This window comes from Onychostruthus taczanowskii, unplaced genomic scaffold, assembly GCF_017590055.1.
Source record: "Onychostruthus taczanowskii isolate IOZ18803 unplaced genomic scaffold, ASM1759005v1 scaffold5, whole genome shotgun sequence".
Taxonomy (NCBI): domain Eukaryota; kingdom Metazoa; phylum Chordata; class Aves; order Passeriformes; family Passeridae; genus Onychostruthus; species Onychostruthus taczanowskii.
In genome coordinates, this window is record NW_024502568.1 from 10,463,738 (window position 1) to 10,535,826 (window position 72,089).

At 39.4% G+C, this 72,089-nt stretch overlaps 2 protein-coding genes and 1 long non-coding RNA gene across 10 annotated transcripts in view; 1 reads left to right on the forward strand and 2 right to left on the reverse strand.

Moving 5' to 3' along the window:
• Positions 1–432: 432 nt before the first annotated feature.
• Positions 433–30,155, reverse strand: GPAM (glycerol-3-phosphate acyltransferase, mitochondrial). 7 transcript variants are annotated; one of them, XM_041415468.1, is made up of 21 exons: positions 30,042–30,155; positions 28,514–28,621; positions 26,453–26,575; positions 23,413–23,486; positions 20,439–20,552; positions 19,049–19,198; positions 18,318–18,414; positions 17,159–17,295; positions 15,777–15,876; positions 14,808–15,020; positions 14,302–14,415; positions 12,281–12,366; positions 11,233–11,348; positions 10,373–10,443; positions 8,989–9,253; positions 8,358–8,500; positions 6,913–6,990; positions 6,000–6,140; positions 5,086–5,275; positions 4,918–4,976; positions 433–3,731 (listed from the first exon to the last, which is right to left on the reverse strand). In XM_041415468.1, the coding sequence occupies exons 2-21, from the start codon at positions 28,556–28,558 to the stop codon at positions 3,615–3,617; spliced, it is 2,433 nt and encodes an 810-aa protein (XP_041271402.1). In that variant the 5' UTR covers positions 28,559–28,621; positions 30,042–30,155; the 3' UTR covers positions 433–3,614. The 7 variants fall into 7 exon arrangements, with proteins under 7 accessions (XP_041271402.1, XP_041271400.1, XP_041271399.1 ...); XM_041415466.1 differs by having other exon boundaries at positions 26,453–26,578; XM_041415465.1 differs by having other exon boundaries at positions 28,491–28,621.
• A 31,736-nt stretch (positions 30,156–61,891) lies between these two features.
• TECTB (tectorin beta) lies at positions 61,892–70,934 on the forward strand. The gene is made up of 11 exons (XM_041415640.1): positions 61,892–61,946; positions 62,795–62,883; positions 64,691–64,881; positions 65,280–65,422; positions 65,503–65,575; positions 66,865–66,968; positions 67,048–67,131; positions 67,331–67,493; positions 69,258–69,327; positions 70,212–70,244; positions 70,733–70,934. Exons 2-11 carry the CDS (start codon positions 62,808–62,810, stop codon positions 70,783–70,785), a joined length of 990 nt encoding a protein of 329 aa, XP_041271574.1. The 5' UTR covers positions 61,892–61,946; positions 62,795–62,807; the 3' UTR covers positions 70,786–70,934.
• The window catches only part of LOC121341803, a 3,668-nt gene continuing 815 nt past the window's right edge, over positions 69,237–72,089 (reverse strand). Inside the window, exons 2-4 of one of the 2 annotated variants that reach the window (XR_005953465.1) lie at positions 71,665–71,752; positions 71,318–71,550; positions 69,237–69,358 (exon numbers count right to left, since the gene is read on the reverse strand). This is a non-coding gene — a long non-coding RNA (uncharacterized LOC121341803). Of the gene's footprint in view, positions 69,359–70,621; positions 71,551–71,664; positions 71,753–72,089 lie in introns of those variants that run through there. The other variant, XR_005953464.1, reaches the window with a different exon arrangement.

The following is a 72,089-nucleotide window of genomic DNA, read 5'->3' on the forward strand; positions in this document are numbered from 1 at the left end:
CACAATTGCTGACAGGTGTTTATTACACTCCAGGTCAGCTTGAAATCACCATAAGAAGGGAAGTCCACAGCATCACAGCCATCCCAGGCTCCTGAATGACACACAAACACCCCTGTGAGGAGAAAGGAACTGCAAAAGAACTCCATGTACAAGAACCTTGTGGGGATGGGGGAAGAGGGAGGCAAAATGGCACCTCCACTTTGCAACAAAACAGTGGCTCAGGATTTGGGATGTCACTTCAACCTGCTTTTTAAGTGTCTAGCTCATACACTGGTAGAGATACACCTACAATGAGGGATTTTAATGGTTTAATTTCAGAAACTACCTGCAGTGTAACGAAGTTATCGAATAAATTATCTCAGTGAGTTATTTAAAAAAAAACAGAACAACAAAAAAATAAATCAAAAGAACACTAGAGGAGCTTGTTAAATGTCATATTAGCAAACAGTTTAATTTATTAAAATGACTCCAGTACACCTCTGTGCTTCTACAACAAACACGCATTACACATAACAGGTAAAACACAGTAACATTCTCCAGTCAGCAGTTCCCGGCACATCAGCACACAAACACAAAAACAACAGTATCTTACATCACCTCCCAGCTCAACCTTCTTCCATGTGGTGCTTGGGGCACTTCTCTGAGGAGCAGGCAGGCAGCTGAATGCAAGTGTGTGTCTATGCTTCCTGATCAGAGGTGGTGAGTGCAGCCCTGTGCTGCCCAGGGCACAGAGCCAACGCCCTGCCCAGACTCCAGGCAGTGAACTCAGGGAACCTGGGGAGTGCAATCCCACATTTCCATCTCTCTAAAAACGGGACATCGATAGGATGGGCGTGGGGAGGTTAAATTTCTCATAGCATGAAAAGACACTGGCCCAAAAAGGTTTGCACACCTGAGTATTATGCTCATAAGAATTACGAGACTCATGTAAGTCTTTACAAAGTCTTAAAATACAGTTGTGATAATTCAGGGCCAGTCCTTTCTCTTTTACTGGTTAACTTTACTGAAATCAACTCGACCTGGAATTATAACAGCAAAGCAAAGATGAAAAGTTAATAAAATCAGAAGACACTGAAGGTGTAAATACAGTGCAAGTGTTGGTTTCAGTCTTTTTGACTGTTACAGCCTGATAATTTTACATTCTGTGCTTTAATTTCAGGGAAAAGCATAGATGTTATGTGTCAGAACATACATACTAGCATATATACAGGTATACATCATACACACTTGCTGCAGAATGCAAGGGCTTCCAGTGGCATATGATTCATAGTACCAATCTATCACATGCAGGATTTTTTTTTCATACAAAACCAAAACAGTTTTAGAGGTGCCCCTCCCCCTGCATATATAAGTATCCATTAATGTGTATTCACATGCATTATTATCCACTCATTGATTTGTGTTAACCAGATTTATTTTTTAATTTTTTTTAATGTGAGCTATAAATTATTTTAGCTGCAACACCTTGCCAGAACACTCCAGTGACCACAGTACTCCTGGGTTTTATGGTAACTAATACCTCAGTTGGCAAAACATTCTTAATAAAATTACTCAAGTTTTGTTTGCTTCATATTGCTTCATTTTTAGATTTTTTTTTAATGTACAAACATTGCTGTTAGTACACTTCAGATTTGCTGAAGTGCAGTAAACTACGAGAGCTCGTTATTTAGAAGCACCTAAGACTTTTTTTTGATATTAAATGGAAGCCATCAGCAACAAACATTGTATGGAGAAGTCATCAGGTGGATGAACAGTGCACATCAGTGAGTATGAGATGAAACTGTTTTCTAAACAGCTGGTAGCCTTCACAAAACAAATTATGTGTGATGTAGTCAGTCCTGCTGAGACAGCAGAAGGACATAAGAACACAAGCGACTCAAGGGTCAGTGTTTATCCATATTAATGTAGCTTTGGTTCAGAAATTCTTTAAGTGTTGTAGAGCACCTGGTTTAGTGACAAAACACATGCATCTCACAGTGCTAACAGTATAATGCTAATAAACTATAAACTGCAGCTTTCAAATATTAATAGCATTTAATAAAAAACTTACAGAAATATTCTTGTTGACAAATGTGCAGTACAAATGCAAGCTCCTTGGCCACAAACTCGAATTGTGTGCATCAGTTTTGTGCTGGCATAACAGTGTAAGTGCTGGGATTCAAGTATGATTTTCCATGTTTGTGTTAAGCAACAGAGATTACATGATGAAGTTTGGGGGATTTTCTGCTCACAAGGCCAGGATGTGAGAATCAAGCAAAGCAATGCAACAAAGGAAATGTTTAATTTCCCTCATCTAGAAGGCATAAAGGAGGGAAAACACATTTCACAAGCAAACCAGCTTCACATACCACCAAGTTATTGCTTCAGCTAAATCAGCTGTACTAAAATACAGGACTACAGGCTGCAATCTAATCTGCCCTTACATGAAGAGAAGATGAAATCTACAGTGCAAGTCCTCCATGAAAAAGGATCAAATTGCAACACCAGAGTCCTGTTTCATAGGACAGAATTTATTCATCATTCACTTTTACCTGTGAATTAATTTTATTTGTAAGTCAGTTTGATCACAGTATAAAGTACATTGTTTATATTTCTGTGTTTCTAGAGGTACTACTTCATACCAATTTAGGTCTGCTCAACAACAGAATATAATATGAACACGTTGTTTCCAAAGAATCAATGAAATTATTGCTGAAATTTTTAGGGTCAAAATTAAAACTTATTTCACCAAATCAAGACTTTACTCCACTTAAAAAAATCTGATATCCTATTAATTAAAAAAAAAAAAAAACAAAACAAAACCCTGAACTTATTAGGTTTTTTTCAATTAAATAATTTAAGATTTTACAAGATATTCACATTCAGGCAACTGTCTCCTGACTCATCTGGCTGAATGACAGATGCCATAATAAAAGCAAGAACACTACTCTCACATTCCTCCTGACAGCAGTGATTAGTGCAATTTACCACTGCACTACACATTTTCAATAGTGCAAGGTGCGCCTGCTGACATTTCTCACAACCACCTGCTACATGATCATTATTCCCAGATGTCTGTACCTGTAATTTTCATTACAATTTTGGCATTTATGTTAACACTTATGAAAAACTATGGCTTTATCCATGAAGTATATAGCCTGCCTAAGCAAAATTTTTGAGCCATTTATTAAAACAATAAAACTGAATTGGAATGAAAGTTACTTGGTTAAGCCATTAGCTGTGTTGCCACTAAACTCAAGATCTCAGGTTAGCTACAGAACACCAATATGTGCACTTGTGCATCTGTTACAGTCTTTAAAAGTTTGTTTAAAATGTAACACTGATAAAACTTTTTTTACATCTAAGTCTAATAATTTATATTATTTTTTGCAACATGTTAAATTACTTGTATCCAAAGTGTCATCTGAGTATCGCTGTATCACAACAGGACTGGGACTGTAAGAAACCCATAAATGCACATGTAAGAAGGCACTTGTCTTCCAGTAGTTCAAGTCAGAGAAGGCCTTACCCAGACAGTGGCACCTTACACTTTGAAGGATTAGCAAACGTCCCCAGGCTTTGCCACAGTCTCAAAACTTGTCCTCGCATCCCTGGACAAAGGTGCTGTGTGTGGTCTATAACACCATGAAGCTCATGACGAATTCCAGTAGTTTCTGCCTGTTGCTCTGAGGTAGGAACGTAGTGCCCAGTTCCAAAATGGTGTCTTTCCTTTGCTGAGTCTGCTTGAAAACCTGAAACACAGCACAAACACATGTTAAAGGAATCACCATGTTAAAGGAATCTTCTTTCTTCTGAGATTAAAATTTTATGGTCTATAGTAAGTTTTATAGTAAGTTTACAAGACTTCTTTCTTTTCCTTTCTTGAAGGCTTAGATGGCAATGCCTTTAGGTATTATTACAATTCACTCAAGGTTGAAGCCCTTCAGGGGTTATGGAAGAAAATATATTGAGAAATAAGTACAGTGCATGAGAAACAGCCAAATCTTAGCAGTGAGGGACAAAACAACCAAATCAAAGACATCCAATTGAAAGTGTAAGCACTGTAAAAACAAGAAGTCAGATACTATGCTATAAAAGATGCTCAGCAAACATTATCTAGTTCCACTTTTCATTCTAGCTTATCCTGCTGTTGGAAAATGATGGATTCAGTATGTGCTTTCCTCACAGCTATTCAGAGTCTACAGAAAGATACCTTTACTAGGCCAAGTATGGTTGGATTATTCAATACATTAGAATTTAAAGGCAAAAACTTCAAAACCCATATCCAGCAACATTGTGCCCAAATGTCAATACTTTCTAAATTATAATGCTGTACCTTATCTGGCATTCAGGAAGCCATGCCAGTCTGATGAAAGAAAAACACTTCACTTGCAAAATCTAGATGGGCGATTTATGATTTAAAATACTAGTGGTAAAGTACAAAATTGAATGTTTATCTTAAAGAAGACTTGCATCCTCATGATGAACACTTAAGGTATATAAAGATGGTTCTTCTGGAGCATCATTCACTACTAAGCCAAAATTCAATAACTAATGCTTTTTTAAAGATTTAAGTAGACTTCAAAATTAAATTTAGCTATTACTGAGCACAGAACATGTTCTCAGCCTTTCAATATTGTTCAATAGGGACCTGGAGTAGAACAGATGAACTTCATTTGCTGTGAATAAAAATGTCTAGTCACCCATCCATCCAGACAGGCCTTCCCAGGGGCAAGAAGTGCTCTATTCTAGAGCTTGTGGTCTCTGTTACAGCCCTCAGCCTAAAGGAAACCAAAATGCTCCAAACCCACAATACATTTCCACAGATACAATCACTGATTTTAAAAAGACACTGAACAGATTCCCTGAAATGCCCAAATTGTGCTCATTATTGAAATGAAACTTAACAGCTGCCAGGTCTGAGCACCAAACACTTACTCCAATTTCCTTGAAGACTTTCACTGCATTTTTCACATGACTGTAGGTAGCACTCTCAGCTGCAAGAGAGAAAACCCAGAGATAAACAAACTGAAATTCAATTTGGGCTACCTTGTGGTAGAAAGAGCAGAATGAATCAAACCCAGTTCCAAAACCAGTTTAACATACCATACACAGCAACATTCCTCTCTGTCCTGCTTATTAAGTGCCTGTGTAGCTTCTGAATATATTCAGACTCCAGAACAGGACCACTAAAATTGTGCACAAAGATGACAGCAGAGCTGTATGCCTCCAGTAAGGGTCCCAGTAACCTCTGCAGGAAAGTGATGTACTGCTGGTGCTCTTGAGACTGGCTCACCTAAGAAAAGGCAACAAAAGGTTCAGTGACAGAGTGGAAACCAGAAATGATCTGCAAGGCATAACATGTCTAAACAGCAACCAAAATAAAGACAAAAGCACAAAACAAGTGTGGGGGCATAGCACAATATGGGAGCACAGCAGAAAAAAGAGGTTTATCATGAGGGAAAAGACAAGCACTGAACATCACAGACCAATGCTATTTTTTCCTGCTTTAGGGTACTACTATTTTCCCAAGATGAAATTAAAGACATCATGCTGTTCTGCAGCCAACAGAAGGGCTGCCCAGATACAGACAGAAGTTTTCATGTGTTAACAAGATATCCTAAAGAGTGTTTGTGTCAGTTCTAAGAAAAACAGTAATATATCTAAAAATCAACATAAGCAATCTGTGAAGTGAAATATAGGCTGAATATAAATACCAGCTGGATGTGCCCGTTTTAGACTGCATGTAAACAATAAAACCAAGGTACTTGAATCTTTTATCAATTTTCAGGACTCTAACCCATTGCTCTTCCACCTCCCTGTAAAGATTGTTTATGTTTCTTCAGCTACTTTCCTCATGGGAAGGAAACAAATGTACTGTACAAAAATACTAACATTGCAAATCAACAAAACCCACCCCTGCCCCCCCACCAGAAAAAAAATTATCAGTACCTATCCTGAATAAGCAAAGTAATTCATATCTCTCACTAGGGAGTTCAACATTATAAGGAAAATATTACCTTCAGGTAGCAATCTCTCTGTTCCTCTCCAAAATCACTGTCTTCATCTTCCTCATCACTTCTCCAAGATAATGGCTCTGGGAGTTTTTTATTCCACTGCTGTTCTGTAAGACTGGGGCTAACATCCTCCTGATCATCCTGCTTAAATTTCAAAAACAAGGTGGTAAATAGGTACAACTCCAAATCCAGGCAAGCAATAGGTTTACTTGATAATCTCATCTGATGTAATGCATTTATTAACCAATATTTAATGGATGCAAGTGAAACTCAATTATAGGCAGCATTGAGAAAAGGAGAGAGAAGAGAAATTTGGTGAAAAAGACTGGGTTTTTTTCTTGCTTCCCCCTGGGTGCCAAGGTTTGTTTACTGTGCACAAAAAGAAGTTTATGAAGCAAAGATATGCTGAATCAGCTGCCTCAACTCCTCTAAGGTTTTCTTTGCACTGTGCACCTCTGGCAAACTGCACCATACAGTGACTTCTCTACAGCCTTGAAGCTGCAAGCTGAGGAGTTTTACAGTAATTCTGAGATCAATATAAAGGAATTAAAGAATGACAAAAGGTCTGGACTTCTGATTCCTGTAGAGTAGAAAGTAAAAAATCCATGTAGCTGTGCTACATTTGCAAGGGCTTCAATAATAAAATAAATCCCAAGTTTCAAGACAGGACAAAAATAGGTGTCTTCCTTAGTAGCCTTACTGGTAAAATGAATTATACACAGAGTCATGAAGCATCACAGACTGACAGTGCCCAACTGTCTGATGCTTAGGAACAGAGGAATGAAGCAGTCTCAGTCCTGAGCACATTGTTACAAGCTTTCAGTAACAACATGTGCTTAGAACAAGTCTCACAACTGAGGAGCACAAACCACCCAAAGTACAGTACCCCACTCCCACAGTATCTCTGCCACTTTACCTCAGCCACCAGGAGAATTCCGTACTGGATCAGCCTTTCCACAGACTCGTGGCAAACTTGATAGATCACCTGGCAAGGCTGCACAACATAAAGGAATGCAGTGAAAAAGTGACATCCATTACACCCATTAAAGCAACACCATTCCCTGTTCAGTATCGATGTTTTCTATAGCAGTATTATTTCCTTTATGCAAGCTGTTAAATTTTTATCAGCATAATCCCAATGCACCACTCCTGTGTTTATCCTGGCAGACATTAAAAAAATTATAGTGAAATAGGATATTTAAAACATGTTCAAGAGTTTTCCAAAATGCATTACCACTGGTAGAAAGCTACATTAAATATTCTCCCTTTTTAATAGCCTCTAACCAAATTTTAGTTTGTTAACAGTTCTGGAACAAAATCATCATAAAATTAAAATTATTGAAACTCATAACAGTGATCTATTTGGAATTTAAAGGAAAATACACTTCCAAGAAATTCTCTTATGTGTTTTGAAACTGAATAAAAAAACCCAACTTCTTTTGCATTATTTGTAATCATTTAGGAAATATTCTCTTAGTTAAAAAAATAATGATTAATTATTAACTCTGAAAGCAGAAGGATAATATTACTAAAGAACTCCAGTGTATGAGCTAACTTTACTACCCAGACAAAAATACAAATTTGGTTTATGCTTCCATAAAAATGCACAAGTCAATTATGAGTACAAATGTAAGAACTAATTCAAGAATCTCTAGAATTTTAAGTAACTTCTACGCATAAGAAAAAATAACATCTAGTACTTCAAATTGGAGGTACACAGTGTCTGAAAAGTGAGATAACATCAGCTCTTGTCAGTGTTTTGTCACAACAAAAAGTGGAGTCAGGCCATGTTGAAAATTTCCACTAAGTACCAGGTGTGGCACAACATGAGTACTGCACTCCTATGCAAATAAGGGATATCTTTAGAATATAGAGCCTTACTTCCCAATGCAATTTCAATCACCTGTGCAAACTCATAGGAGCTGGATACTCACAATGACTGAGTATTTTTTTTGTAAAAGAAACAAAAACAGCTTTTGTCTCTTTAGGTAAAAAAATATATAAATAGTTTGGGCAGAATGCAAAAATACAGCTGTGATGATCTAATAACAGGAATTATACAAAATACGTTAGAGAAGCTCCTCTCTCAGCTTCCCACAACTCGAGGTGGGCTTCTTAATGCTGCCTTTCTCAGGAAAGGCCTGAAGCACAGCAGAAATGTCCCAGGCCCAGCCCAGCATCACCCCCTTCAGCACTTGCAGGAGCAGCAGGTGGCACTCAGTGTGTGACAGCCATTGATACCCATCACCATCACACTGCACTGACAGTGAACAGACCAGAGCTGCGACACTTGTAGAAAGCATCCTGTAATTTTAAAACAACAAGCACAACAAACACTGGCCAATTAATGCAATTACTTACCAAAGACACAGTGAATTCATTGGAAAGCAAGTAGCACAAGCTGGCAGCTTTTCGGACCAGGTGTTCTTGACTGATTAAACTGGGAGAAGCACCACTGGTACCATTTCTGTACCTCCTGCTCTGAATTGCATGAAGACTGCAGGCTGGAGCAGAAACAAACACAGGAAAAGTTTAATTTTCCAAAGAGCTTTATGGCAAATGAAACATCAAACTTCTCTTTTGTCCACTTCTGGGGCTAAAAGCAGTCAGATATTACACATGCTATTCAAGAATAAAGACAGACTTAACCACTATTTTGTGTCCAGTAATGTCAGATCAAAACAAAATCTCATAAAAATACTGCTCACCAAAACACAGGTTTTGCCATGTTGGCTCAGAACTCTGATAATGCCTTGCATATGGCAGTGACCAATACACAAATAGTTCCAAGAAACATAAAGGATGAGGAGAAAAAAGAATGGGAACATTCCTCAAACAGAATACAAGTTTGCTTTAAAATAATTTGTTAAGTTAAACATGAGTTGAAAAAATATATTACAGTAAATAACATGAGAAACTGATAGGGATTTTTGTGCAGGTACTTTGACTTTCGAGACAAGAAAGTCTTTCCTTGATAAACCCCAAAACATACCAATAACAGCCTCTTTAATGAACACATGAAGTATTCCATTGCTGTAGAAGTTGAGCTCAAAGACAGCAGGTATTGTGATGCTGGGAGTGACAAAGAACTCATTGTTTCTGCTCGTGTTTGTGATATTTACACAGTTCCCCAACAAGTGGATGGCATGCATGACAACATCATCTGAGTTCCCTGAAAATCCCAAGTCAAAGTCACGGGCTAGGACCTCCTCCTTCATAGAGAAGAAATCTTCTACTAGTCTGGAAAGATCAGTTCCCTAGAAATAAACACAGAATCACACAGTTAAACAATTTTTCTGCACAGGAATCTAACAGTAAACCACATAATCAGGTATATATCAAACACAATACACTAACTGCCAACAATCCAAAGCACAACAGTCGTATCAGAAAAACTGATTTTCACTCAGGTTTTGATGAAGTAGTTCCACATGTTTTGAATTAAATGCAATTATATTTTACAGCCATGAAACCATTTGGGAATGCAAGGTTTTTCTTTGCTTCTTTGTTTATTTCACAGCCTGCAGAGACCTGAATACCTCAAGATACCTGAAGACCATGTCAGAATTTTAATATTTCCATTACCTATGCTATAAAGTGAATGATCAATTAGCTGGGAATACTGCACATAATAGAATTGAACAATGGGTGTGGATCATGAGGAAAGCCCCTTCCTCAGGCACTTAATTTTCTTGTTTTTACCCAAGATGGAGTCAGATCACATTATAAAATGCTTCTCTGATTCCACTGTTTTAGGAAATTGGAAAGACTGGACTGATGAGAATGGTAATACTTCCTCCAGAAGCAGGATTATACAAGTGACCAATATTTTTCCATTTGTTCTCAATTTATGTGCAATAAAAGCTTCAGATTTGAAGGAATTTCAGAAAAAATACAAAACAAACTTGTAGGAGAAAAAAAATCTTCCAACTTTCATGAACAAGACTTCAGGTAAACATCAGTATCATTCTGCCATTGTGATGTAGTATTTTAGTACTGAGGAACACTAAAACCAATTTGGAAATTAATGGAACAGTTTCTAGAGTATACAGTAGTGAATGTGTTTTGAGATCTAAAAAACAGCCCTAATACAATAAATGAAACCCATGTAATCTTTAAAAAAACACAGCATTTTGAATTACAAAGATCTATTTCCACATGAGCATTTATTATCATCCCATCAATAATGGCTTGTGTTCAAGCACCCACTGCTAACTAAGATATCAGCACTCAGACTACCTGAAATCCACTTTAATTTAAATGCATCTTCGTTTTTTTTAATCAGTATCATGCAATAGTAAAAACCATACTTTTTTAAAAAATAATTAACAAGGCCAAAGCAATGTTTGGCTATTTAAGCAACACAGAAGCCTTACCTGCCTGTGTCTGTACAGCAACAAACAGGCAACAATGTGGGTAGACATCACAGCACAGGACTTGTCAGCAGCTAGAGGTGAACAAGATAAACTTCTTGAGCATCTGAGACATTCCAAACACCATTACAAATGAAAGAGCACCCACTATTTAAAAAATGGTAACGTTGATATAGGCACAGAACTGTACCCACAGAATGAAATACAAAGTGTATTAAGTGTGTCTAGAAACAATGTTAAAGTAATCAAAGTAACCTGGACTAAGAAGGCCAAATAAAGCTTAAGTATTTACTGAGGGAAGTAAGTACTGTTTCCTGTGTATCTCTGGTACCACAAGCCAGTCCTACTGACTGAAGTGTACATCACATAACCTATAAAACCTGGCAACACTGGTCCATGCAGCTACAGGAGTTCATGTATGATCTTAAATAATGCCATTAAGACACTTCAATAGCTCCTTACGTGAAGAGACAAGCAATAAATGTATCAATATGACAATCCAGCACCTCAGCTACAGAAAGTTTAGTGTACTAGTCCAACAAACAGAATAAAAATCTTCTACTTGATCAGAGAAAGAGTTTACTAAACTTTGAAGAGAATGGAGGGAGACAAAGGATGGAGAATTGTCAAGAAAGTCATGTAAGTCATGAAATGATCATCTGAATGGAGACAATTAGGAAGTGTGACACTACCACACAGAAAATTCATGCTGTCAGAAAACCAAACAGGCAGCTGACAGCAACCTGCTCCAGTGGACGGTGTCACTGCCCATGGCAGGGGGGTTGACATGAGATGATCTTTAAGGTCCCTTCCTATCCACACCACTCTATGATTCTGTGCTAGTGATACTCTTCAGCACTTACTGAACAAAATGTGCTCAGCCAAGTTGGATATCAGCTCTCTTCTGAAGGGTTCACTGGTGATATCCCTGGAGTTGGGCAGTGAGGCTTCTGCACCTTCATCCACAGTATCATTAGGTCTGAATACAGAATAAAAGTTAACATGATGACATTTAGATTCTGATCAAAATGTAAAATAATATAAACTGATTTTTTAATGTACACTTAACTGAACCACAGCACAAAACACCACTACAGTCTGATAAGGTCAGAAAATGTTATCAGCAAAAAGCTCTACCAACTTTTCCTGATTATTTCTTTGCACTGCACAACAATCCATGATAAGACTACCAGAAGAAAACTTGCAATCTTTTTCTATGGCTACTCATGACTTTGCTGTAACACCAATTGCTCTTTTTCCTTCAATGAACATGGACAACAGTAGAAAAAACAAATTTGCCTAAAAGACAGAGCCCAGTTTCTCTACAAACTAGAAACAGTCTTTTGTATGGACTTACAACTTTCTAAAGGTACAAGACTGACTTTGCCCCCACCAGGACCATACAAGCTAGTATAAATCCTGAAAAAACAGCTAAAATGTCTGTCTATGTAACAAATGCAGAACTAACTGCTGAGCAGTTCTGCAGTTCTGACAGTCGCCTCCTTGAAAAGAAGGAGTACTCACAGGTCCTATTTGCTTTGGAATTATTCCAAAAACCTTGTGAAATGTTTGTGAGGTTTAAAAACAAATCCTTTACTTTTCCCTAAGCATGGCATTTTTCTCCCTAAATTATTCCCATAAAATTTCCCATATAAACAAATCAACAGAGGTTACTAAAAAAAAAAAAAAAAAAAAAAGTCTACCTGAATTTATTTGAACAGACCTCATCAGGAAGAATGTAAGTCTTATAATAAATTACAGTTAGAATTGCCTAAGTTTTGCACTTTTCTATAAAAATTAGATTATCCATGGGGAGTTCAAGCATTGCTTGGAATTTAATGCAGAACACAAAAAAGATAAACAAACCCCAACCTGTTCTCCCTTTCAGCAACACCCCAAAAAAATCTCTACCTTGATGGAAGTATAGCTGGTAACAAAGCTTGTTCCAAAGAAAAAGGAGCAGGCACAGGTTTTTGGCTTTGGCTGTTTACATATTCCTGTTAAAAAAAAGGCTCATTATTTTTTGTACTTTTTCCACCTTATTCTTGCATTCAATTGATAATGCTGTTACAGGAAAAAGGCAACTGATTAAAAATAGCTCACACTAAAAAAGCAGTAATAAGGTCAGAGATATTAAGTTTTCAACAGCTTATTCATGTTTGACTTTACTTAATGCAAAAGGTAGACTTCCCATAGCAAGGAATCTGTACTTCATATAAAACTTGCATTGAAAACAACACATAACCTCTGTCAGCACCCTGCTGTGAACAACTCCTTTGAGATGAGTTCCACGACTAAATTAATGAGAACTGCCTCATTAACATAAATGAGAGCAAAACCTAGCACCATTCAGAACCAGCATGGAGACTGTAATTATTGCTTACTCCTGCCTTCCTCAAAAGCCGTGAGAGAGAACTTCTAAGGGGAAACACTGCTGTACAAAACTCCAGTTGCAAGACACAAACTAAAGCCCCCAGGAAGCAGGCAGGGAACTGCATGCTTGGAATTCCTGAATCTCAAATTTCTTAAAAGCCAAATTCCTCTCCTTATAGGCTAAAATTTACACTATTCTGTTTTCAGGACACTGTGTTCCCTCAGTTTCAGTAAAGAATGGGAAACTAAAGAGCCACTTAACCTGCTGGTCAGGAAAACAGCTCTCTCCCAGGAAAGCTGCTTAAAAGACTTTCACAGTCTCTTTCACACTCTCTTCTGCTTCCAAGCCTGGGCTCATAGAACTGCAGATGCCCAAAATTAACCCCCAACGCTCATGTGCTTCAGAAAAACCTGCAGTGACACAACTACAGTTACGCTTCTGCAAATGTGAGCTAGGGCACACTTTAACGATTTATGTCATTTGTCACCATTCTAGAGCACAATAAGGAACACAGGTACAAATGGGACCTGACAGAGGCTGCTGGCAAGGTACAGAGTGATTAGCATTTCACTAGATTAAGAGGGCAGATAACCCTCTTTTCCTTACACTGATCCAAGAAAACTTGTTAACTCCCTACCAAGAATAGTCCAAGCCTCCTCCTTTGGAAGAGCATTAGAATCTTTCCCTACTACACTAATTATAATGCAGGACAGCCGGTCACAATAATTTCATGCTGTGGTAACTGAACCCTCCAAAGCTCTCCAACCCTACTGCTTTTCCTGAGACAAGTAGGGCGGAAAGAAGAACACCTAATTAATTTGAATAATGTTCTAGTAAGTTGCTGTTACAGTGCTTAATCTTATTAAAGTCACACTAAAAATAAGGTATACAATGGCAGAATACAGATTAGTGAAATGTAGATTAGTACCAGCAGATTCTGCAAAGAAATTTGAGAAAATTTAGAGTAAAGGCAGACACCACCACACTACCCCATTCCCTGAGAAACTACAGAACAGTATACAGTGAAGTGCTGTAGGTAATAGTTGTGAACTAATAATGAATGATGACTTTCAAGGAATATACAGATTTTCATTTTATATTACCCATGACACTTTTATAGCTACTAATTTGCTCAGCAATTTTAAAAATCCAGTGAGATAAACGCCCTTCCTTAACCATAGCAGTATCATTAAATTAAATTGGAAAACAGTATTCAGCTTCCTTCAACTCCAAATGTCTCTACAATGTAAAGAATTACTAGATAGTATAAGGATCATTTTACAGATCACTTGTTAAACAAAGAACCCCACCAGTAAGAATACTTAGATCGTTTCAAAACTAACATATCAACTGTGAGACTATTTCTGCTTAATACAAAGGTGTCCAAAGACTCAAACATTCATCAAAACTAGGGATATTTTTGTACTGCCAGAATGGACTGCAGCAGAAAATGTTAGTGATGATAACCCAAAATGAGAAAGTCGAAATAAACGCGTCCCACTACTGAAACACTGAAAATGTCAAACCTTCAAAAAGACCTTCAAGATAAGAAACTTACTCTTAAGGAAAATGGTTGTGCAAAATCTACTCTGACACACCCATAATTCTTCCGCAGCATTCTGAAGACTCCTCTAGCTATACTCCAAAGACTTTCATTCTTCTTAGGCTTGCCCTAGAAAACATAGGTGGTTGTTTTGCTTTTCTTCCACTTTGCAATTAAAAGGTTATGTTTAAAATTAAAATGCATACAACAACATACAAAGCAAGCCCAAAGCTTTTGACACACCTTATAACTTCAAGTACATCTAGAGAACTATTTTTCTCTGTAGATATCCCCTTGAACTATTTGTCATGTCATGAATTTGCATTTAGAAGTGTGTCACCTGTACCTCAACACTCCCCATCAGAGACATTTTGTGATTCATGGCTCAACACAAACCCTGAGTCCATGAACAGAGGACTAGCACAACCTTTAACTATGTAACATATTTTCCTGCACATAAGCAGAAAATCCTGCACATAAGCAGAAAATCTAGGCAAAGCAAGTTGTTTGATTGCTCTTACCAGCTGTTCACTGTTATAGTGACCTTCAATTATGCGATCATAGGAGATTCCCACAGGTATAATCAGGACATCAGGAGTAGCATTTGAGAAGAGAGCATCCACCACCACCGACAGAAGACCTGCTCTAGCTCCAGATGTCTTTCCACTTCGAGACCGTGTGCCTTCCAAGAATATTTCTAGAAACTGCTGCTGTCTCAACAATTCTTCTATGTGCTGAATACAAAAAGATTGGAAAAGAGAAAAAAAGAAATATCTAGATTGGAAAAGAGAAAAAAATAAATATCTAATGATAGTGGCATACTTATACATAATAGCATACAATTATATTTCAGATATATTGTCAGCAACCATTTCTTTTTAAAAGCAATGAAGATCATGACTTGGCATGAGTACTTGTGGGAAAAAAACCCAATAATTAATTCATGCCTGACACAAGCCCAGACCTATGTGCAACTGAATTTGTATGAATATAAAAGCACTATAAAACATTTGTTCAAAAAACATCTCTAGCAATGGTTGATAGAGTTGATTCACATTCATCTTTCCTTCTGGTTCCCCAGCACATCCCATCTTCCAAGATGCAAATAAAGCTACTACACTGAATGGCACAAAGGATTACATCAACCCATCATGAACAGAGACTTTCATTGTGCTAAGTGAATTAGTGTAGAGATGCCTCACAACAAAAGACATCAGTGAAACAAGCATAAGTTAACTCAGAGAGCATTAATTCCTCATTCTTTAATAAGGATTATGCAAGGTGGGTATCTGCTCATCCTCAAAAGAGCTGAGCATACAGTTTTCTTTATTCTATAAATTCAAACCTTCATACAAAAATGAATGCCCTTTAGCAGCATAAAATTTAAGACAAATTCAAAGCAATAAATACATCTCCAGAGTGATGGAACCCACTTTTCCCACTTGCCACCCAAGTGAAATGCTACCTACAGAAAGACAAGAAATACACACCACGTAGAGCAAAGCTCTGTACAGGAAATCCTTACGACCGTCAGGGTTCTGATCCAACTTCCGACGAATGAAAAATCCTCCCAGCTTGCGGATCAGCGTGCTACACACCAAAGAAGGATTATACTCATTGATTTCAGCTTGCAGAAAACTACTACATCTCCAACAAATAATTTGTTGCACACAACAGGGATTCAACTTAAATTCTTAAAGACTAAACTGTATTACACTACACATGATGGGACTACACAAATATTTCTCTATTTCACTTATGAACAGGCTTCTTTGCACTGTCTTGCTCCACTTCACTGCCTTGACAGGTCACTGACCAGGAGACTCTTGCACATTGAAATGCTGGTGACCCATGTAAGAGTTCACCTGAGCTGGCCCCAGTCCATGCTGTGCTGCACAGACTGCACGGCCTGCATGCCTGTGGTGTGACACACACTCCCCTCAGCTGCAGAATCAGCTCAGCCAGCTGATTTTAACAGAGCAATCTGCAGGTAGCTCCCACATGGCACCAGCAATTACACCACCTGCATGGTCCTGCATTTATCTCATAGTGTAGCAAGAAGTTCTCATAAGGACATCCTTTCTGCTTGACAGAAGCAATGGTGAATAGGCTGTTTTCTTGAAAAAAATCCTTTACTGGCTCAAAAGACCAAACACAAGTACACCTTTCTGCAGGATGCTATGTGTGGATCATGGGCCTGCTGAATGCTGAACTCAGGGTGCCCAGTGCCTAAAGTAATGTTAGATTATTATGCTAATTTATTCTGCTGGCACTAAGAACTAGCATTTTAATTGCTAATTTATATGAATACTTTTTTCACTGGGATTATTACAGACCAGCACCTACTGGTGTAAAACACCCTTGAAGTCAAGGCATTCCCTTTCTTTCCCAATAATTTCCCATAATATCCAGTCATTCTTTAGATGCCAAATATGCCCAAATTCTGTCTCAGTGGCAAAATATTACCTAAAATATCTCAGGTTCTTCAGCCACCAGAAATACAATCTAAACACAGACTCAAGTGGAATACTTTTCCACAAAGTATAATTCACCTAGTACTATGGCTGCTCGTTAGCCAGCTCACTAAACTCCATGAAGAGCTGTAAATTCACAACTTTTTCTCCCATATCACCTTTCCTTAGTCATCTAACCACTTTGAGACTCCAAAAAAGGAATATCCTTTCTCCTTACCCTACTAAGGTTTTAACAGAGCTTCTCAGAAGGATGTTCCCTCTCTGAATATGTCACAGGAACCAAAGAAGTTCTACATGATGGCCCAATAACAGTCAGATCATTTTGTACTTAAGACATTTTGTGCAATAGTTCAGATCCCACCACCTCAGTCTTTTTTCAAATAAGGAGAGGTTATTACCTGAAGATGGGGATGTTGAGGTTGTTCCCTGCAGCTATGTAGGGTGCTTTGATGTTATGGCAGAAAAGAATGAATGTAAGAAGCAGATAGTCAATGTGGGATTTGTGAACAGGTAAAAAGATAAGAGGCAAATTCATCTATGGTGGGGAGAGAAGGAAAAAAGAAACAAGTTAGCTGATAAGAAACATGGAATATTACTCCTTTTCTTAAATCCACTGTTGAGATTGCTAGCATTATCTTATCTAAACTGATGGTATTTTCCAGTTGCCATAATTGAGTCTGCTTACTCCTGGTTTTCCTTCAGCTGGGACAATGAGAATATTTTAGTCAACTTGTCTTTAGTCTTAGTTTTCATGGACTGTAGTTTTAAATTGTATCTATGACATTAACAACGTAATCATTGTTAATATAATGGATACAAATACTCCCAGTTTCATCAGACACACAGTGCTGAGACAATAATCAAACAATTAAAGTGATGTGGAAAATCCTCACTGTCACCAAAATACCTGTATTTCTATTAAATATTAGCAAGGATTTATGAATAGTGGGTTTCCCAAATACAATATTCAAAAAAACCCAGAAAATAACAGGAGCTTTTTTATTTGTTTGATTTATCTAATCAATATTGCTAAGGTAAATCCTGCAAGATGAGTTAATTCATTTGAGTATAAAGAAAATGGTAGCATTCAGGAGTTTGACCAATTTCAATAAATACTAAAAAACTGGAAACAGACTGCTAGTAAGAAATGGGAAAAGTTTTTTCTTAAAAGTTGTTATTCCAAATCAAAGTAAAAGTGAAAAATCCTGACTAGATCTACTAATTTATTGCTGGCTGCCTCAGCTCAAAAAACAGAAATAATGTTGGATGCAAGGTTATCCGAGATAATCATTCAGCCTAATAGTTAAAATTTGATCCTGAATCAAAGGTAAACCCAGAGTTCACATAGTATTTTAGGTTAAACAACTCTAGGAGCATATATTTAATTATGAAAACTATTTCACAGTGTTCTTGTTGTATTTCAGATACAATACAGTCCTACTTACAATTGCATTTCATACAGACTTAGCAGAACTCTCACAAAAAGAGAAGTGCCACAAACACTATTAGAAACTACTTCAAAAATCTACTTTACTGCATTTTCCCACCCTCCCTTACCTCTGTTGCTGCTTTGACCATTTCTATTTGACCTCTGTGGATCTGGATATTCCAGAAGAAGCTGTTAAACAACTTCAGTAACACCCAGCCAGTCAACCTAAGGGAAAACAAACATAACTCAAAAAAGCTTCATTTATTTCTGCCTCGGTTTTATATTGCTTTTGTATGACTAAAGGCAAAGGCAGCTGATCAGGTAACTTATATTCAACAAAATTACTATAAAATCCAATTGCTAAACAAGGTTTTGCCTGTGGTTAGTAGCCACATTTCAGCCTCCTGCAGTTATGACACAAACCTTGTATCAACCTCAGTGAAGGCTGTGAACTAGGAGCATGACAGAGACAAAATCATCCTCAGTAGTAAATGTAGACACCACAGGAGAAGATTTTATCTAAAATAAGACTCTCCCTGAGATATTTATATCTACAAATTATAACATTGAATAGGCTATTGGAAAAATTATCTTTCGGTCTGTGATGCTGCAGATAGCTGCTCTTGCCCATGTGAGCCTGAAACAACAAATGATGCCAATACTGGTCCTACCACAACTAGTTTTGTGAGAAAAGGAAAAGTTCTTACTTAATCTTATCATAAAATATATTCCTTGTAAAGGCAGAGGACTTTTGCTGCATCTAAAAATGAAGAATAACTACTATTTTTGTTGGTATTATGCAGAAAGAGCTTGTCCATTCTTCCACTCACTGACAATATTGATGAGACATTTTTCTTACCTGATTAAAGCGGGTGAGACATTTGCTACCATCTCCTGGAGAATTTTTCTAGCTTTTTTCTTCACTTTGTTGATAGCTTTAGGATCCGTCTGAACAAAACTGCCAGGAGTACTTGGTTCAGAAGCTTCATCTACAATTGCCTTCTGGACTCTAACATTAAAAAGTAAAGTTTGTGAGACAGCCCCTCAACAGAAGAGTCCAAAACACAGACAACAACAGCTAGGAACGAGCTACGTATTACTACAGGAGTAACCTGCAAACATAAAAAGTATCCACACTAAACTACTGTGTACTCCAAATGGATTAAACTTGATTCAGTTTTATAAGCTCTAATTTAAGAGGCAGGTGATGATTGAATGGGCTCAAAGGTGACTACATGAAACAGTACATACACAATTCACAGGTACTAATATTAAAATATTATGTAACTGCAAATTTTCTGAAATGGTTAATAATGTTAAAAATTCAGGGGGAACAGGTGCAGTCTCATTTTTGTTGATGTTTTCTTTTTCCTGCCACAGCAATTTCACATACCTCATTAGATAGATTTATGCAGTTGCCATTTTAAACTTCTAGATTATTATTGCCCTTGAATTCTCAGTTACACCAAGTCTACCAAAATTTTATAAGGGCTATTTTTCCCCTTTAAAACACACCCAAGAGACAGCAAGTGGCTTTAACACACCCTGATTGTAGCACAACACAGTCTGCTTTACTTTTCAAAAGCAACACTATCATCTTCAGATGTGACTCAAGCTTTAAAAATTCAGGAGAATTAGGAATGTTAATGTAGGCAGTGTGTGCCTTCTGACAAAAGTAGCCTCAAGGAGCAAGCAGGTGGTTGAATTTCTTTGTGTCCAAGGAAAACTGATACCTGAACAGCTGATCAGGGGCTCAAGATGTCATTTAAAGTGAGGCATATGAAACAGAAAACAAGCTCCACAAAGTTAAGGCTAGGTACTCCATTCTACAGCCTTTTTCCATTTTTTGCTACACTCTCCAGGTGTACACTCAGGTTACTCCAAAATGCTGCTTTCCTATTATTTCTGAAATACAATTTCTGATGACTGCAGAATGACTTCAGTGGTAATGACTTACATGAATTAGATAAACAGAAGTTTGAAGAGCTCTCATGTAGCAATTTATTTTTCTGTGTACTGTCTGCTGTTCCACCACTACACACCCTTCATTTAGAGACTTGTAATCCTTAAACTCCCCTCTTTTACAATTTCCAAAAGAAATTGCAAGCTACATTCCTGAAAGGCTGTGCTAAAGATCCTGCATCTACTAGTACTTTAAACAGTCTGATTTTCAAAATTTGTAGTTTCTAAATTAAGGCATATTTTAATGTATTAGAATTTTTTTAAATAGTTAATTTGTGTTATCTTACCTGCTGCTATTCAGCACATTTTCTGTCAGATTCTTGGCAAACATACCCTTATGAACATCCCTCTCTTGCACAAAAAGGACGTAGCAAAAGCGTCTCGCAAGCCACCCTCTGTACCTACAAAAATATGAAGGGTATTTCAGTGTGATCCTCAAAATATTTTGCTTCCAAAAACAACAGCATTAAAAACAACTAAAAAAAACAATTAAGAAGCAAAAGTAAGTAAAAGTTTATAAATGGCTGTCTAAAAGCTTCTGTATCATCTAGTAAATTGCCAATATCTTCATGTTATAGATGAAACATAGCACAAAATATCGGAGCCAACATCTGCACCCCTCCAATTCAGGGAGACACTGGCTTTGAAATACCCACAGAATCACATGACTATAGCAACCAAACCAGCATATACATTTTGTCTGTCCCCAGGAACCAACTTGCCAGCTCAGCAAGGTCAAAAAAAGTGAGTGTTGATTTCCAGTTTGGTGCCCCTTTCCACCAAGGAAAGTAAATGCCCAGCTAAGAGCTTTGTCAACTTCTTCAAGGAACACCAAGTCCTCTTGGGAAAGCGGCTCACGTAAGCACAGGGTAAACTCCCACAAACACTTGAAAATATGTTTGCATTAGCCATCAAAACTAAACCCACGTTTTTAGTTAGTTTTTCTTCCTTTACTGTGTCCTCAAACACCCAGTCCTATGTGTCTTCTCCATTTCTTCTAGCAAAGTTTTAGCAAGAGTATAACTACAAAATAATCAGTAAATCTCACTAAAATTCAAAGTGTTTAAGGTAACTTATGAAGACAGTCTCTTCTTTCTTAATTAACCCTGTTCTCTACTCTCTCAGTCATACAAGCAGAAATCACCTGAGAAAATGTTATTTGAAATATCAAACATCACAGAAAATGCTTGTGACACAGAAATGGCTTACACCCCATCCCCCACAGTGGATACTCATCACTATTCCTCTCCCCAACTCCCTCATTTACCAGGCCAGCAGTGGACAAGCCACCAATTAGACAAACCAAACACCTGGGACCCCCAAACAGCAGAGCTGATGTGATGGGGCAGAATTAACAGCTAGATAAAAAATTAAAATCTGGCAATTTCTAAGCCCAGAGCAGTAAGTATTATGCAAAACTCCTTCCTGAGGTCTGCTGGTGCAATGCCTGTCTGCTGCTCCAGTGAGTGTCCCAAGCTGAACTGTGGGTGACAAAGCTCATGGTGGTTTCCATGCTGGAGCCCCGCCAACGTCTCACCCGTTGTCATCACTCAAGTTACTGATCTTGGCTGTTAAACCTCCCTACCACACTTCAGTAAATTTATACATGTGGTAAAAACACTGAGGAAAGATGAGACAGAACTTCTACACTGCAAAAGGCCAAAGCCCCAGAGTGCACTGTAATTAAGATGGGTGCACATGCACGAGCCATGGGCACAGAGTGGCAAGGAATGATCACACAAATTTTCAGACCAGCTATTCATGCTGTCAGAGGAGAAGACTGGTCACTCTCTTTTAATTACTTTTTTCTTTTATCTCCCTTCTCTTTAAAGTTTAAGGACCTTACTGATTTTTCTAGAAAGCAAAGAAAAGGATATGCTTTCTGACAACAATATTTTTTGGTAACTATGAACATATCAGAACAGCACACAGCTATTGCAGGGATATGTCAAGGTATGAAGGCTTCTACATTCATTTTACAGCTTAGACATAATGTAGTTTAATTGAAAAATTCTGCTTTCTGATCATGTAGCAATAAGAGAAGATAGAAAAGACAAAGAATGGACCAGTCAAGAGACATTTAAAACTGGCAGCTGTACCTCAGATAAAGGCTGTCAATACAGTTACAGCATGCTGACAGTTAAAAAGAACCCCCCCTGCTTTCTAAAGTCAGGAAACTGTGACTATGTAGCTCCATGAAACACAGAATTTCATTAAAATTGTCCATTTTCACACTATAATGACACTATATTTCTCACTATTCTGAGCTAGATGCGTTTATTTCAGAATAATTCATTAACTCATTTTTTCTCTTTGTATTTCCAATTCAAGTAACTTTGACTATTCAAAACCATTCAAGCATTAGACTTTCAAAACTGATTTTTAAAAAGTTCAACAGTATTTCTGTTATTGTTCTGTATTCCAAACTATAAGCTCAACTGTTAAAAAACCCATAATTAATACAAATTTAATAAAGAACAGCTTCTAACATTAGCTTTCTCCCTCTCAAGCACACACAATGCTGTCCTTCTTTCACTCAGACACTTTGGCTCATTTCTATCAGGCTGCTGGCCTCTCTTTGTTTGCTCTGACTCTACAACAAACACTGCAGGACCTACTTATGCTAATGATTACTGTAAGAAAACTTAGCAAGCATTATTAACTTTCCAAAGAACAGAATATTTTTGAGCAATTCTAGTATCTTCATCCCAGAACACAAGATATGATTCCAATAACGCAACAAAATAATTTTTTTGGTTTTTTTTTTATTTATACCACACTTTTCAGAAGCTGCACTCTGACACTGAGGCAGAGAAGAGACAGATTCATAAAACATATTCAGGTTAATTGCCATAAGTGGTAATAGTCAACATCTAACTTGTGAGACAGATCTTCTCAGTAAATTAAATGGCAGCCTGAAGTCATTCTGCATAAGGGAATAAATTGGGTGCCCTCAATATTATGCTACAGATGATGCTGCCATTTGCATGAAAGGAGAAGGAATTTTTTTGAAAAAATTCCAGTTTTTTTGTGAAACAGGTTTGACCCCTACACTCCTTTTCTATAATCCCAAAGGACTTTGCCCAGTTCCCAAATACACACAGCCAGATTTAACAAGCACGTTACTGAAGACAGCACCAAATCTCTGCATTTTAGGACAACAATATATATCAGCTCAGTCCAGACCATAATAAAGATTTCTTTGTCATAAAATCAAAGCACATTGATTGTAAAAAGCAAAAGAAACACTTGCTACAATACCTGGTATGTGTTTCATTGATATATATGACATTACGTAGACCCAAAGAAGGAATACTAGAATTGAAGAAGTTATCCTGTAAAACCAAGAAAAAAAAGATTGATGGACTATTTCATTACATAAAAATAGCTTTGTCTGTTACATTCATCATAACATTTAAGATGATGCAATGTTTTTCATTTGTACTATAATCAAAGCCAAAACCAGAGAAGTGTTGAATCTGCCTACATGTTACACAAACTTCTAAAATGAAAATGGAAATTCTAATCACTATTCCCAAGTCCAATACTTTCAAAGCATTCTCTAGGCTTTACTGTGTGGTTGCACTGGTTACACTCTTCAAGCCATAACATTTCAGCAGATTCTGATGTAATATAAACCAGGACTTGTCACAATACAGAACTCATCTTTGTGACAGAACTTTATTAAGCCACACTGGGCATTACTGTAACCATGAGCATTTGATGCTCAGTCTGTAGCATCCGGTTTGCCAGCACAACAAGCATCATGTAACAACAGCCCAAGGGTCAGGATATCCATCCATGGTAAGGTGGCAAATCTCCACATTCCTGCTCTGCCTGAACAACAAACTCAGTCCAGCCTAGTAGAGCCTTGTTACAGACTCTACATGCCAAGGTATTAACTGGGATGAGTTCAGGAGCACTTCCACAACAAATATTCCTTCACAGGAAGATCTAAATTCTACTCTTCCATAGTCCAAGTGAATACCTTGACCAAGAGGCTGATTTCTTTCTACTCAAATGACATCTAATTATAAAACTGGTACCTTGCCAGTGAACTACAGCTAAAACTACTGGAACTGTACATGTCAAAGAAGACAAAAAAGGGACAGCAAAGGAGAAAGATGGTCACCAGCAACAACAGAGCTGCAAAACAACCTCACGACCAATTCTGCAATGAGAGGCAAGAGTCGTTTGTTTGTATTTTGTTTAGGACACACCATTTACCACAAAATTAAAATATATGACTGTCCTGTGTAATTTGCAAATCAGGTAGAAATTATGTGCTATGGTGAGAGCAGAGCCTCCTGCTTCCTGATACAGCACAACTGTGCTGTACAATCAACCAACTGTTGCTCTAAGGTCTTAAGAGGAAACTTCAATGTTATGCTAATTTCTCTGACTATACACTGGTGACTTTTTGTGGATGTGATAAGCAGATGATGTGTTCTGGCAAAGAGAAGATGACTTGCTCTTGTCTCCCAAACAATCAGCAACAAAGTTAAGTACCACTGAATGCCAGTCTATACCTGTCCATACCAGTGCTCCAAGTGTCAGGTTAAACCTCACTATGAAACTCATCCTCCAGCAGTACTGTTACACTTTAGCTTTTCCTTATTTAACTCCCCTCCAATCCTGTGTCAGGCAGAGCAGATGGTTCTGTGAAACCAACTGAGACAATACTGGATCTCGCTGCTGGCACACAGAAGAAGCCCAGCTCCCATCACCATGTCCTGGCCTTTCCTGATGATCTCTATGCCTCACCTCTTAACTTACAGCACCTCTAGAACTCATTACACCCTTTAGTGTTCCAACTCCATGCAGACAAGACAAAAAACTAAGAGAGACAGACTAAATTAATAAAGCAGGTAGTTTTCTGCTTGGTTAGTGAACTTGATCAGCCCTCAGGAGAGCAGGAAGGAAAACAAGAGGGAGAAGCAAGACTTTCCACTCTCAGCATTGGCAAGTTGTTAGTGTGGTCAGCACACTTAAGGAAATTTGCCTCATTAATTTATTTTTCTTAAGAAAAATAATGAAAAAGGCCACTCCAAATAAAGTATTTCCAATCTAATGAGATTATTGTCTTTGTTACTGTCTGTGCAAGGATGGTATTTTTTTCCTTACAGCAGAAGGCAACAAAGGGCTTAATAGGTCATGCTCCTTTCTTAAGTGGGATCTCAGGGTAGTTAATTAGCCTCTTATTAAATAGACAAAATACAGAACAAGACTTTTATTTTTAAAGCACAATTCCCAGTTTGAGAGGAACAGCCTAATTACTAGCAGGCCAACTACTAAATGCATAAAGCCCTAAGCTGAGGATTCTCACACACCTTTTTGTAAGTCAAAACACTTGACTTGTCTGTTTGAAGTAGTCTCAGTTTTTCTAACTGTTTGTCTTCTTGCCCACATCATACACAGCCTTCACAGTACATTTGGATTTCTATATCACATTTTATGTCATTGCTGCAATTTTCTGTTCTGGCAGACGAAAAGAGTGAAATAACTTCTCTTTGGTCAAAGAGGAAAGCAAATTTTCCCTCTAGCCCAGCCAGTGAAGGTGTAACTGAGTGCAATCTAAAGCCCAGGGTGTGCACATAGCCAAATGACATGATGAAATGGTTGCAAGCTGTATTGTGCCATTTATCAGCATTTGCATTTTGAGCTTACAGAAAGTCTGCCCAACGCCGTTCAATAAAGTTCACATTTTAAATCAGCTTGCATAACCTCTCTAGAGCCACCATCCTGACACTGTTCCCAGCAGACAAATATCCCCACTATCACAACTGGCAGTCCTTGTTTCCAGGCTGGGCAGAGAGGCAAGGAATCAGCCAGGTGTAGAAAATTAACTTGCTCTCTCAAGTACAAGACTAAGCAAGTTGGAAAGGAAGCATACTGCTTAGCTTCCAAACTGTATTTATTATGTGGATAGACAATTAAAGTGTCCTAAAAGCAAACTTTCACACTTTTACATGGTCCAAAGTCCCATTATTAATCTAACACACCAGATAATTTTGCTATCCCATTTCCTAGTAATAATTCTGAGGACCTGGAGAGTTTTGTGCAAGAGTTTGGAGTAAGTCTGCACTGAGAGGTGGGAGACTTAAGCATCAAAACAGGTGTGTGCCATCCTTTAATTCCATTACAAATTAAACATAACCACAAACAACAGTGAAAAACTATAGCACTTCATGAACTAAAAAACATTGTGACCTTAATTCTGAAAGTAAGGAAACTACTGCAACTTCATTATGCTGCAACTATGCATTATTGTCAAACATAATCCATTCCATAATCTTCTTACCCGGCTCTGGGGAGTGCACACATAGCAACATCGTCCCACAAACGGCCTTTTCCTGCTCAGCAGAGCCTCCTTCCATCTTAAAGTGGCAGATCGGAACAGAGTGGGACGAGAGTTACACTCTCCCTGCTGAACAAAAGACCACTGTGTAAATATGCAGAAATATGTGTTCTGCTGTGTAAGTGAAAGTTTTGAGGAAGAGGAGCTGCCAGAGACGTACAAAAAATTACCCCTCAATTTTTTCCAACATTTTTCTAAAATTTAAAAAATAAAAGAAAAATCTCAGTGTTGTACTTATGTAAACACTGCTGCATGGGTTGACAAACAACATTTCAAAAGGAATGATAACTGTAATTAAGAAACACCAAAGAAACTGAAAGCTGAGAAAACTGAAAGAAATTAACAGTACACTACCTTCTCAATAATGTAAAGATGCTTGCAATATGAACAATGTATTTTAAAGTTCAACTAAATATATCACCCTGTAAAGCTGCAAAAAGACCCAACGTATCCAAAATATTAACTCCATGGACTCTGTAGGAACTTTCAGCAGTTTCATGCAGAGTGATATGAAAAGGGAACCCCTACAACTTCTCCAAAGTTACACTGTCTATCTGAAGATTACAGAAGAAAAAAGTCCAGAGTGACTGCATCCACAGAACTAATTCTCTATGTTAGGACATAATGCAAAAATTGTAATTAAGTATATTTTCAAAGACCTTGATTGTTTGCATTAAAGTCTACTGAATTATTGCTTGCCTGAGAATGAGAACTGGGTTGCCATTTTTAAACCACACGTTTTATTGAGAAGAAAGTTACTTCCAGTATTAAAAGAGAAGTTACAGAAACAAACTAAACCAAACCTAAAATGTTGTTTAAAATAGAACTTTTAAGTGGCAGAGCAGCGGGGTAGAACCAAGACTGGAAGACACAAATACAGATCATCACATACTCAGTCCAGTGAGAAACTCTGAGAAAGTCAAAAACAATGCTGAAGATGCTTAAAAATTAAATTGTGCACGTATCATATTTGGCAAGCAACACAAACTGGCAAATATTCCAAGGCTAACTCATCCATCTGAAATAAACAAATATCAAGATGCTAAGCCTGCCATAATCCCTCCTCTACCACCTCCTTTAATGCTAACTCCAAAACAAACCAACTTTGTAACAATGCCATCTTCCTTCTGCTTGCCTCCAACCCATCATGTTCCTCTCAAGCATTTTCTTACAAAACCCCCTTTCTATCTCTTCTGACTTGCCTGCCCTTATTCCACTTTCTCACAGACCTCTTGGTTACTGCAGCTTGCTGTTCCATGGAACTTAGATCTAGCTAGATAGAAATCCCAGCTGCCAAGACATCTGCCCTTTCCCTCAACTCTGACCATGTTTCCAATTCTTCTTCTGTATCAAGTTCAAACTCCTCCTCTCCAGATCCATGTCTAACTCCTCCTGACCTATGCTGCTAAGCCATCCACCACCCCAGCCCTCATGTGGCTCTTTTGGCTCCACCCAGACCACTCTGCTCACTGTCTCCTTTGTCCCCTCCAAATCCCAAGACTCACTCAATGGAGGACACAGACTTTTAATAGGCTCCTTATTTATATCCACCAATTTTTTTTCTGCCTCCTGGACTGCACAGCTTCAATGCCTATATGACTGTGCAACTTCAGCATCAAGCTCCTTTTCACCTGCATACTACATCACCCAGAAGAGCAACAAGCTTGCTATTTCACTTTCTGTTTGACTTTGGCTACTCCAGAATGGGATTCTGTACATTTACTGCTATATAAAATGATTAGCAGCATCACACCAGACAACTGTAAGATTATCAGTAGAGTTTGTTGAATATCATTATTCTTTGGCACAGAATTGAACTATTGGTTCTTCCTCATATTTCAAGTTAAATTAAAAACAAACTGCACCATGCATGAGAGACATAATTCCTTATCTTCATTCTTTGTAACAATAAAAAGTCCACCTTCAACTTGAAGAAATAGCAAGATAAATAGGGCCAGTAACATTCCCAATTTTTACTTACCCACTCTTCAGTGGAATGCTTACATCTACTGATGCTGCAGTCTGCTGAGGTGGACAAATAGGAAACATCTATTGTTCCAAGGGACAAAGCAGTTTCATCCATGACACAGGAATTGAACTGAAGATCACAAACTGCAAAATAATAACATGTGCATATATATATATATATATATATATATTCTTTTTATCTGTATATTCATATATTTATATGCATGCACAGAAACAAACACACACCTAATTTCAGTGATGGGCATCTAGCAATAAATTGGCAAACTAGTATTGTTTTCACCCTTCAGTAAAAGTTTAGTTCCAAAGATGCTTCCTTGCAGCTAGAAATTGGCATGATTTTAATATGCTAAAAACCCCAGCACATTTGACTTCCAAAAACACAGTACACCAGCCAGCTTCCTGCACGCTTTTCTCTCCCTGCTCTTCTTCCCATAACAGGTCACTTTAGTCCCCTTGTAATTTTCCACTGTTCTTCACTGCATGGTAAGGACACGCATGTCAGACACTTTCCTAAGTTTACTATTCTCTTGCACTCTGACCTTGCTCTTTCATAATTTGCTTCTCAAGGACACCTATGATCTACAAAAACTGCCATTAATGTTCTCACCCAATCCTATCTCACAGTATATTTTATGTGTCTGGTCTAGCTGTAATCAAACCAGTTTGCAAATTCCTTGGGAAGAAGAAGTGCTCTATGAAAAAGCACACCTCTAAATGCGAACGCGCTGCTGACAAGCGACATTTCAGTCATGTGGGATTAAAGAGCAGTAAAGAAATCTCAACCTGATTAATTATTTTGCAATTGAATTTTTGTAGCTCATATAATGAGCACAGTAAATAACTGTCCCTTGGCCAGAGAAAAAAGGAATGGCAAACATACTAAAGCAACTTAGTTGTTGTACAGTGTATTTGCAGAAGACTACAAATTAAACTGCTTCGTTATTGAGAGCCAGTGAAATAGGGATCCCAGCATTTTCACCAACAGAAACTGTAAAGAGGCAATACCTCCTCTTCCATCTGTCACTGCAAGGAAACTTCTATCATGGCCAAGCTGTGGGCCATCAGGAATGAGATTGTTCCCACCCAAAATGCTAAGCTAACATCTGCAACAGCAAGACCTAAAACTTTAGTCCAACCTTTTTGCCTTTCCAGCGCCCTCCCCAAGTTGCCACAAACCCATCCCGCAATACATGCACAGAGAGCTCTCACTACAACCTGGAGTCTGAGCCAGTATAGCCATGCAGACCAGGCATATCCTTGCACAGCCTAAGTACCGAAGTCATCCCTTTATCTTTGCTGGCTGTTACATTCATTCCGCCTTTTATTTAAATTAGTCCTCAGGCGAATTACTATGTAACCCTCCCAATAAACACAAAAAAAAAAAAAAAAAAAAAAACAGCCTGGAAACCTCAAACGCTGGAACCGAAATGCGTTCCGCTCATGCTCAAGGTGACCTTGGCTGCACCGGTATATACAAAAGATGAACTTTAAAAAATACGCAATTAAAAGCCCGCTTGAGCAGCAGCAGCCGCCGCATACCTACCTGTGAGCCAACCCGCCCCCCGAGCGCCCGCTCCCCGCTGCGGCGCTGGCGCGCTTCACCTGCCGGCCACCGCCATCCCCGCGGGCTCCAGCAGCGCTGCGGGCTCCAGCAGCGCTCCGGGCTCACCAGGGCTCCCTCAGCAGCGCTCCGGGCTCCAGCCCCGCCGCTCACCACACCTGCTATAAATAAAACCGCGGCGCTGAGCGCGGTGGGGGTGCGCAGCGCCCCGGGCACCGCCGCTGCCAAGGGGCCGCCCCGCGCCTCCCCGGCCGCCGCGGCCCTGCCCGGCCCCGGGCCCCGGCGCTGCCCTCCCGCCCTCACAGCCCTCACACCTCGGCCGTGCCCGGGGCCGCTCCGGCTCTGGTGCAGCCGCTGCGTGGTTCAACAGCCGCTCCCACCGCTCCCTCCCCCAGCCCAGAGAGAGCAGCGACTCAAGGCTGTTTGGCTCTCAAATCTGAGCTGCTGGACAGGAAAACGCTGGAAAAGTGATGTGAAGTGGTCTTTAAATGGGTTTGCAGCGACTCAGTTGCTTCTGCGAGCAGTCGCGGAAATTTCAGGACAGTTATCGATCTGCCTGCCCGGCCTTGCAGCAGTGCCAGTTTGCCTTTTACTGAGCGCAAAAGTAAATGTTGATTGAGATTGCTGCATGTAACCAGACAAGGGCGAGAGTATTTTTTTGGCTTTGGCATTCCTGGGCTATTTAAAGACGGTTTCTCTGTGGCTTGAGTTACAGCCCAGCAGAAAGGCTCGTGCCTATATTTCTTCTTTGAATGTCAAAATCACGGCAGTGCAATACAGGAATAAAGTGACAAAAGATACTGTTTATACGAATGCGAATACTCTGCTTAGAGATTTAAGTAGTGCAAGGTGTTAGTTTCCCCCTTGAGGTCTTCCTTCTAGATGTTGTTTTGAAATTATTACAAATGAGAATTGTGAGAATTACAACTGCCTTTCACACATAAAAAGAAAATGCGTAAGATGTGATAGACAGAAACCTAACTGCTGCATGCGCAGGAGAACTGCCCTAGTTCCCACAGCTGAGTGCCTCCAGGGAATACCACTGGAGTATTAGAGCTGGTAGTTTACAAAGAGCATTCTGCTGTTTGTGGGTTAGAAGGGATTTAGAGTCTGAATTTTCCTCCTTTAGCAAGGAAAAATACTTTTTGTTGCAACGTGGATGTTAGAATAAAAGACACCTAATTTTCAAATTAAAAAATAGGAGAAGATATGAGCTAGAAATGTACAAATATGAAATGTACAACTCATATAGTTTGTGTTTCTGGGCAATAAGCAGTCCAGTATTTGTGTCTTTGATCCGGTGACCAGCAGCAGGGCCACATCCCACACTCAGGGTTGCGTGGTGTTTGATCCAGGGGTGTTGGAAGCACCGAAAGAGAAAGCTCTGAATTCCATTCAGAAAAATGAAATACAGTGTTACATCTGTGTTTTTGTAACTCTGTGTAAGGAGCAGATCACAGAAGCAAAGTCCCAATAAAATGATGCAGCCCACATCCTGATCATTGCTTCCAGCACGAGTCTGTGTGCTGTGAGGGGAGTCAGAGCTTGAATCATCTTAGAAATCACATTGGAGATGATTCAAGAGCTGGATTACATGAAAACTGAATATAACAGGGATGGCAATGAACACTTATAAACTGAGTCTAAGAAAATGCAGGAAACATAAGGCCCTTAAAATTCTTACTGATGTTGAATAATTTAATTGTTTCACTGCATTTGTGTTGTTGTTTGTGAGCTTTTAAGTAGGTACTTTATGAAAGACCCTTAATATTGCTTACACACAACCTTCTCTAGGTGTGGAATCACTTTGATTTTTTCCCCATTCCACTCATAAAAATAGGGGATCAAAGAGGGAACTTGTTTTCAATGTGCTAAGGTGTAACTCAGAGCAAACTCTCAACCACTGAGTGTAAAGCCATCTTGTCTGCTTTGCTTCCCTCTATAAAAGATGAACTATAGTACATTTAAAGCCTAACATGGAGCTTTTGACATGTTTTTTTTTCATTATGCACTTTTGCACTATATTTTTTGTATATTTTTTTTGGTTGCAAAAGAGTTATTTCTGTGATATAAATAACACCAAAATCAGAAGAAAAGCCTCAATGGCTTTGTTGGAATTTTGTGCAGTCTCTAGAGTCTGATTTTAGTATCATTTATGAGAAAACTGCTTAGGCTATTATTTAGACTGTTTTGAAAAGGATAGTAAATAGATACAGTGTTTTACTTAAACAGTGATTCTGTGTAATAATGAAAGAATATTTCTTGTATGATTGTAGAGCAATTTTCCAATTTTTCTAACCTTAAAAAATTCTTGCCGTATTGTAAAATAAATCCAGAGATAATTTTGCCACTCATTTGAAAAGGATCCTGAATTAGTCTAATGGGAATTGCAGCTTAGCAAGATCTTTTTACACTTGTATAAATCCTCAGGCTTAATAGTAAAATCTCATTTCAGTAGAGAAAGCTTGATGTGGGGTGATGTTGTGTTGCCATGGAATCAAGCAAATGGGAAAAATTTTGGAATGCCCTGAAGGAACAGACTTTCAGAGCTGCATGTGCTCCTAAAAGCCCAAATACCGCTGGGTTTTCCCTTCCAGAAAAGGGAGATTCTATCCTGCTTCCATTGAAGCCAATAGGAGGCTTGCCACTGATCTCAGTAGGAGTGGGAGCATGCCTGAGTTTTGCAATACATCTTTTTAAAGTCCTTAAACTGAAGTGTTTGCCGTGCCAACGAGTCCAGGGAGGTGATTTGCATGCGATGGCAAATGAGCAGAACCCTGGCTTTGTGTGAATAAGCTGCTGACCACATTCGTGCATACCAGCCTGCAGAGGAGAAAGAGCTGGCAGGACTCTTTTTTTTTTCTAAAATAATGATTAGTCCTTCCTATGTTTAAATTCCTCATGAAGGTTCCAGCAGAGTTCAACAAAGTACCTGTTTTCTGGACAATTCCGTGCAGAGGAGGAGGGAGCAGGGACAAGGGGACTTCTTTTTACATCAGCTCTACCCTGGCTCTGTTCTCTGAGCCCATTTCCAGCGATTCCCATGATGTCACTTTTAGTAATGGAGACATGTTTACAAAAGAGTACACAGCATCCTATTTAAAAAGAAACTTTCAACTTGGGGAGCATTACAAAAGTTAGGAAACCGAAAACTGTGTGAGGAGGGAGTAAAGATCCAGACAAAGGTTCTTTGTTAGCAGTGACCGAACTTGACCTCACATGACTGAACAATAATGAATATGCAGTTTGGCAGTGGCAGAACTCAGTGTCAGCAGTATTGCCTTTGGTATACAATATATTAAGAGCATCTGAGAGTGGCAAGTGGCCACAAAATGGGCTGATAAGAATGTATGAAAAATGGTTTGGGTGTACTTAATATCTCCTCCTTTCAAGACAAATGATTTGTTTCTTTTCTATTTCATCCCTCTTATCTTGAGAACAAATACAAAATTCATTAGGAGTACAGTGACTCTCTCCTATGAAATATATTGTGTTTCTGTAATTTTGAAAAGATAACGGCATTTTAGCCCAAGCTGCTCCTAGCTTTTCCCTTGAACTTGTTACTCCCCTTAGTACAAAAAAGGCTTTTGTTCTAACAGAAAGATCCAGTATAACTAACTGGGTTAAAACCAGTATAACTAACTTTCACACTTCCAAGCTTAGCACCATTTTTCTATCAAGGAATTACACACATACTTGCGTTTTGTACAAATCAAAAAATCCTAACTATCCAAAGGGATTTGCCAGCATTTTAAATTTAGCAATGAGGAATGGCAGAATTTGGAACAAGATTCTCCCATACTCATGCCTTGAGCAATTATCTGCCATAACAATGCAGGCTTCCCCCTGCCTGCTGTGAGCAAAGGGGATGTATTATAAGGGTGGTTACACTTTTCCACTTTCGTTTCTTGAGGTATTTGCAAAGCTGACATTCTATCCAAGAGCTGATTTTATGTAAAAAACAACAGATGAAGCAACTAATTTATGGCATATAGACCCTAAATACTGTTGGATATTCCAAATTATTATCCACTTGTAAATCATAAAAAATTGGTATGTGTGGGGGATTCTAGTGTTTAAAGGATACATTGCATTTGCAGCTACTTCAAGTTTCACTAATTACTTTATTGTCAAGCCAAATAAACTTGTCAATTTCTCTGTGAAAAGCAAAGACTTTCTTCTCATCTAGTTCCCTCTCCAGGAATCAGAACTGCTTTCTACCCTTCCAAAAAAGAAACCAAGGGATATAAGAGAAAACAGAGAAATCTAAGAGCTAAGAACAGTATGGGCCATTTTGAAAAAAAATGGCATCTCACAGAAAAATCACAAAATCATGATCTTATCAAATTTGCTGTGACTCATCCTTGAGTCACAGAACTGTGAATTTTTTCTAGAATAACACAACCCCTAATTAATATGAGGTTCTAGGCAAGTGTTTCATCAGTATCTGAAAAGGAGGCACTTTTCACTGCTCAGGTTTGCTCTATTGTGCAGCTGTTGGCTTTAGGAGGACTTGTCACACCTTGTAAAGTACTGTAGATACTGGAAGTTGGGATCACAGCTCTTTCAACAACAGTGCACAAGAGGCTTTGCAACAGATGGTGTGACCCAGGTGTTGAATCCCATTATATCCCACCCCTCATTTTCAGGTATTTGGGACCATAATCAAGGCACTGCTAGAGGGACAGTGGAAGAGTCTTAATGACTTTGCAGTGAAAGACACAAGACCTGATGGTTGGGAATTTCCACAGAATTTTGGAGACATCTTCTGAAACAACTTGGGAGAGTTATGAAAGTGTCTGGGCATCAATTCTGCTGTGATGCAATGGTCCTGATGCAGTCTGCCATATATTCCAATGAAGGCTTTACACTCCCAATCCCTTATGTGATTATCTCATATAGATGAACAGAGAGACACCTACTAAGGGCAACACTCCCTGCTCCCCAGTTTATCCAAGCAAACAAAACAGATTTGCTGATTTTGGCTTTGCAAAAAGCACAATGCAACTAAAAATCCCCATAGATGTCTAGACATATTTCCTTTGTGTAAGTCACTTTCACTAAAAAATAGAAGGTCTTTAGTTTACCATAGATATACATAACTAATTTTATGTAACTGAAATTTTATCTATGAACACAATCAACAAAAGGTAAACTGTAAATGTTGTCTCAGCATGACAAAATTAACTGAAAACCCTGACAAAAAGCAGGTTTTTTGCTTTTGGCCTCCTCTCTGCACTAATCTGGTACACCAGTTGTTACATTCCAATTCTGACACTCAAATCATGTTGAGCAATTTTCCCACAGTGTGTTTCCCAAACAAAGGCATTTTTCCCACTCCCACTTATGTGTCTCTCGCATCTGGGACTGCAGAAAAATGTCTTTCAGTCCTAAGATCCAGCCAACCATTGAACTTGTATTACAATGATAGATTTCAAAAACTGTGGGTGATCATTTGACCAAAACTATACCAACGGACCCAGCAAAAGTATACTTTTTCAGTTACTAAATTACAGATATTCAACTCATATCATGATAAAATCTTACACAGGGTTTTTTTCACTGTTTCAAGCATAACCTAATACTTTCTTAAGCACCTTATACCTTCATGAGAACAGAAATCTTTTTATTTGTATACCCTAAACTCTTAAATTGCCTTGTTATTGCAGGATAGTGCCTGTGAAGTGGCAGAGGCCTTGAAAAGGTTAGAATCTCTTTCTAGAAGATGATGTTTTTGCAGGTCCTGTCTTTCCCCTATATAAAACAACAGAATATATTACTAACTTGATATTTCATACATGACCAGCCATTGCTTCAGGAAACTTGCTTGGGTCACAGCATGACAGGCTGGATACATAAAGCTGCTTGGGGGCTAAGTCACCCCACAGCTCTTTCAGATTTAGGATAATGAAGGGTCATACATGCTGACTTTATTCTTACTACACTTTCCCCTTTCATTATTTCCACAGAATGAATAAAGCAAGAGTGGTTTCTGGAGGGTTCTGGTTTATTTTGCCTTTACCTACAAAGAGAGACTAAATATTTCCAGAAGCAAAGTACCCCAGGCTGTAGGACAGGGATGTTTTGAGCCAGGTCTTTTGAGGGAGAGAAGCGACTGGTGCCTTTGTAATCAACTTAATGTCATCAACTTAGCCTGCGGTACAAGTGAAGATTATATCAGATTTTGGCTTTTAAAGCCCTGTCTTTCAGAGACACAAATTTACAAAGAAAAAACATTTCATCCAGCATAAAAAAATTGAGCAAATTTGAGCACCTGTTTTTCAGCATAATTTACTGAAAGAGTCACAGTAGTTCAGGTAAACTAGAATTGGTGTTAACAGGCAATAGAAGTCATGCTGAAAGACAAGAGGAGCCTCCTGAAGCCACAGTGTCCTATTTCTTCTGAGGAAAAACATTAGCAAACTGCAGATAACCACCTCTGCATTTTGTGACTGAACTTTTTAATTAATGTTATGGATTGACTATACTAGTATAATAGAATCATAGAATCTTAAGGGCTCGGAAGGAACCTTAAAGGTTATCTAGTCCCAAGCCCCCCTACCATGGGCAGGGACATGTCCCAGTAGACCAAATTGCTCAAGGCTTTATTCAACCTGGCCTTGAACTCTTCCAGGATTGGGGCATTCCCATCCTCCCTTAGCAGCATCCTGTTCCAGTATCTCACCACCCTCCCACTGAAGAACTTTTTCCTAATAACTAGCCAAAGTTTCCCCTCTTTCAGTTTGTAAATATGATAATGATTATAATAGTAAACGATAAATATTATATTTATGTTATGAAATACAAAAAGTAATGAGCAGACCAGTACACTTTGCATGTGCATTCAGAAATTAGCATCTTTTAGTTGTCAAAATGTACTGGGCATGCATTTGCTTGTGGCTCTTCCTTGCTAAAAGTTTTCTTCTCATCCTGAGCTACTGCAGTGTCTCTGAGATTAAACAGAGCTTCCCCAAACAAGCTCATTTGTGTTCCCCACCAGCTTTCTTCACAAAAGAACTTTCTGTGCATTTTCACCAGTGACATTGCTCAGATATGTTTTTGTGAATAGTTAGTGTTTAGTATTTCTTACATGACATGGGCTTAGAATGTGCTAATTAAATTAATGCATAAGAAATTCTAGGGAAGCACTGACCAGATCAGAAACTGGAGAAGGCTGCTGTGCACATAGCAAGTTATTTCTGGAACAGTCTTCCAAGAGAAGTATGTTGCAAATATCAGCCCCAAGTCCAACCTACATTATGGCATCATCTGACATTTTTGACCATTCCTCATTCAGTTTCAGCTCTTCTGGTAGATCATTAGTATGTGTGGACCAGGAGGTACCATCAGTAATCCTACCCAGTATGATGAAACATGAAGCAAAATTTCATAGCTTGTTTACCCAAGCAATACCTGCTACTAAAAATAACTTTGTTACTATATTTTAACTAATACTTCAAGGACTGGCATAGATACCTTATCTGCTTCTGATCAGCCCTCAAAATAAGAGCCAATTCTATTTTGAAATATTATTTATTTTCTATTCTAGGCATTTTTAAGTCTCATGAAAAGGTAGATGTGGAGAAAAAGTCATCCATGTCTGTATTTAGAATATTTGGAAGCAGAATAATGCACAATTAAAGAGTCTGTGTGCCATTTTGCAACTTTCTGGCCAGTAGCATGATCCACTGTGTCTTTGCTTCTCTGTTTTTTCTGTTCCTTTGGGGACCCTATGTAGATGCTTCCTGACCATAGATATACGTGATATCCCTGTGGTCAGTTAATATTCAGAATTTTAAGAGGCTGCATACAAAGTAAGGAGTGCATTTTCAGAGGATCACACTATAAAATATAACCTGGTGGAGCCCTGCAGTGAAGAAGTGCCTTAAATGCAACTTGTGTTTCCTATGGGAATTCAAATGAATAATTTAGAAAGGTGTTAAATTAAGGATAGAGAAGGAAAGGAGGTAATGTTATAGCTAAAACATTTTAAATTCCAATGGTGTCTACAGTCCTTCTGATTTAAACTTTCATTTTCGCTAAACTGAGATTTCTTTTCTCATCTGCATTCTCTTCAATTTCTTCCATTTTACACTACATTCTGTATTTAGTGCAGTGTCCAAGATATCTTTACTCTTTTTCCTCAGTACAGATCCTGACTTAGCCTAATTAAAATTAAGTACAAGAAAAAGGGCTAAAACAGTAAACTTAGTATAAAATAAATTTTAAAACCCCTCTTTTGAATGTTGCATGAATGTTGTGTGTCTTCTGATCTTTACCTACATGTTATTTGTATTTCAGCTCGTATAACCTAAAATCCTTGGGGTAAAATAATAGCATGGCAAAATCCAGTAGCAAGTCCCCCCCTTGACCAGGAAAGCTGCGTCACAGTGGTGTATGGTATCACAAATAAATATCACAAAACTTATACACTCTATTACAGGACAACCACAGGCACTTTCTGAGCCCTACTTGAGTTTATACTCCACACTTCTGTATTAACCAAGCACAAAACTTACGCAGGGAGCACTTAATTAATGTAAAATTTATTCAGCCGAGAGTAACCTTTGAAACCAGGCTCGCACTATCAGCTATGGTTTGTGCAGGACACCTCAGGGAGCTGCAATCTATGCATCCTTACGTAACAGGCATTAAGAAGCAGTTACACAACTTAATGCAAACACCACCGGCAGATGAAAATCCATGGCACACACAGGATCTTGAGTAATCATCAAAGCAGTGCCAGAAAGTAAATTCTACTTGCAGAAAGCGGGTTTTTTTGTTAAATCCATTTCCTGGGATGCTCTGTAGTTCTCTTGCTGGTAGCCTTAATAGTCTGCCACAAAGTGGATTTTCATTGTGAAGTTTTTATCCTTCAAAACCTGTTAATACAAGCTTTGACCAATTCTTCCAGAAAATGTGTGTGCAATTCAACTCAAATCTTTACTGACTGCAATAATAAACTTTTGGTCTAAAACAAACACGTCATTAGCAAACAGATACTTTTGTGCACTGAGGTTACTTGGGCCTCTCTCTTCCTGTCATCCCATTTTTCACTCACTGTTCAGACACTTAGAATTTGATGTCTGAGTATGTCGTCATGATGCCAGGGCACTGCAACAATTAAAACATTTAGTATAAGTTAAAACATACTCCATTTTTCAGTTCACAAAGTTTATTAGGGTCCTTTAATTAAAATAGTTAATTCGGGCAATACTTTAATCTCAGGTTACAATACTTTAAGCTCAGGTGAACTTAGGTTACAGGGCATGCCTAAAGTCAGGCAGTTATGGCTATCCACACCTCTATTCTAAATTGAAGGAATGGTATCTATTATCTTTGCACTACCTTCAGAATATTTTCTAAAGTTGATGTAATTTCTTGATAAATGTGTTTCATTTTTAATGAAAGGAGCATTCCAAGCCCCACTTTAGATACTTTACAGTGCAGAAGTTGAAGTGCTATACAAGTATTATATGAGACAGACTCTGGTCCCTTTTACATCAATAGAAATTGGGATGACTCCAGATTTCCACTGGTATAACAAAGTAGATTTTTTTTTTGTCATCAGCCAAGAAGAACAGGGATGACATGACATAACTATGTAGTCAGAAATTCTATTTGAATGATGAGTAGTTTATCACAGTTTAACTAGGTGACATCTTTAGAAAACACTCAAGTATTTAAAACGCCATCAGGCCTCTGATAAGACGCAGGTGGTGTTTTTTAGTCTATTTCTTGCTTCCTTGACTGATGTTCATAATGGATAAAGAGGTGAAGTTTTTGAATCAAATATATTTAAACAGCAATAAAATAATAATGCTGGATAACTAAGGCAGACAGGATTGGACTGCACTAAGGGGGATAGGAGAGCTGAAAGAAGTTTGGGGTTTACCTTTTTCACAGCCTGATAAAAATCTACCCATCCAACTTTTCTTCTAACCCACCCAATCATTTTATTTGCCCTGTTGAGTATCCTGTTTTAGTCTTCCATCTCTCCAAACACAATCACTTGGAAATGCTGAAATAAATACATTCAGTCCCTGAAAAGGCTACCCAATAATAAAGTCCAAAGACCAGGTTTAAGAAGACCTGAGCCTTCCTTGTTCACTTTTTCCATTTTATTCCTACCTTTCAAGAAAACACACCATTCCTTTCGGATCTTTTGGTTAAAACATGCTGATGGCAAAATATATCCCTCTCATCAGGGAGGTGTGCAGTGATCTAGAGAGGGGAAATGATCCACCTGAAAGAGAAGTCCTCATCAACCATCACACTGGTCCAACTGCAGGGGAAGGGTGTGAGGAGTAACTGAGGGAGGGGCAGGAGCTGTGCAGAGTAGCAGAGCCATTAGAAGTGTCTGAGCTGTGCTCAGTCACATCCCATTGCTTGTGAGGAGCAGCATTGTTTTCTGTTATTGAAGGAGAGCATAAACATGGGGGAGGGAGACCCCCAGAATGAAAAGATAATTAATGGAGAAGGATGTCAAATTGTGGCTTTAAAAAGTACACTTTTACATGATTATCCAGGTTGGGGTTTAATTTTGTTTTCTGGGAGTAATGAAAGGAAATAGCTTACATATTGATAACATATCTTTTCTGTCATTTAAATTCCCAGTTAAAAAAATAAATAAATAAAACCAGTTTGTTTGCATGCCAACAATTCAATTTACCAGAATATATTTGTATCAATTCCCTAATTAAAACCACATTGCATTTGTCAGAATCCTTTAGGCAACAGTAATGTCAATGGGATTAATCACCAAAGCATTCTTTTTTTGATCAAGGTGTTTTCCCGAAGTATTACTACAAGGTACATCCAATTCAGCCATGCTTGAGAACACTGTAATTGTGTTTGACAGGAACATCATTCTTTCTTTAATGAAATAGGTTTCCAAAGTGGTTTCTACCACCTACAGTTTGGAAACCAGTGTGCTGCCATATAGGATGGCTTCTTTCCTTCCCTGCTATTGGCAAACTGCCATTTTATCTCTGTATGCTCAGTTAAACCTCTATATGCTCAGTTAAACCCCTTTACAAACTAAAGGATCTATGAGTACAGAAAAAAATCTGGGAAATGTGATGAAGCATTTATGTATCATCTTCTGACCTTCATATCTTAATTTTTTAAGTGTTCTTTGTACTGGTTATTTCAGAATTGGCTGTCATCTACGACATCTCAATTGTATTGTTTTAAGTGACAGGTACATGCAAACAACATTCCACAGACTTATTTTAATCAGGGATTCCTCGTGTTCAATTAAAAATAGCAAAGAAGGAACACATAAAAAGGTAACTGTAAAACAGGCAGTGATTCAGAAAAAAAATGGGCTGCTCTGTTTCACATATTGCTCCATTTTAAGACACCTGAGAAACATTTATTTTCTCATTTTCTGCAAGTATCCTGAGCACTGTATGGAACCTCTAATTGTAATTATCTTTTATAAAAAGATATTTATAAAAAATATAGCAAAATAACCAGTAATTACCATGGCCTGCCAATCCTGTCACATATGTAGTCATGAGAAAGGACATATATATAATCTACCTTGATAAAGAATGATTCATCCATAGAGAGGAGGTACCCAGGAGAGGTGCCAGGGATGATCTCTGTCCCCTGCTATTTTATCTGTCTAGCTGAGGCAGTTACAGCTCCCATTACTGTGATACCAGAATATATAAGGACACACAGCTGTTCTTACAACACTCAAATGGGATGGACAGATAACATGGGTTATCCTGGGTCAGAAGTTTGAGAAGGATCATTGCACAAGCTTCACATGCTCTTGATGGGTAGAAGGTGTTTATTGACCATTCCTATGTAAATCATCACCTAACCTCATTCCCAAAGCATCCAGTTGTTTCTCAAGCATTCATGCTAAAATAGTCAAGAAGTCCCATCTTGGGAGTGTTACTGGACATGAACCAATGGCTGAAATGACTTGGAGCAAGTTCTTTCAGTGCACAACAACTGCTCTTCCGCTGGGCTTGTCAAGATAAATACATTCCATAACAAAGCTTCTAAATGTCCATTCCAGTCAATCAATTTAATCACAGAGTGCTGAGTAAGACTGTATTTCCCTCATTGTCCATGTGGTCATAAAATTCTAATTTCTAATCAGGTGAAGATGTTATTAAGCTACTCATGCCTCTAGGTTTTCATAGCTTGATTATCAGATCATGCTTTAAGGCAACATTGTACCTGAAACTGATTTGGAAGCAAAACATCCCTGTTTACATGCATAAAGAAGTCATCCCCAAACTATCAATATATAAATATTATCTTGTTAATTTACTGAAGCCAGCAGTGACATTTCTGCATAGGACACTGACATGTTACCATCTACTCTGATGTAAGTTCAGTTTGATGACTGGATATCACCCAGTAGCTTCTCCTGTAAAGGTACCCATTCCTGCTGGGCTGAGTAATACAGTAAATAAATTCTACAAAGGTGCTTTTATAAATTGTAATAATTCATAAATTCTATACAGGTCCTTTATCACAAGTGGAGGAATAATGTTCTTTATGCAATTGTTTATGGTTCCCAGTCAGAAATTTTTATATTTTATGATTCCCAGTCAGTATTTTTATAATTACCTTTATCTGTAAAATGGCAGAACACTTACCAACCTAGTAGGATGTTGGGTAGGATAATTAACTGCTATTTGGAGATACTCTTAGCCTGATGAATGTTAAGTCCTGCAAGAGAGAGAAGTATGTGATCCACTGACACTTGATTAACACACACCTATGTGATCACCTCTGCAGCCTCTCCAGCAAGAAACAAGCAAGGCTGGATTGCTCAATTAATAACAGGTTTGGATAACACCTGTCAATGAAAAGTAATGTGTCCCGTATGTTGACATATTTTCCATTAAAATACCTCATTTTACAGTCCCATCCAAACATTTTTCATCCAGTACCATCTTTCTAACACAGTGGATTACTATATTGCCCATCTTTTGAAAGCTGGACTAGATGACCTCTAAAGGTCTCTTCCAACCTGAACTGTTCTCTGATGCCAATTCAAGTCCATGCTCAATAAGCTTAGGCAGCATTAATTTGCTTCAGACTTCATGATAGTTCTTTTAAAATAATTTTACTAAGACAACTTATATTTTTTTATTCTTGATTCTAAAGTCAAAAGGGTATGTTGTAGCTACCTAGACAAAGTCCTCATGACAGAAAATCTGCAACCAATAAAGGTACCAAGGAAAAAGCATACAAGAACAAATGCCACTAAGTTCTAAAGCACCAAATGTGCCAAAAATACATTCTGCGGCAGCACCACTGCAGCAATGTAGTGAAGGATGTTTTCAGCATGTATTTAATACATTTTAACTTTTACTGGTGACAATTCAAGGTTAATGAAAATCAGAAGGGCTGGACTGGAACTGATTTCAACAATGTTAGAGTGTTTCATACAATGCACTCGTTTAGGTGACTTTGGAGAGCTTCCACCTTTCATATCTTCATGCTGAAATATTTTGGCTATTTCAGCTGTAACCAATATGAGCTGTAACACTAATTTAATGCGTTAACCTTACTATGGTGCAGTCAGATATAGGAGAAAACCAAATCAAAAGTGTTTTTAACAGGTTTTAGTAGTGTCTTGCACTAGAGCTGGTTGGATATTTTTGCATGAAAGAATGGATGGAATTATTGCATAAAATTAATCTTTATGGGGAATTTTTGTTGTTAATCATCTATCATTTAAATCTAAAAATAAGAGCAATTTTGTCCCAATGACTTGCTGAAAAATGAAGATGTCAGCTCAGAAATTCTGCAGCACTTACGGAGAAAGAGGATGAGCTCACTGTTTAATAGTGGTAGCTTGATATCAACAATATCATTGTGTTTCAGGAGAGGTGCAGTCCAAAGGCAGCATCCTGCCTTCATGCCCCTCTCCATGCCAGGACCCTTGTCAAGGTCATGTGTTCTGCAACATCTGCCCTGGTGTAATGCACTTTGAGACATTTTGTCTGAGACAGGAGTCCACGCACCTAAATGCATCTCCCCAGGTCTCTGCAGTGATATCTCTGAATAGAAAAGTTTTTCACTTTTCTGTCTTTGAAATCTGTGACGGGTCTGTGATCACAGACAAACTTTTCTCTGTTCTGTTTACGTGGACACCACTGCACAAACACAGAGCAATACTTCCAAAAAGTTTTGACATGCAGGGCTGTTTGAGACAGAAAAGCACCAATAGATTACATTAATACAAATTAAAGTCCTGACCCTCAAACACTTGTTGAGCTGAATGATTCCCTCTCAGGAGAGGAATTTCAGTGCTGAAGCGGCCTGTGACATATGCATTAATCACAGGAGCCATGGCGCAAGGCTGGAAATCCACTTCCAGCTCATTATGCCAGTGTGGTTTCAGCTGTCCTCATGGTAGGCTCACACAGATACACACATTTTAGCTATCCAGCTGAGGGGGAAACAAAAACCTACAGCCATTCAGCACCAGTGTAACAGCAATGTACTGCAGCAGACACCTCTGACAGCAACTGGGATGAGCTGGTGGCTGCTGCTGTGCCGTACGTCAAACCAGCACTTTCCATGAAGAGGAAACAAGGCAGAATGAAAACCTTGAGTAGTCCTCACATTTTTACATCAGCATGCCTTAGTGTTCATAACACGCCTTAGAAATTTCCATTTCAACCCTTGGATATTTATTTTGGAAAGAATAAGATTGAAAATGCAATGGCAATAAAAGACCGGAAGGATAGACACATCTCACTCCAAATCAGAAGATTCATTATTTAGTCTTCTTAAATGTATCCCTATAAGAAATTAGATTATTATATACTATTACCTAGGAAAATCCACTTGCTAATATATCTAGTAGATACTTAGATGAGTGAAAACAGACATGGTGCTAATCAAATTGGAAAGTCTGAAATAGCAACACAGGAAACCATTGTGGGTTCTTAATCCAGAGGAGTTAACCAACTGGGGCAGTATTGCATACTTTGTGACCACAATTGTAGCCCCACCTCTAGCTTTAGAGGAGCTGTGATTCTGCCTCCCCTCCCTCTTCTGCATCTGTGAGACCTACAAGGTCTGCAAGGTAGCAGGTGGTGCTCTAGTACAGTCAGAAGGGGTGATAATTTGGAGGTATTTTTTTAAAAAGCATTATTAGCATAAAACTGGAGTGGACTTACAGGTCTCAATGATATAAATTATTTGCCACACCTTGCTCTTTCTTCTGCTTTGTCTGTGCCTCCTATAGCCTAGAAAAATTGTCCTAAGTGCTGCTGAGTCCTGCTGACACTGAGGGATTACTGACAGGCTAAGGAAAAGTTGAACTGGACTGAAGGACCAGTGCATTGGGTGAGCTACACCCAGCTAAGCCTGGATATTTATATCTGTCTCTCACTCTAGGAAGAAACATTCATTTCTAGGGCACAGGCCTTCTGATCCCAAAACAGATGCCTCAAGCATCCTGATGTATCACTCATAACAGGCTTTGAAGGATCCAGTTTCTCTGCACTGAATATAAAATTTAAGTTGACTATTCCAAACATAGAAAAACCATTGACTTCTAGTCATGCCAAACCCATCCCAGCTGAGCACCTTGACAGCCTGGTATTAGAGCAAATCAATGAAGAGTTTATCTAGATGCACAGGACTGATAGGAAACCCTGAGATATTTGTAGTTACCCAGTGCTGCAGCTCAAGGAAGTCAAAGCCTGGACTTTGAAATAGAAACGACTTCAGATTGATCATCAAAGGTTTTAACCAGCTCAAATCTCTGCCAGCAGAACCTTGCAGCTCCATCTTCCCTGCAGGGTTGCTTCTGTCCTTGGAGAAGACATTAATCCTCCCAATGAGGATATCCAAGGATCTCACTGTGATGGAGTTAATTATAGGTAATCTGCTGATATACAACTAAATTTGCTCACCAGCACAATTTGTGGGGTGCATGGTATGCTTTGCTATGCCAAGTAAAAGGATCTGAGAGTGGACAGGAATAAATACCAGTTTGTACTGCAGGAGATTAGTGATCTGAAGCACCTGCTGTGTGACAGAGACATCCAAGTTTAGATGCCAGTTCAAACAAAGTCTTTTAAACAAGGATGCTTTGTCATGCAGTGTTAGGAAGTATAATTCTTCCTTAATCAAAATTAAGGAGTCATTTTTGAATATTTGCTTTTTACTAGAGACCAGAAGAGGAGTGAGCAGAACTGCTAATCCACCCAGTGTGCTACAAATATTGTAAGAAGAGACAATTCTCCTGGTAAGAGTACAGAAAGCTAAAAATATTAGGCGGAGGCTGAAGGGCAGCCAAAGGCACAGGGTGATATTCCATGTCTGTGGTCACACAGCTGGCCTGTGCCCAGGGCCTCTAGAGGTTGTAGGGAAAAAAAGGTTGCATGGAATGATGTCTTTGACTGTCCCAAGTTAACATGAAGCCAAAGTTTGCCATCAGTGCAAGGGCACAGCTGGCAGAATCTGCTGCTAAATGACTGATCCCACCAGCAATGACCGAGGACTGATGGAACCAGCGTGGGAGAGGATTTGGAGCAGTCCCCACTTGGATCAGAAAGCTGCATTATAGAAACCATTGCACAAATCAGGAGTGAGCCTTCGGCGAGATCCAATGAAAAGTACCAGTCCTTCCTGAGCTGGACACACAGATCTGGAAAGATGCTTTGTACTACCCCAAAGTTCGCCCCTTTCTTGCAATCTGAACACAAGGAGATGTAATAACCAGAAATATGTTCTACATAATATGACAGAGTTTTTCTGTCTTCCACACCTAACAAAACCAATACAAAAAAAAAAAAAAATACAGACAAACATACCTTAGCTGAAGAACCTTGGTGGGAAAGTCAAGGGGAAATTACGTCCTCCCAAAAGTTTCTGGAACAGTCAAAGATACCCAGAGGCTGAAAATACATGAGAGACCCTCAGTGAGCACTGTGAGTTTCAGAAAAAATCCAAAATATTTTGTTCAAGTAATTTCTTCAAAGTTAGGATCAAAAATGAAGCAGCCAAATGAAGAAAAAAAAAAATCAAAGTGCTACAAATAGAACATGAAAAATCGAAGGAAACTGCACAATGTATGTGATTCCCTGTGCAGGGCTAGCACCTAGCATGTATGTACTTGAACATAACAAGATTTATTCCTATCCATGGACTACAGAATGTATTTATGATTGCAATAGATGTATTGCACAATGTAATGAATAGCAGAGTAATAACAGAATAAGTCAGTTTCCTTGCCACCAGGTTCTGGATAGTATTAATCTGCAAATAGCACATGACTCATTGGCAATCCCCTTTCATATGCCAATCTAATTATTATATAGAAGTTATATAGAATTATATAGAAGTTCACATTCTGTCCATACACTCGTCTACATCCTGTTCAGATAACCAGTTTATACAGGTGTTGGCTGTGAGGTGTATTGTCTACTAACCAGAGTCCTGAGCCAAAGATTATTAACCAAAAGCAGTTATCCGAGAAGGATGAGCATGGCATAAGTAAAACCATATCTTTAGGCCATTACATCTAAGAAAAATTGTCATTACATAAAGCAGACTATAACCTTTAGGTGAATTAGCAGCTACCCATTTTACAGGTGGGAGAGAATTAATTTTTTCCAAAAAGAAGGAAGCAGGCAATTTGTTTTGGAAAGGCTGAATGCCCTCAGTGTTAAGATCCTAAGACTTAAGCTGCCACTGTGGGTTGTTTTAAGAACAGGACAAGATATTCCAACACATCACAGGAGGATTCCTGGCCTCTGTGAGATTCGATCAAGAAATGTCTCTGTTCCAAGCCTTGCTTTTCATTACTCTGTAAGAACAACACAGGGAGTAGAAATGTAGCACAGGGGAAGCAGGTAGTGGATGCAACACACTTCCAGACACTGCCTAGTTAATTACAACTGTGGAATCATACTCAGTTGTAGTGTGAGCCAAATAGATTCCAGGTTTTTTTAATTACTTGTTGCTATATTAATGTTACTTCTATATTGGTTAGAAAAGCTGTGACTCAGAAAAGAGCCGCCACAAGAATGACAAGTATTTCAAACTGCAAAGAAACACACTGGTCTTTCCCGATGCAGATCTACCAAGTGGTAAGGTGGTGAAAATAAAAGGGAATCTTAGAGCAGACAAAAGAATATTCTACTTAACTCATGCATGTTATTAAATACCTATTAAAACATGACTAATAGAGAATCTTGTGGGGGGAAAAATTGCTGAAGTCAGATCTGCCATGCAAGTGGTTCAGGAATACCAGACCCTTCTAAGCTGAGGACTGGAGTGAGTAAATCCCCACTGTTTCTGCATGGCTGATTCCTGTATCCCAGGTGGGTGCTTAGCTAAGGGTGTGTCACACCCACAGCTCAACACACACACACACACACACACACACACACACACACACACACACACACACACCAGGCTGCACCTCTGGCTCTGCTCAGGACAACGTGTCTGCACAGCCATGCACGCACTGGAGAAGTGCCTGTACCCCCTCTCTGGTCTGCCCTAAGAGCACATCTTCCCATCTTGTTTCTTTTTTCTCTTTCACTTCTCTGGTTGCATTTCTTTTGCCTTTCAAAATTGTTCAAAATCAGATGAGTGCTATGCAAAAGCTGTGTTAGTGCAAGGTCTACCTGGCAGGATCAGGAAGATGGCAAAAGCTATCTGATATACAAGGATGAGGGGGAAGTTATGTCAGTTATGTCAGACACTTTCAAAGGCAGGGTCAGAGAGACCAGAACAGTTAAAATCACTCAAGTCCTTTCTGAGCAATGCAGTAAGGTTCAAGAAATACTCATGTAAATAATTCCAAATTTCAGGAGACTAAAAACGTATTTAAATTTTCCCTTGCATTGTGTAAGAAAAGGATTTTCACCTGAGAAGCAGATATTTCTACAGAAGACTTTTGACCACAAAACACTGTCTGTATCTCCTAAAGGTATCTCTCATTTAGGGCAGAAATAAATCAGGATGCAGAGGCTGAGTATTCTTCCGATTCCTATCAGGTGCTCGTTAGCTATTTAGAAACTCATTAACTTCCGAAAGAGACCTTGGCCCTAATTAGTGCCTGGACTGATCAGCCTGCCCCTTTCTCCTTTACCTCTGCCTCTCAGAGCCTTCTATAATGGTTAAAGGAAACCACACTTCTTTTATCATTTTAAAAATGGTATTTTTTGAACTATCAGGATCTGCACACAACTGTTGAATTCAGTTCTGTCTTGGAGCTTACCAGACCACTCCAGAATTCTCCAGCTTGCTTTGGCACACTAGTTCCTCACACGTACATGTATCAGTCTTAAATCCTTCACTAAACCAGGCTCTGCAATTTCCCTTCCTTGGCCTTTCATGCAACAGAATTTGTTTTGTCTGTGATTGAAGTCCCATCAAGGCCATTCAATCTTCTGTAATGTTGGTGCTTGTCCTGCAGTCTTTTTAACACTATCAATAAGAGGGAAATGAATAAAAAGTGGACTTCCAAAATTATAATGTGTTCTGCATGTAGATATGTATCCTTCATCACAGTGACAAAAAGAACTTATCAATATAATAGAAAAAAATAGAACTCTTCATTTTGGTTTCTGTCTAAATGGATGCAGTTAACACTCTCAAGTTCAATAAGTATGAGCACTAAAAGATAAACTGGAAAAAATAAAAATGAGAAAAGTTACAATTGCTAATCACAAGCACAGTCTTACTTGGGGTCTTATGCAGTTTAAAGTCTCTGGCTAGTACATGCAAATTATTTTTTATTTCTTGCATTTCTTCCAGTTTCTCAGAAATATATTTCACATTCATCACATTCATCACATTCATCACATTCATCATGTCTGCAGAAGAAGTAGAGGCTGCCATGCCCTGAAACTGGTCATTTTGGATGACTGGACACAGGGTGCTTTGCTGCACAGCCACAGGTGCACTCATAGTCCTCTTCCTGGGTAACTGTGATAGTCCTTACTCACCAAAATTAGAGGAAGCAGTGTCCTTGCACATGGACTATCAAAATAGTCAGTACAAGGGCTATAAAGTAGTAATACTACCCTAACAACTCTCTAATTAATATAATTAATGTAAATGTTACCTAAAGGCCCTTATCTTATTGTAGCTATGCACACAGTGTTACAGGAAGGCAAACTGAAGCTATCGTAATTCATTATCATAATTATATATTAATGATAACCCTAGATTTCTTTTTCCAAAACAATGTTTGGAAAACATCATCACTACAGCAACAGGAGTTCCAGCAAGAGTGAGGATAGTAAGCTCCTGAAGGGTATCCTACTGGTAGCAATTAAATTGTATTAAATTAAATTGCAATCAAAAGATTTGTCAGCCTGGTAAACATTATAAGATATTTCAACAGAACAGGATGTCATTCCACACAAATAATTTCTTAAAATTATATTGAAGAGAGCCATGAAGCTAGGAGTCCATTTAAAATAACAGTCAGTGACCTATTAAAAATGTTCTTGCTCTGGCATCCTTACCTTGAGTAGTCACATATTTACCAAGCTTGAGCCAAAGGTATGGTCAAACCACTGATTAAATATTTCCTGAATTCTACTGGTGTTTTCCTTAGGATTCCATATATGTGTGTACCCTGACTACATTTGCCTATTTTCTACTTCTTTACATTCTCATACGCAAATTTCCAATTTTGTATTCATTTTGTATTAACCAGTCCTTTGTATTCAAACTCAATTTTATGCACACACTCAGGCATTTTCAATTTCTTGAAGAGCAATCTTTAAAAAGAAACACACTAAATAAGTGTGGTTTTCCTAAGTAAAAATTTCAGTCTTTATTACTCTTGGGAGAAAAGGCTTCTGCTTCAGAGAATTCTGTGACAGAGAAAACTTTCCCAAACAAGAAGTGCTTTCAGATTTGTATGCACAACTGATCAAATACCAGATTTCAATCCTGAAGAGCACTGCAGTATTTCCACATTCATTCTCTATAGAATTTGGTTGAAAAATGCTAATAATGAATTCTATGGACATGTAGATATACTAAAGATATACTTTCCTGATGGATGGAGCATTATCTCCTTACCAGGTCTCATTTTTAAGTAACTTAAGGGCAACAGACCCTTTTCAGAGTGAACACTGCATTTCCAAATGGCCCTCTCTGCCAATATTCCCAGGGCAATAACCCTAAGCTGCCCTCAGTAGTGCTGGAGGCTCCTGTCCTTGCAGGATAAAGATCAATCTGAAGAATACATGGAGGGCTCAACAGCCTTGTTGTAAAGTAGTGTCACTGCAAAGTAGTGTCATTGGTAAAGGTACTTGGTGAAAGATAGGAGTTAATTTTTAAAAGGTTTTTGTGCATGAAACTCAAAATCCAATAGATGTCTTTGGCAAATATAGAGGAAGAAGCTTTTCCAGTGCTAATAATAGTGGAGAAAAGTCCACCAGTTTTGCAATCCTGAAAATAACTAGATTTAGATTTGTAACTAGCTCCTTTTAAAAAAAATATGAGTCAATCATCTAAATCTCTTAGATCTATTTTTAAAAGGTATTTTGGTGCCAAGCTCCCTAGACTTAAGATATTTGCTCATAAACAAGAAGTCTTGCAGAGAATATCACATCATTTAAAATTAAAAAAAAAAAAAGCCACCAAAAAGCATGCTTGCCAAGCAGAAAATTCACAATAGTCAAGCACTTAAATAAATCATCAGCATGATTGATCTCAGTGACCTTAAATCCCAATGGCTCTTTTCCCAAGTCATCCAGGACACTCTGTCCAGTATGTTACATCTAAAAGATAATAACCATTGGAGATAAGATGGCTATATACAGCATTTAGATACAAATACCAGGGCTTGTCCCTTCACCTGAGCTACACTGCCCACTAGTCAGGATGCCCCCAACTTTGGCATGGACAGGCAAATAAGAGATAAGAGAACCAGAAGAACTGCCCCTCCTGTGTGCAAAATGAGAGGAAAAGGCAGTCCACACCTCAGGGAAGGCAGGGGCAGTTTCCCTTTGCACAGTGAGCTACAGAAACCCCCTTGAGGAAGACAGAGAAATGAAATATCAAGGTACAGTTTCCCTCTTCATGCTTTGAGCTCCTGGGGCCAGGCTGTACCTGGCCTCCTCACTTCACTTCAAGAGAGCCTAGACTGAGACTAAAGGGTCCAGGCTGGCTGTGACTGCACAGTAATGCAGGAAACACAAGAGCCTTTACTTCCTTCTCTTTGGATAGTCATGATTAAAATAGCTTTAAATGGTGCAAACCCATGCATGTATAACCTGAGATCACAGCAGCAGCCTGCTGCCAAGGAATCATGTTAGCTGAGCACCACTGTCTGGCCAACACCAACTCCTGCCTGCAGAGCCATTTCTGGCCAATATCCTACTGCTGGTGAGAGGAGCAGAGGTGAAAATCCAGCAGGAAACCACCATGGAAACTCTGCACAAAGCAAAGGATAGTTAGAAGGAAATATGTACAACCAAAATTTCACACACAAGCATATTTAAGTAGCATGGGCAAAGTCATGAAACGAAGGAGATTGATGGAGCAGCAGTATTTGCTGAGCTCAGTGGAAGAGGTAAGTGGACAGAGAGGTGGTAAAACACGAGACATGGAAGGAGGTGGGAAGTGAGAATACCAGAAGGTGACATTACATAGTAACACCTACAGACATTGTGGGTTTAGTGGCATATTGGCCAGACCATAAGGGTTGCAACCACATGAGGAGAATGAAGACTAGGAGAAGAATGGAGAAATGAAGAAATGGAGAAATGAGCTGGTATAGGAATTCACAAAGCTGACTGAAAGGTTGGGATCTCAGCTGAGCTGGCTCCTGACAGGAGGTGCAGAAAGAAAGGAATATACAGCATTTGTTCTCCTAAAGAGGAATATCTTTCCAAACTACTTGTTACTAGCCACAAGATTAAGGCTTGGAAGAGAAGTTAAAAAGGTCTGGATGATTGAACTTATTTCATTTCTATTTTTACTTATCTGTTAATAAATTATCTACATGATTAGTTAATTAATGTATTGACAAAGATAAAAGGAAATTATGTTTGCCCTCATATTCTTCTTGCTTGCCATATTGAAACAGCAACACTAAATAATAATTATTATAGACAATGAAAATAATCAGAACAGGCCAAGGAAGGATCCAAAAGATGGGGCACCATTCAGAGGAGGGTGAAATGTCTTCACCAGATTTCATGAGTCACTTTGCCTTTCTGTGCCACGTGTGTCTGTTTATAGTACATCACTAACACCATCTCCTGGCCAGTTGGTGTCTGGACTAAAATCTTTATGAAGGTCTCAGAAAGCCTGAAATTAATGATATTGCAAACATAGAAAATACTATTATTGCCATATCTTCTCTATATTCATATCCACTGATTTCACCTATGCCAAAATAATACCATACCCACCCCCAGAATTAGATGTAAAGAGTGGGCATTCCAACTACATTCTTTTTTCCCAAAGAGTTTCCAGGAAGGTGTATCAGAATATTCTCAAATCAGCTTACATTTTCAGTACTGACTATTGATTTCGGTACACTTTGTTTTGGAGCCCACTGAGAAAAACCAGAACTGATATTAAGAAAAAGGCTGTGAAAACAGAAAAAGAAAAAGGCTGTGAAAACAGACCCTTTCCCAGTATTTCAAGTTCAGCATTTTAAGCCTTATACATTTTCTGAAACATCAATAATGTATCTTAATTCTGTAAAGAGATTCAGTATTCCCTGCTCTTTTTATTTTTTTTAATTTTTTAAGATATTAAGACCAGAGATGCAAAGAGTAACTCTTCAACTTCACATGCTTTTGGTATATCCAAGCAGTCAGCAGTTCAAGGTCTGTCTATTTACTGAATTCATCCAGCTGTTTTCAAGCATTTAAAACAAGGATTTGACATCTTCTTGATCTTTCAAAATCTTACATATCTGTAGATGCCCAGTATACATGTAAAAGCATTACCTTGGAGATTGCTCAGGGTTTATTGCTCCTATATATCAATTGGGCCAGACACCTTTCATTTCAAAATCACTTAAGAACTGACTCACAGCTCAAGGAGCTTTGGCTTTCAAGATCATATTTCCAGAAAAGAAATCATCAGAATCAGTAACTTGAATTTTTGTATTTAAATTAATTCAGGAACATAAGGTCAACTTCTAATTTTAGCCGATCTTAGAATAAACAAACAACAGCAGATCTTCCTGCGTCATTAACAGCATAATCAATCTGGAGTCTTGAGCACAGTCTGTCCTGGAGTATTGAGTACTTGGAACTGTAGTGGCTTATGGAGGAGAACAACTCTATGAATCCCTTGGAAGGTAATGACATTATTGTATTCCTGAGGGATTTTTATAAAAGGGAACTACAGTGTCATACTTTCTGGAATAGCTTGTAGGAAATACTACATGAATACCATTGGTATCATAATTGCAAACATTTTTAGATGACCACAATGCTCTGTTCAGCCAGCTTAGATCGAAAGGATGGTTGGCTGCAGGCTGAGTATTTCTTCCCATTATATTACTGGAAGCCACATCAGAAGAGAGAAACTGTCATTTTAAAAGCTAGCAAATAGTACTTTTGCCCAGGATGGTTGAATTGATTTTGAGTGATCAATACAACACCAGCTACAGCTCAGCAGAAGAAAACACAAAGGTGTCAGCTTTCCCAAACCTGACTATCAGAGGGAGCCCATGAAAATCTCTGAAGAATTGTACATGGGCAGTACCACAGCCACCTCTTGCATTTGGTGTTTAAGTGAATTCTACAAGAAGTAATTAAAATTAATAATATAAATTTTTAAAAATAATTAAAATTAATGATCCAGCCAATTAAAAAAGTAAGATCAGGATTTTACTTGGTATTGGTTGAGTCATAATGCAACAAGGAAATTAAAATCCAACTGAGTGCCTGGAACTTAGATCAATTGCTCTGCTCCATCCCAAAGCTGTTGCATTTCTCTGCTACTATGAAACATGGTGAATGGCAGGAACGATCTCAGTGGATGTCATCAATAGTATGTTGGTGCAATTTGAAAACAATAACCTTTAACTGATCTGAAAATTGGTCTGTTATCTGTGGGAAGTCTCAGAAAGTGACCTTTTTGGAGTCTGAATGCTAAAGAATGTGTCTTGACTAAGTGAGAAGCTTTGTTTATGGCATCAGAAGAGGCAAAACCACTGAGACACTCAACTGGTAATCAAGTCACCAAATCTGCAAAAGCCATAAAGGCCACTGGAAATGGTCAACTGACAAGCAAGGGGGAGTTTACAACTTTAGGTGGCAAAAGAGCCTCTGGCATGTGAGTCCTCTGTTCCAGAAGACATGGCCTGGCACTCCAAACAATCATTCCACAGCTTCCCAGAAAGCTTTTCTCATTCACAGACAAACCCATGCAGAGTTTGCTTGGACACTTCCTGCTCCAAGCTGCTTACTCCTTCAGTGGCAAAGAAGAAGTAAGAGCAGGATGGGCAGCTCACAAGCCCTACACTGAGCTTTGCCATTCTGTGGCTCAGTTCCATTATCTGCAAAACAGAGATAATGGTACTAAGATTGTGATAAGCATTATTATGATCAGTTTACAAGCACAGCACCAGCTAATTAATGCAGCTAAGTTTGATAGATGTAGCTCTCAGAGCCACATAGCTCTTTACAACAAACAGATCCTTTTCACAGCTAAAGAGACTGTCTCCAAGGATGATGGTATCAGACTGCCAAAAATCACAGACTTTCAAAAATGAGGACAACACTGGTATAATGGATACAGTGTGCTGAGAAAAGTAAGGTCTAAGATTGAACTAGCAGGATTATGTAGCTTGGGAAACAAAAACTATGATTTTAATCAGCAGCTGCTACTGGTAGAAGTGCAAAGGTTTGTGTTTGATTTGAGACTGCAGCACTACATATACTGAAAGTTTATTTCATAGGGAAAAGAATTGGATCTTAACTCTTCAAAGGATATGAATTTATGGTGAGCATTTCAAGAACATGATTTTGTAATTCAGATGGGTCAGACCATGGAGAACTAAGGAAGCTGGAGAAGGGCTCTGTAGCTCAGGTAAGGGTAGAGGGGTTAAAGAGGGAGCAGAAGAACTCCAGGCTCCCAGGGCAATAAAGATTGCAAGTCTGAGGAAAGGTTTCCAGGCTTGGGAATATGAGGCACTTTCAAGCCACACAGCAATCAAGTCCTTTACTGTAATTCAGCATTCCTCCTGCTTCTGTAATTTTTTTATCAGTGTGCCCCTCCATTTGTCTTTGTTTTGTTTTTTTCTTCCTCAACCATATTTTTAAAATGAGCAGCATACATTTAGGATCAGTTTCTCAGCAGTCAATGGAATTGCCACTGAGGGACCCCAGAGGATAAATTTGCCTTTAGTATACTTTTTATGTTTCACTGCACTGCAGTCCTATTTTTGTCAGGTTTTCAGTAGCAAAGCATCCAGGCTGGGTGAGCAGCATTATTTATGGCCAACACACGGCCAGGAATAAGGCAGAAGATCAGACATCTGCTGCAGACTCTTTTAAAGGTTGTGGTGACATACCCCAACCCAAACTGAGAAACATCATATTTCAGCACCCTTCCCAGCACCAGTGGAATAATGCTCAGAAAAGAGAGCATTACTGGAGCAAGAAGAGAATGGTCACTGTGTCAGAGCCAGCTGCCAAACTGAGAAGATTAAACTAATGAATAACACAAAGAGTCCATTCTTCCTTTTTTCTCACCTTCCTCTTAAAATCCTCCCCCACACTGAGGTGAGATCCTCACCCACACTGCCAAGAGACCAAGACCTGTTGTTGAGATAACAAGAACTAAAAGGTTTACAAGATGTTATACAGGACAGCATGACTGAGATCCAAAAAAGCACTTATGTACCTCAGAAGCCATTTGGGCCACATTCAGGTGATTACAGAATGCTATTCCACAGCAGTAACCAGCCATGACAAAATACTTAATCCCTGTGTTCTCAGCAGAAAATCTCTGCAGTACTGCTCTGACAGATCCCAGATGGGACAGCAGCTCACAGCAGCCACAGCCACACCCTCTTCAAAGAACAGCTGGAGCAGACCGGTGGTCAGAGCCCTCACCCAGGATTACAGGAGACCCAAATGCAGTTCTTTCTTGTTGAGATCAAAGCTATCTTTCCCCAGAAGTTCTCCAGCTTCTCCCTGGGAGCTGTCCTTGGGCACTCAGTGAGTAATTGGAGGGTGCTGGAGCAGGCTCAGGCATGTGTGCTGCTGAGTTTGCAGGGCTGCTCAGGCTCCCAAGGCAAGCAAAAATGAATGCCTAGCCAACCAGAGCAGTGTGTCTGGCTGGTCTCCATTCAGCTGCCCACACACAGACATCCAGTGTCATTTAAGACATCCTGACTATCCTTGGCTTCCAGTTCCCACTCCAAAAGTGCCCAAGTGTCCCAGAGGTCCTGTGTCACAGGATATCTTGGGCACCTTACAGATATCTGTGCAGGTATCATGACCACCTTACAGCACTTGTTAACACAATACATGCCTCGTTTAGACAAATTAATTAAGTACATTGCAAGTTTAGGCATCTCCAACGAGAGGCAGTCCAAGGATGAGTGAGGTCTCACATGACCGGTGTTAGTCATCAGTTCTGGTCTCGCATGACCTGTTTTACATGTCTCATACATTCATTAAATCAAGCACCATGTCTTTATTAAATCAAGCTCCCAAGTCTTATCCTTCATAACTAGCTAGCTCCAAGACATCCCCTATTAAATTACAACAAATAAAGCACTTACCCACACAAAGGCTTCAAGGAAACTCAGCTGGAAACTGATGTTCTGTTCCAACAGCAGCAAACTGCAAAACAGGCAAGATTTTGCTGGAGAAGAATCCAAAGAACACTAAATATGCTGGCAAAGCTAAACAACAATAGAATCAGGCATTCAAATGAACATGAAATATGATTATTGACTTCAGCCACAATTTTGTGTTCAGCAAGATTTGCTGTTGTAAATGTCTGTCTTGAACAGCAGAATTATCAAGGCTTCTTCAGCTGAGAGACGGTCCTCTCTCACACCCAGAAGTGCATGTACCAGCAGCAGCACTGTCTCACCAAGCTCATGGCTGCAGGTGATTGCTGAAAAATTATGAATCAGTGTTACGTAGTTACGCAGACAGGGAGCTAATGCACAAGGAAGTCAAGAGCAGAAGACTGTCTCTTCCGGTGGCCTGAACATCCATCTCTGGTTTTTATGTGACTCTTCCACAATGACAGTTTCCTCTCATTTCTCCTTCTTCTGACAGGTCTTGTGCAGTTACTGAAGAATATCAGTCACTTGGGGACTTGGGGTGCAGGAGATCTGTGGGTCCCAGGCTCTTTGTATGTACATGCATTGCTCTATAATCTGCTCACAAGGCTAAAACATTTGTAGAATAGAACTGTAGAATCATTTAGGTTGGAAAAAGATCTTGAAGCCCAACTGTCCTAACTGCCAAGACCACCACTAACCATGTCCTTTAGTGTCACATCTGCAGGTACCTGCAGGGATGGTGACTCAGTCATGTGCTGAAGTGAGTGACCAGCCACGTGCCATGAGTAATAAACTACTGGAAAGGTATTTACACTGTAAAAGGCAAAACAATCCTAAATCCCTAAGGTATTTATGACTCGAGGGAATAAGTCTACACAGCACAGCTCAATCAGGCTTCAGGAAAATTTGATTGTACCAACACAGTGCTGCACTTCCAAGAGGATCCACTCACTCAGATCAGGCCAAATAGAAATACAGCTGCTATGCTTCCAGACCCAGCATGGATGTCTCTATGCCTGTGGGATAAATACACCCCTTATCTCAGACAAAACTGAGTATGCCAGGTTTTGGTGTGTGGAAACACCTTAATTTGTATACTGCAGCCTCTAGATGAGTGTCAGGTGATCTGCCTTCCCCTGGAATCAGCTGCCTGTCTCCATTGATCCTCATTATCTCATGAGTCCTTCCATATAGCTAAGGGACTCTTCAGGTTTATTGTTTTGTCCAAAACCAATGAAAATTAGATGTAGCAATATCCCTTGCAGGTTCAAACAGTAGAACCTCATTTGCTTCATGTAAGAGTCAGACAGTTGATACTCACACAGCTTTCCATCACAATGTGAGCAACAAGGCTGGAGACACAAGCTGCCCTTGTAGGTGGAATCCACAATAAGGCCTTCATTTGCTCTTGGTTGAAATCTTTACAAATACTTAGGTTGCTGAGATTATTCAATGGTCTTGGAAACACTCAGGGAACTGCAACAATCCTCAATGGTCTGCTTTGCAAGTTAATGGCTTTCTTTTTGCTGTGTGTGCACTTACTGAGAGAAACCTAACCCTTCCCCGAGCCTCCACCTGTGATCAGTGCAGAGATCAAATGCTGGTTGGCTTAGGTACATTTTGTGCTTATTTCTCATGCAAATGCAAACTACTATACACCAGCTGGCACCACTGCCAAATTTGTTTCATGGTTTTCATTCTGTTTTCTACCTTTTGCCTAAAAGGAGTATTATGTACATGGAGATAAGTTTTCTGTGAGAAGATAGTGGGAGATTTATTTTCTCTTAGAAATTATGGGATTAGATCCATTTTGGAGTAATTCCACTGAAACCTGTACTGTTGTACCAATGATAATTTATTTAGAGTATTTGCTAAAAATCATCAGTAAAAAACTAATCTGTGTTTCAAGTGTTTTGTTCATATTATGATGAGGTGGACCACTTACATAATTTTTAGCAAGGCATTTACACTATGCCTAATCAAAGTTAGCCAAATATCTTATGCTCTAAATCAGCCCTATGTGTGCAGGCTTGATAGGCCAAGTCCAAGCCCAGCACTGAATCTGATTCTTCGAGCTTGAAGAATTAGCTTGCACACAACCAGGAGTTCTTTCTCATGGCCAAAGTCACAAGCCTTCTCCTGTAAGCCCCTCCTTGTTTCTGGGCTATATATTCTTGTCAACAGAGTTGATCATAAAGTCACACCAGAAACTCTGATTTCTTCTTCCAGAACAAATACACACTCACACACAGAAAGATAAAAAACAGTGCATGCTGACACAGTGTATATTTAGATTTAGCCTTAGGAAATCAAAATTAGGCCTGAATCCCTGCAGGATTTGGAGTGAGGCTATAAAACAGACACCTGGAGTTAAATCTTCCTTGCTTTAGGATTTCTGATGAGGATAACCTCTAGTTAGAAATATCACACCAAATGATTGATGAGCTTTGGTTCTTGTTCAGTGGATTTTTTTAAATTCAATTAAAATAACAAACCCCGGCCAGAGGATTTTATCCATGTGTCCATCTTTAAGTAATCTCGTTTAAATCAGAATGTGGTGGCTTGCAGGCTCACAAGAACAGTAAGAACAACTCTTTAAAAAGCTTCAATCTTGCTTCAGACTTGATGTTTGAATTTAAGCACCGACATGTATAGGCTTTTCAGCCTTTGCTTAGGACTTTGGATCAGTTTGCCAGAAAAGGTCACCCTGATCCCTTAATTCTTCTTTTCACTGCAGATTCACCTGCACACAACCATCACTGAGCAGCCCTCACAGAGCAGGTGCACCCATGGCCCTGCTTTGCTCAGATCTTCTGGCTTGAGACACTTCTTGTAGTGAATGCTGTCCTCAAGGTGTTCCTATAAATCTCACTCACAGGCCAACTAAAAACGCCTTGTTGAGCATTTCAGGTTTAGGTCAGGGCCACTGTGCTCTTCCATTCCACTCTCTCCTACAAGAACTCCAGACTACTGGCAACTGGTACAGCTTTATTACTGTTCCACCCTATTTGCCAAAAACTGCTTGAGGGAAGGCAGATCCACACCAAAGTCCTGCTGTGGATGGAACAGCGTTCTGCACAAGAGGAGCTCCCAGACCATCTGTGAGGAACCCCACAGGGCTGGGTCCCACAGGTGTTCAGTGACTCAAGACATCAGAGCACGAGTGGTTCAACAGCACACGGGACTGGGGAGGGTTTGGGACACAGTGCCCAAAGCTGGGGCTAGGCCAGTTCCCATGGCAAGGCTTTTTAAAACCCCTATTCTGTATAAAATAGCACTACTGCACCCAGTACTATTTCTGGGCCTTTCTCTATAAGCTGACACAAACAGGATGTAATGGGGCACCAGAAAATCCGACCAGCCAGCCAAGACTTTCACAGGCACCTTCATGACCGGTGGTCATGCAAAGAGTAAATTTGTTTTAGTTTTGTGTGCCGTGGCAAATTTTACACAATCTATAATTTAATAGTCAATGTATATAACAGTGTTATGTGCATTTAGTATTATATACTATTATTATGTAGTATAATGCTAAGGCTTATGGAAGAGCCTACCTAAACTCAGATTACCTGCCTGTGAGCTTTTAGGAAAAAAAAGTAAAAAAACCCAACTCCTAAGGTAGTATATGATCTGATGCCATTTCTTTTGTTCATTTGTATGGCACAAAAGCTTGACATTCACAATAAGCCATTTAAGACAAGCAACTAATTCCTATAAATATATTTTCACTGAATTCTAGCAGGCAGTTGTAGCTTCACCTCTCCAGAAATTCTACATTTTCCTAATAAACTCACAAACCAAAAAATTTTGTACCTTCAGTAGATTTCTGTTCACTTGTTTGCAAGATCTGTAAAAAACTACTGTAGAAAAATTTGTAAAAATCAAATAGCAGCAATGCAGACTTATCTAGGGGAAGAAAACTACTCTTCTATAACTCTTTTTTTTCCCTCTCACACTGGACAATACTGGCAGGTTGAGATTTAACCAGAGATGGGCTCCTTTTACAAGATTGCTTATATAAAGCGAAGATAACACCAGCTGGGTTCATTTGAAAGAGGACATCTTGGAAAGAGCTGACAGCGCTGCTTTTGGAATAAGACTGGAATGAAAATCTGAAATAATTAGCTCCTTCCTGTCTCGTAGGTATAACTCTTAATTTCTTGTAGAATGCATAGGATGATAATTAGAAGGAATTGTCACTGATATGTACTTTAAGACCCTTTTATAAATTCATATATATTTATATATTTATATATTTTTAAATAGAGGCTGAGTGAAAATGTTGAAATTGATTGGTTTTGCGGGAACTACTGAATTAGAATTATTTTTTTCCCTGTAAATGAGGTTTCAAAGGGAAAATATGAGAACTGCAGTCCCAATCTCACAGGCTGTATATGTTTTTCCCCTGTGGGAAACAGCTTTCACGTTGGAGGCCTGAAATGTAAACGTAAATAACTTCTATGGATGTTTTCCTCGAAACTGAACATTTAGCAGCAGAGGAGAAAATGCATAATTCACCAAAACTGAGCTACATTAAGTTTATATGCATCAGAATAGCCATCACCACAGAGAATAGTTTCAGCACTAAGTTTTAAGCACATTATATACGTTGTTGTGTCATATTTTGTATAGTAATTTCTATTCCTTCTTTTTTTCAAATCCCATTTTTCAGTTTCATTTGGTTATATTAACGCTTTAGGTTTAGAATCTTTGCAATATAATAGAATAATTAAAAGCCACCACTAAACTGAGATAGTAAAATTGTCACAATGGTGACCCAGTTATAGCAATGGTCTTTGAAAGATTTACCCTGTAGTTTCAATTACATTGGGTGACAGGATATCAGTAATGTTATTTTTTCTCTCCGCAAAAAGGACATTTTAACAGTAGCTACTACAAGCTCAGGAGTAGACATTGCTGCAGACAATGCACTGTTTTTATTTCCACCTTTAAAGGCATTTTCAGCTTTTATTTCCTGTGTCCTCAGATCATTGCAAGAAATGGTGACTCTTGCTATTTATCTGCTGGTCATCTTGGCTCGAGCTCTTGCAGGGCCTTGCAGCCCAAATAAAGCAGGTAAAATAACTTATGTCTCCTAAGATCTCCTGTAATTAAGCTACCAAAGGGCTTTTTCATTCAAAAATCGAAAGGTTTTCCTTCAGAAAGTTAAACTGTGGATTCTGTAGAGTTAATCCTTAGATTTCTTTTATTGACCTGCTTTGAGCTAGCACAGTAAAGAATGTTCCATTTAAGTCCTAACCCCACAAAGAATTAGGCATGTAGTTAACTCTGAATAACCACAGTGCAAGAAAGTTAATCACAAATGCATAAAATAGAAAAGGGAACAAAAACAATTAGAAATTTTCTGTAATAGTACAGGCTAAATGCAGCAGATCTTTGTTGCCCAAACTGGGCTTTAGTCCCACAGACTACAGTCGGATTGCCAGTGGTTATTGAATGTGCTGGGCTGAACTCCTGAACCACACCGTTATTCTAAAGCAGGAAAAATACAAAAATCATTGTAGGTAGGCCTCCAATTGCACACTGATTAGTGCCTAGAAACTGGAGTGATCTGGTGCCTGACAGACCTGTAAAATAAATTTCACCGCAATTACAAACTGTGCTCTAGAAATGTGTTGGAATATGCCTCAATTTAGTGTTTGCTTTTTAGTGCATGACTGCTGTCAGATTACTGTCAGTCATTTCATGATATATCTAAAGTATTTGGCCCTCTAGCCATTTATTTCAGTACCTTTATTTGCACAAGCATTTTGTCTTAACTGCAGGAATTTTCATGGCTCTAAAGTTGCCAGTTTTAAATCTGAGCATTAACACAAGCAGAATCAGCTTGCATGTGCTGAAGGTTTCTTAATCAGAAAAAAAGCAAGTTGTTGTCTAGTTGACTTTCCCAGATTATTCCCTAGCAGACATGGAAAGGCTGCAAAATGAGGCTTTTAGCATAAAAAAAAAAAAAAAAAAAAAAAAAAAAAAAAAAAAAAAAAAAAGAGAGAGAGAAAGAGAGAGAGTGGCAAGGGCTTTAAAAGAAGTAACCGAATAATTCCAGAGAGGGTGCCTTTTTTTCTCACTGCAGTAATTGGAAGACTTCCTCAATTTTCAGGTTAGTCAATATTTGCCCTTAAAATTTCCATCAGATGTTCAAATTAGCTCTGCCTGTGACAAATATCCAATTCTGCTATCATGAAACAATCAGTCCGTTTTGATGTTCAGCATTCATGTGTGTATTAGCAATCACCATGTTTGGAAACACACAGCACTGCTGTTAACAGGGCTGGAGTTTGGGTCATTTCCTATGAATTGTTGTTGTTAGCAGGGCCAGGTTCTTCAGTTTTAGATCTCAGCTTTTGACTTGACAATTGGAAACATTCCGTTTGTGCCAACACTACAGTGCCAGTTCAAGAGGAGAAAAGGCAGAATATCTATTGTGGCCAAAATTTATACACCAGTACAAAACAGTGCAGATCTACAAAGCCTACCAAACAACCTCACCAATATTATTTTTACAGAGTCAGTGGTGTTTCAGAAGCCAGCTTTGCAAAATATGTTAATGAGACATTTTCAGTGCAGTCCTTTTTTGCTTCAGGTTTCTCACCAGTGTCTCTGCTCTTCAACCAGCTATTCCAGAAAGATAAAAAAATTTCACAAAGTTCTGCATTAGAAGGCAAAGGCTAAACTCTTACAAAGAGGACAGAATTTAACAACCTAAAGGTCTGTTTTGTGTAGCAAAAGCTGCTCTCATTAGGGGACCTTCCAGCGCACAGCCCTGTTCACAGAAGGTTAAGCCCAATGGAAAGTAAGTGGGCAGACCACCTCTTTGAAAGGAAATTACCACTGAATAACTCCAGGTGTATCATTTTCCTTCCAGATGTAATTCTGGTATACTGCTATCCTAAAACCATCATTACCAGAATTCCAGAGTGTCCTTATGGATGGGAGGTTAACCAGCTGGCACTTGGAGGCATTTGCTATAATGGGATCCACGATTCAGGATATTACCAATTCACAATCCCAGACCTGTCACCTAAAAACAAATCATACTGCGGCACCCAGTCAGAGGTAAGACTATGAAGGTCAGCATTTTTGATTCAGGAAATGGCTGCACTCACTTGAGAAAGTCCTATCCTCTTCAGCTTGAAGTAAGTCTTAGGTACCAATGCAAGAAGGAGGCAAACTGCAGAGTCAAGGAGAAGGAAGAATCACACAGCTGTGCTTTGCAGTTCCAGGCAAAATACTCACAGGCTTAGTGATATTAGTCTGCTGTTCACCTGCTCCTGTGTTACACAGAACTTATGTTTAGTAAGGCATATGCATAGGCAGCACAGCATACAAAGAGCTACCAAACCATGTTTCCTTGGGGAGGCAGTTTTGACATCAGATTCTTCATGTTTCAAAGTACATTCCTGATGCCTCAAGGACTCAGTACTGCCCACATTTCTCTGTCTCACCATTCACAGTTCAAGAATCCTGTGTATCACTTCTATAACTCCATCGTCTCCAATGACTCCTCAGTGATTGTGAAGAGCCAGCCTGTGAATTACTCATTCACCTGCACATACAATGCCAACTACCTGGTGAACCAGGCTGCCTTTGACCAAAGGTACGTCCTCTTCTGGGAGTGTGTCTCATCCTGTCCTCATTACCGTGCCTCACTGATAAAGAATTTTGTCCTGTCCCCAGGGTGGCCACTGTCCATGTGAAGAACGGGAGCTCTGGTTCATTTGAAAGCCAGCTGTCCCTCAACTTCTACTCTGTAAGTGCTCTTTGCCACTCACACCTTCACCTTTACCTTACAAAGGCTTCAGCCAAAGAGCTGGAAAAAACAGGGCTGCTGCTCCTGACTTTTATGTGTCATGGAGCACACTACTAACCTGGAACGGATAATTGCAGTGGGATTGGCAGGGGTTCTTTCTGCTGATTAACAGGGATATACTTAAAGTGAACAGAGCAGACACATGCCAACTGTTCTTTTAATCCCTCAAAATCAGACAGATGTTTCTGCTGAGAGGTACACTTCTAACCTGCTGACAGGTTTTATAAGAAAAATCAAAACTTGTGTGTAGTCCCACTGCAAGAGCAGCATGAATCTGCACATAGACCTGGCCTTGCATGGCCTCTATAGACACAGCAAAGCTCCTTGCATTTCTCTTGCAGCTTTCTCCCTGGTCCTCTCACCTGACAGATATTTCATGTACCCCACAGATCTTTAGGTCATGCTGGAATTTTGTTGCCAACAAAATATTGCCCCTCAGGCAAATCCTTTGAAGCATCCCTCTCTTCTCTGTAGCTCTCCTGCACTGCTGGAGCAGCCAGCTCCTAATCCTGGAATCTTTTCTCCACAAAAGCAAAGACAAAAGCTCCAAAACAGCCTCTCTATTTTAGCACAGCTAGAAAAAGCACAACTAGGAACATACTGTGTTAAAATTACAGGCCAGGTAAAAGGAGTATTTACCACGAGGTCAACCAATGGTAGGACTAAACCTGATATTCTTTGTACAATTCTGGTGCTAGCTTTGTTATCATCTCACCCAACAAGAAGCACTGGGATTTAAGGTAGACATTTCAGTATATTTGTAACCAAAACTTTTCACCTGAGCACCACAGTGCTCCATGTTCAGCAGGCCTGCTTTTTTCTTGTGATTTCTGCTTGTCTTCTTTCCTTTTTCCAATACGTGGCCGTGTCCCAACTCCATTCCCATTCTATACACTCACCTTTATTCTCACTCCCACCAGCTTTCCTCACCAGAAGCAGTAGCAGCAAGCTTGCTTCCCACCCATGCTGCATGGGAATACATGCAATACATGCTACAGCCAAACAGCATCAAGTTCTGTCACTGATCATCATTATATGCCAAATATTAATAAAAATATTTTTAAACTCCATCTTGGGTTTGCAATAATCCTACCAGTATAGAGTTTGGCGATTGCAGGTTATAAGAACCCAGATTTCTGTGGTCAGTCTCTCCAGGGGTGTCTGAATTTGAATCATGCCTTGCTTTGCATACAAGTAATGTATGATGCCTTTGTCTTTGTCTTTCAAAGAATGCCAAGTTCTCAAGTATAAAGGAAGCCCCCTTTGTGGTTGAAACATCAGAAATTGGTTCTGACATATTTGCTGGAGTGGAAGCCAAGGGCTTAAGTGACAGGTAGGCAAAGGAAGGAGGAATGAGGAATAAATTGGCAATTGGGACATTCCTTGCTAATCTGGGGTTTGTATCTCCGCAGGTTTAAAGTTGTTCTCAACAACTGCTGGGCAACTCCCTCCTCAGAGTATTTCTACCAGATCCACTGGCCTTTGATCACCAAGGGGTAGGTGCTGGTGGGACCCAGGGGAGCACCTCTGCCCAGCCCAGCCCTGAGGATGACTGGAAAGCTGGTTGTGGGGCATAAGGGGGCAAAGCAAAAGCTGGCCGAGAGCAGGGCAAATGCTTTCATCAAACTGTCACCTCAGGAGATGTTCCACTGCAGCCATGGGGGCTCTGACACTTCTTCTCCACACACAACACAGGTGTGCCTCGGACTACTCCATCCTAGTGCACGAGAACGGGAAGACGAACCGGGCCACGTTCCAGTTCAACGCCTTCCGCTTCCGCAACATCCCCAAGCTGTCCAAGGTCTGGCTGCACTGCGAGACGCACGTCTGCGACAGCGAGAAGTTCTCCTGCCCCGTGGTAAGGCCTCCCCGCTGCAGAAACACACGGTGCCACGTTCAGCCAGAGGATGGCCGGCCCTCCCCGGGGCTTTGCAGGTGCAGAGCCAGCGCCAGGGCTCTCAGCAGCTGGGGGCACGGCACTGTGTGAGCCCAGCTGTGCAGCCGACCCCTGTCCTGCCACAGGCAACACTGGGAAGCTCGTTTAAATGTATTGAGAAATAAGGTAGCCACTGAAAAACACAGCTCCTGTCAATTTCCCAGACTACAGTCCTGTCTGACAAACACCTACAGTTAAAGACAAGCCTGGAAAAAAGGAGAAAGTTGAGCTTTTTCCATTTTACCAAGTATCTCGGTGCTAAGAGCACCCTAGAGGCCATGGGAGAACCTGTCTCAAACTCCCTGTCCCCCTTCCCAAGGAAAGTTCTCTCTGCCATGCTGCAGTAAGTTATTGCTCTTGCAGACATCCTGCTCTGCATAAAATACATAAATTGTCTCTGGAGCAGAACTGAGGTAGAAAAGTGGATTCCTGTATCCTTAGATGGGAGTATGGTGAAGTTGCTATACAGGCACATAATTTAACAAGGGCAGGTGCCCATAAAATGTCTTTCTTTAAAGACTTCTCTCTCCACCCTTCGCCAAGTCAGAGCTTTACCATTCTTTCTCTCATGCAATGAAATAGAATTTTATTTAACCTGAGATGGAAGCCCAAAATACTCCTTAGCCAACATGCTGTCATTTCAACAACAAATGTTTCTTGCTGGAGAAGGGAAAGCATCAATCCTGGTGAGCCCAATTTTTCTTTCTAACCCCTTTCTCAGACCAGGAGAAAATTAAGGCAGCATTTTGTATTATACAGTCTCAGTGCTAAGCAGGAGGAACTGACTTGTGCAAAATTTGCATGTTTGACAAAAACACATTGTTAGAAATTCTAGGTTTCAGAGGCAACAGAAAAAACTCTTAGATTTTGCTGTTTGTTTTTCAAGATTTCTTCAACTTTTTATCCAGAAACAGATCAGAGTTAAAAGAAAACACGAACCCATTACTTCATATGTGCCCCTCTGGCAGTACTGTCAAACACCTACATCATCCTTTCAGGCTGTGTGGAATTCCCACCTCACCCTCTACTGCAGGATAATTGCTCAATCAGCAGCATCCCTTGAGTCCAGTTCCCACTCAAAAATGCAGCTGGCGGCCTCCTGCAATTAAGGTTGAACCAAGCTGGTGGTCTGTGCTTACAAGAAACTCATAATCAGAATTACTACATGCTGAGTTTGTAATTAAAATGCCCACAGCTGGGGATCTGCAAAAGTCAGGAGATGCACAAGGACCTTTAATCTGCAGAGCACTGCCTCCAATACAGACCTTGTCAGCTGTGACAGGCATCATTAGTGCTGGACATGAGCTGATCTGTATGGGAAGGATTTGGTTCTTCCTGTTTCTACCCAATGGGCAACAATTATCATCAGCAATAAACAACCACAGAAGCCTTCACAGAGGTCAGGGGTTAAACAGACAGAGCTCAATTTCCCCCTTCTTGACAGAAGTTTTGTTTAAGGCAGGGTGGGAAAGACAGCCCACCAAAATCTTCAGAAAATGAACTGTAAAGACTCTCTTCAAACCTCTCCTGCACTAAAACCCCCAATAATTACAGGCAGAAAAAAAAAAAAGGCCCTGGAAAATATGCAGTAATTTCTTGGTTGGAAACATAAGAATTGTGCCTGGGGTTTTTTTGTATAATTTTTATTTGTTTTGGTATACATGGCTTTCTCTCTGCTCTCTTGAGATCTGTGACAAACGCAAGCAGCGTGCGGAACAAACCGGAGGCGTTCTGGTGGCGGAGATCACCGTGCGCAGTAAGTGCCTGGCCTCCTGGGGTGCTTCTCCCTTTGGGAAGCAATGAAACTGGCAGCATAGGAGGAAGCAGAGGGAGCCAAAGCCCTCTGCCAGACCCCTTTCCCCCAGGAAAGCAGGAGTCTCGAACAGAAGTTGGTCCCGTCCCACTCTGGCAGAAGAGCTCAGTGAAATTCTCTTCGCTTGCCAAGTGAGTCAAGGCCTCCCTTTGGCATTTATGATAAATGGCCAAACCACTGGCACACCAAGCTGGCAGTGAAAGCTCTGCTCACCTGCCTGTGACCTCAGCAGCAGCTCAGGCACGCTCTGACAGGTTGCACGGGAGTGGGAGAGAGGTCAGGAGCAGCAGGAAAGTTTTTCTTTACACTGTGGGTCTGTACTTCAGCATATCCACAACACCTTCATGTGTTACAAGGATGTGTGCCTATCCCTCCTGACACACTGATGCCACTGCCATCGGCCTTCCCCACTCTAGAACAACTGTCTCCTCAACTGCTGCCTCCTGCAGGCACCGGGGATTTCTCTCTGAGCTGGTTCATCTTTTGAAACAAGTTCTTGGAACAAACATTGTTTTCACTAGAGACCTTTACATTAGTTTATCAACTGTATCGGCACCAATCTGAAAGCCAATTTAAAATTACAAATACAGGTACAGTAGAATTATTACAATCCATTATGTTTCACCAGTAAACCCCCATCAATGTTAGAAGGTAAAAGAACTGAGGATCCTGTTACGACTTCAAACAGCAAATCCAAGAGGAAGAAATATTCAGATTTTCAAAATGTGACAAATGTTTCCTGTTCTGCTTTTACAAAGCACACTGGTGCACTTTGCCCTATTTTAAACATCATTCTGATGTAATCTTTTTCTTCCTCTTTTTTACAGGCAAAGGTTTATCCAGATTTTACACACTCTCAGGTAAACAGCAAAGTATGACAATGAAAGTATCAACCCCAAATATGGATTTTGAGTGTCTTTGTCAACATAAAATCCATAGCTCAAATAAAAAACCTGAAATATCAGTAAATTTGACAGAAGAGTGAACATTTCAAAAGCATATTTTATTTCCCAGTGTAATATACTTTGTTTTCCTTCTTTTGGTACATCCCTCACACCAGACAATAAAATCATAGCAATTACTTCCAATACTGAACAATCTTCTTTCTCTAATTGTCACACCCTCTTCCCAAAAAGGAACAATCATGTTTTACTGGGTTAACAGGGGTGTCTGAAAGCATTTCTGATTGGAAAGGCTTTGAAACACACCTTTCAAAGTCTATTTGTTAACATTTGATATGTTGACAGAGCCACATTAGGCCATGCAGTTTTATTGAATGGGGTGGGAAGAGGAGGTGAAAGGGAGCTGACAGGGAAGTACTCACATACAGCCTGTGTTTCTCTTGCAGATGTCATCTTCCACCTACTTTTCGTGATTGGATTTTCTGCTGTTTTATTATAAAATGCAACCCAGCTCTACTTTGGAACTTTCCCTGATCCTGTTTGGACCTGGACATCTTTACTAAAGATGTTTATTTTACACAGGAAAAAGGAAAGCCACTAAAAATCCTTGTGCACCATTTTACCAGATAAATAAAACATTCCATGAGCTTTGTGCCTCCAATTCTGGAAAATCCCAAAGCAGATTTGCTTCTCCCATGTCTCTGCTGGAATTTTGAACTGGTGAAAACCCTTGGGTTATGTATTCTGCCAACACCTCCTTTTAAAAAGCTGTGATGGCGATAGGACTTGTTTCTAAAGAGAATATAAAGATGTGCAAACTCAGCATTTTTTAGTGCCAAATTTACCTTCAGGGTCCCAGTCCCTGCCAGTCTCAGTGTGGTACCAAACTCCCCTCCAGGCCTGGCCTTGCAAAGTCCCAGTTTGTTCTGTGAAGTCTTGGAACAAGACAAAAACCAACCTAACATGTCAAGGATGTGAGGAAAGGGTGCTTTTCATGTAATAGTAATTAGAAGGTGCTCAGAGTTAATTACCTGACATTTCTTTCCTGATTCTCAGTGTTGTCAGTATTGATTGGTTGGATTAAGTAGAGCACACTGTAGGAGTAGGATGTCTTGCTGACTGGACAGGCTCAGTGCTGGATGGTTACATGGTGTGGGAGCATATTGAGCACATCTGAGGTTGGAAAACAAACTAATGAGCTTTGCATTTCCTTGAAGACATAGGCAGTGGCAGACACAGCAGGGTCCAGGTGTTAGGTCTGTACCTGAGTAACAACAGCAAGACAAAAGCACTGGAAAGGAAAATCATGATTTATAAAAAGCAGGAAATATCAGGACATAGAACAATTCCCCAACAAGCATAACAGTAGTTTCCTTACTTCCATTAGTTACTGGAACAATATTGAAAAAAGCCCCTTGAAATTGTCAGAAACATCCTTAGAACTTTTCCATGAAACTTCCAGGATCCTAAATGTGAAAGAGGGCAGAATTACTACAGTTAATGAACACGGTGGGTGTACTTGTGTTTGCACATACTGAAGCAAAAGCAAAAAACAGATTTTTTACTATTGTTTGTAGAGAGGAAGCCTCCTGAATAACTCTGTGAAGGATTTTCAGCTGACAAAGCTCATTTTCGGCAAAAGCTCATTGTAATGAAGATAGCACGGAGCTAGAACACGCATCCATTCCGCCCCAGCGGTGAAATGAACACATTTCAGCGCATTTCCAGGGCTCCTCTCGCTGCTCCGGGCGCGATCTCGGCCCGCGGGTGCTGCCGCTCCCCGCCGCGCACAGCAGAGGGCGC

Excerpts from the sequence above, each read along its gene's own strand:
- GPAM (XM_041415462.1), bottom strand. The coding sequence starts at position 28,592 with ATGGATGAAACTGCTTTGTCCCTTGGAACAATAGATGTTTCCTATTTG. Across the intron at positions 15,021-15,776 it reads ACAGAGCTTTGCTCTACGTG|CACATAGAAGAATTGTTGAG; the intron begins GTGTGTATTTCT and ends TTTTGTATTCAG. Across the intron at positions 14,416-14,807 it reads ACTATAACAGTGAACAGCTG|GGCAAGCCTAAGAAGAATGA; the intron begins GTAAGAGCAATC and ends TATGTTTTCTAG.
- TECTB (XM_041415640.1), top strand. The coding sequence starts at position 62,808 with ATGGTGACTCTTGCTATTTATCTGCTGGTCATCTTGGCTCGAGCTCTT. Across the intron at positions 62,884-64,690 it reads TTGCAGCCCAAATAAAGCAG|ATGTAATTCTGGTATACTGC; the intron begins GTAAAATAACTT and ends TTTTCCTTCCAG. Across the intron at positions 65,423-65,502 it reads CAGGCTGCCTTTGACCAAAG|GGTGGCCACTGTCCATGTGA; the intron begins GTACGTCCTCTT and ends TCCTGTCCCCAG.